General features: G+C 39.5%; 1 protein-coding gene and 1 long non-coding RNA gene across 7 annotated transcripts; one reads left to right on the top strand and one right to left on the bottom strand.

Annotated features, from left to right (window-relative positions):
• Positions 1-6669: 6669 nt before the first annotated feature.
• LOC129203735 (uncharacterized) lies at positions 6670-9154 on the bottom strand. The gene is made up of 3 exons (XR_008576130.1): positions 9036-9154; positions 8238-8300; positions 6670-7321 (listed from the first exon to the last, which is right to left on the bottom strand). It is a non-coding gene; the product is annotated as an uncharacterized LOC129203735 (long non-coding RNA).
• A 204-nt stretch (positions 9155-9358) lies between these two features.
• Positions 9359-55262, top strand: PCMTD1 (protein-L-isoaspartate (D-aspartate) O-methyltransferase domain containing 1). Of its 6 annotated transcripts, XM_054814205.1 has the most exons (7): positions 9481-9612; positions 28841-28873; positions 29814-30241; positions 34221-34323; positions 46231-46402; positions 47993-48116; positions 52585-55262. In XM_054814205.1, exons 3-7 carry the CDS (start codon positions 29935-29937, stop codon positions 52953-52955), a joined length of 1077 nt encoding a protein of 358 aa, XP_054670180.1. In that variant the 5' UTR covers positions 9481-9612; positions 28841-28873; positions 29814-29934; the 3' UTR covers positions 52956-55262. The 6 variants fall into 6 exon arrangements, with proteins under 6 accessions (XP_054670186.1, XP_054670185.1, XP_054670181.1 ...); XM_054814206.1 differs by lacking the exon at positions 28841-28873 and having other exon boundaries at positions 9477-9612; XM_054814207.1 differs by lacking the exons at positions 9481-9612; positions 28841-28873 and adding an exon at positions 24630-24656.
• The last annotated feature ends 16827 nt before the right edge of the window (positions 55263-72089 follow it).

Below are 72089 nucleotides of genomic sequence, written 5' to 3' on the forward strand. Positions count from 1 at the left end.
ACAGGCCACTGGAACCCTCCCATTGCTGCTATCTCAGGCTTGTTCTTAACAGAAGAAAAAAACATCAAGGCACAAGCAGTAAATTGGAAAAGTAATCTGAAGGTGGCCAGACAGCTGATACAAGAGACACATCCTTGAGACCAATGTCTATGGCCACAGATTCCATTTTATTTCATTTTTCATATCATTTCAGTCATGGTGGAATTCAGGATCCTCAGGGCAGCGAGGAGGGCATGCAGCAAGCTCACTACCCTGGACTTCAGGAGATCAGACTTTGGCTTCTTCAGGGATCTGCTTGGTAGAATACCATGGGACAAAGCCCTGGAAGGAAGAGGGGCCCAAGAGAGCTGGCTAATATTCAAGGGTTGCCTCCTCCAAGCTCAGGAGCAATGCATCCCAACAAAGAGGAAGTCAAGCAAAAACACCAAGAGGCCCCCCTGGATGAACAAGGAGCTCCTGGGCAAAGTCAAACAAAAAAAGGAAGCCTGCAGAGGGTGGAAGCAAGGGCAGGTAGCCTGGGAGGAATACAGAGAAACTGTCCGAGCAGCCAGGGAGCAGGTTAGGAAAGCCAAAGCCTTGACAGAAATGAGTCTGGCCAGGGATGTCAAGGACAAGCAAAGCTTCTATAGGTGTGTTAGTGATAAAATAATAATGTGGGGATAATGTGGGTCCCCTCCGGAATGCAACGGGTGACCTGGTTACCCAGGATATGGAGAAGGCTGAGGTACTCAACGACTTCTTTGCCTCAGTCTTCACTCGCAAGTGCTTGAGCCGCACTGCCCAGCTCACAGAAGGCAGGGACTGGGAGAATGCAGAACCGCCCACTGTAGGAGAAGATCAGGTTCGAGAATATCTAAGGAACCTGAAGGTGCACAAGTCCATGGGACCTGATGAGATGCATCCGCGGGTCTTGAGGGAACTGGTGGATGAAGTGGCCAGGCCACTCGCCATCATATTTGAGAAGTCCTGGCAGTCCGGCAAAGTTCCCGCCGACTGGAAGAGGGGGAACATAACCCCCATTTTTAAGAATGGAAAAAAGGAAGACCCAGGGAACGACAGGCCGGTCAGTCTCACCTCCGTGCCTGGCAAGATTATGGAGCAGACCCTCCTGGAGACTATGCTCAGGCGCATGGAAAATAAGGAGGTAACTGGTGACAGCCAACATGGCTTCACTAGGGGAAAATCGTGCCTGACAAATTTGGTGGCCTTCTATGATGGGGTTACAGTGTCCATGGATAAGGGAAGGGCAACTGACATCATCTACCTGGACTTGTGCAAGGCATTTGACACTGTCCCACACGACATCCTGGTCTCTAAATTGGAGAGACATGGATTCGATGGATGGACCACGTGGTGGATAAGGAATTGCCTGGATGGTCGCACTCAAAGAGTTGTGGTCAACGGCTCAATGTCCAAGTGGAGAACGGTGACGAGTGGCATTCCTCAGGGGTCGGTACTGGGACCAGCACTGTTCAACATCTTTGTCAGCCACATGGACAGTGGGATCGAGTGCACCCTCAGCAAGTTTGTCAATGACACCAAGCTGTGTGGTGTGGTCGACACACTGGAGGGAAGGGATGCCATCCAGAGGGACCTTGACAGGCTGGAGAAGTGAACCCGTGCGAACCGCATGAAGTCCAACAAGGCCAAGTGCAAGGTCCTGCATGTGGGTCAGTGTAATCCCAAGCACAGCTATAGGCTGGGCGAGGAATGGACTGAAAGCAGCCCCGAGGAGAAGGACTTGGGGGTACTGATTGATGAGAAGCTCAACATGAGCCGGCAATGTGCACTTGCAGCCCAGAAAGCCAACCGTGTCCTGAGCTGCATCAAAAGAAGTGTGACCAGCAGGTCGAGGGAGGTGATCCTGCCCCTCTACTCGGCTCTTGTGAGACCCCACCTGGAGTACTGCGTCCAGCTCTGGGGGCCCCAGTACAGGAGAGACATTGAGCTGTTGGAGCGAGTCCAGAGGAGGCCACGGAGATGATCAGAGGGCTGGAGCACCTCTCCTGTGAGGACAGGCTGAGAGAGTTGGGAATGTTCAGCCTGGAGAAAAGACAGCTCCGAGGAGATCTAATTGCAGCTTACCAGTACCTGAAGGGGCCTACAGGAAAGCTGGTGAGGGACTGTTTATCAGGGAGTGTAGTGACAGGACAAGGGGTAATGGGTTTAAGCTGAAGGAGGGTCGATTTAGATTAGATGTTAGAAAGAAATTCTTTACTGTGAGAGTGGTTAGGCACTGGAACAGGTTGCCCAGAGAAGTTGTGGAGGCCCCATCCCTGGAAGTGTTTAAGACCAGGTTGGATGAGGCTTTGGGCAACCTGTTCTAGTGGAGGGTGTCCCTGCCCGCAGCAGGGGGTTGGGAACTAGATGATCTTTAAGGTCCCTTCCAACCCAAACCATTCTATGATTCTATGATTTTCATCCTTAAGTTAATAAATATATATTTTTCTAGCATGTGCTTTCAATGCTTTAAAATATGAACTGAGCATAATTTATGTTCTGACAGCTAAAACAATACTTCTGGCTCTGGGCCACCCTTTGCCCACAGCCAGGAGTGTTCCCAACATGACTGCTCCAGGGGGCCTGAGAATGCTCACACTGCTCTAGCAGAGAATTTCATGACAAGGGAAAGAAAGCACCCTCCTAACAAGATGTAGGCAGGTATATCACTTTTGGTAATTATCACTGCTATTCCTGCTTACTCAGGGCAACAAAAGAAGACGTTTGTGATACTATTGCATCTCGTTTCCTCTGATTAAGCAGGGAAAGAGTTGTGATCACTTAAATGGCATATGAGAGCTGGGATGCACGGATAGATTACAGGAATCCCAAATAAATGTATGTGAGACAAAACCCAACACATTTGGAACTGATTCTGTGTGCTTCAGAGGAGCACGATTGTGATCCACAGCATGTGTAACACCATTCAATTGCTTAACGCAATTCGTCTCCAAGAAGAGTGTATTTCAAAATCTACAGCAATGAAAATCTCTATTCCTAAAAATTACAAAAGCCTTAGCAAGGTTACACTATCTGCTGCCTCTCTGAAGGGGGTGGGAGAGGGACTGAGTGTGCAGTTCTAAAAGAAAATTAAAGTGGCAAATCTGTCTTAAAGGCCAGTAGGAATACTGTATGAAGTAACCTGGCACATAGGCCTGGACTAAATGATAATTTAGTCCTTCTAAAGATGCCTTTTTCAATCAAGTAGTTCTGAAGCTTTTGAGAGAAGTTATTCTTATCTAAAGCTTGATCATCACACGACCACTTTTATTTAAGACAGTTACGCTGCATTTTTTTACCCAAATTGTAGATTAACAAGGCTAAAGATGCAAAGACACTAGAACTTGCATATGTAGATCTTACCAGCCTTACAGGTGAAGTCTTTCAAGTTTCACCTGTCAAAGCAACACCATACAAATGTGACTAAACTTCTTCCAGAGCCAGGCCACACCTGAAAGCAGCGTAGCTGCGTGCTGGTTTCAGAGGTCCACAGTAGCAGCCTACTGAGCCAGCTTGATGTTTCACTACTCATCAGAACTGAGGGTTACAATGTGATGTCTGACTGTGCAGTCAGACTTGTGCAGCACAGCTTAACTATGAGTGGGTCGGTGCTGTATGTGCAACTGAACGGACTCAGCTTGGGTTTGGCACTCCACGGGGGCTGATCCAGTTTCCTTCCTGGGAATTCAACACTACTTACTAGAAGTCTTTGGAAATGGCATGATGGCTGCTGGGGTACAGATGAGAGCCACAGAAGGCATGCTCCATATCTGGGAGCAAAGAATGCAGAAATAAAACATTTAAACACTATGATAAGTAGGCTAAACATTAAAGGTAAGAGAAACTGCTTTCCAGAAGTTCTATCATTACTTTTCCCTTTGGGTTACTTATAATTTTCTCAATAGTATTCTTTTTCTCTGAGACAAGATGTTAACGTGGGAAGACCAGACCTGCAAGAGAGGAGAAAGCCACTGCAGTACTTCAGAACCCACTTCCTGAAACAGGCTATGCCACTGACAACATATGATACAAAGTGAAGTATGTGCTCAATTGCCAGAAGTGTTATCTACTGTAGGGAGCAGAGGACAGTATCTTAAAAGTGTAACTGCTGCTTATGTAGCTTTTTGTGTTCTACACCTGTAAAACTAACCAGTCAAACCTTGTCAAGAAAGAAAATTCACCAAAAATAAAGGGAAAGAAAGAAGGCAATGAAAAGAAAAATTAAAAAGGCAAAAAGTGAGCTCAATGAATATACTGTATGAAGGCAAGAATATCATGAAGGTATCACTATGAGAAGGCATAAAAACAGACATAGTGAATCAACTATAATTTTAAAATGCTTCATAATTAAAGATGAAACAAAAGAGCAGACTAAGATTAGATTGGGGGAAGGAAGTCTAATAAGATTGTGGAAACTAGAGAAAAAATAGTTACGTGTAAAACGAGTGAGAAACAGGATGTAATACAAAGACTCAACGGAAGTTTTAAGTTTTAAACAAATTAAAAGTATATGAGTGTTCAGTGTAGTTTCAGTATGAAGACACTATTTTTTTTTAAACTCTGTGAAACGGAGGGAAAGCAGCAGCTTCTGATCTCCACATTAGTCTAAACATTGGACTAAGAATAAGTTTAGAAAACAATTGATTCTTCTCATCCTACTTATGGCTGCTCCTGGTGAAATTCTTTGTCTAGTTCTTCAGCTTAAGTTCTTCAGCTCCAAAATTTTTAGTTTCTAATGACTGTGCTTCATTGGCTATGTATTGTCCCTCTGATGAGAATAATAAAAGAAACAGAAACAGCAACTACCGTTAACTCTGAAAACTCTGGTTCTACCATCTTTTTGAGGACAACTTTTTGTTCCTGCTTCATTGTTGTAGTGGAAGGTGATGGATATTTTCAATAAAGAAAAATATGTGAGAAAAAAATCCATTAAATATGCAAGAATTGGCAATATTACAACTTTCACAATTATTTTATTCAGTTGAACCACTACCAGCTAGAATTATTTGCTGGATTAGGAATTTATCTCAGAGTTATTTTAAAAATTACTTTAAATTTTTGTCTTAGCTTTTCGTCTGCCTATGATGTACTATCAAGTACTACTTACCCAGATCTTTGTATCATCCTCATCTGAATTTATAAAGGGGGGGGGTCTGTGCTTTAAACAGAAATTTAATCTCAGCTTTATGCATCAGGTTATCTATTTACATTTCCATAGTATTTTGATTGTAATACTCTATATTGATTCATCTCTATTTTACTACTCTATTGGGGTATTTTTTTACATGGGTTTTCTGGATTACATGCAGACTCAACACTACATCCTGTTTTATTGTTTTATTTAATGCTATGGCCTTCAAAAAGCATCAGTTGAAAAACTCAGGCACAATTAACTTCCAATAAAAAGGAATTCTGATTGTTTAGATCTCAGGGTAACCATCAATTACTTCTTAATTATTTTTTCTCAAGCTGACTGAACGTCTATATAGCTAGATACTAGTTATAACAAATGTGGGTGAAGTAGTTAAGTGCTGAAATTCAGTACCCTTCTTCAGATGTTTGTCAGTAGGGAAAACAAATGGCAGGTAACCCACAGAACAGTAAATATCCATAATTAGAACAGTTACCTCAGGATTTGTTTCTATGTCTTTTTCATTCATCTAGTATGAAAGCCAAGTCAAAAAAGGAAAGATGGAATGAAAAATTACCAGAAAAATCTGGCTTCATTGAACTACAAAAAAGAGCAGAATCAGAAAATGTTCACTGTTTCAAAATGATAGTAAGTTATGAATATTTTCTAAAAAGTTGTGTCAAATTCATACAAATGAATGCACCACGATGTGAAATAACTAATTAGAAATAGAGCTAAGTTGTAGGTTTCTTATATCCTTCTCCTTGCATTAGCTTTCCATAGCTAAATACGCGAGGAAAGAAATTCTTACTTGGCATGGGTAATACTTAAGAAATCCAAACCTTAAGAAATGCAAAGAAACATTTTACTGTTATAATTTTATTAAAATTAGACTCTACTATAGTACATCAAAAACATTTTAAATACTGTCAGCTAAAGCTCTGTCAAAAATTTTACAAGTCTAAACTTTATTCAATTACCAAAATGGCATCCATCTCTAAAAATAAATTTTCAGTACTTGTTCTGTATATATTTCCTGTAACACGTGAAAAATATTTAAAAATGGTTATTCAATGACAAAGAATATAAAGTTGAAACTGATTCACATCAAGACAACTTAAATGCAATAATATGTGAATGGTTTTCATTAACTAAACTGAGATGTGCAAAAATATAAGCAGCGTAAATTATGTATTACTTGTTAGTTCTATGTTAACAGGATTACATTCAAGGAATGCGGTTTGCACCACTCCACTTTTAAGCTACTGCCATTTTTTGGAAGGTAAAAATGCTGTTTTAGTCTAAAAAGCAACTTTTTTCTACATAAATAAAAAAATAAATATAAGGGAAAAAATAATTAAATATACCTAACTACTCAATATATATGACATCATCTTTACTTGGAATAGTTTTCATTATAAATCGCTGTGCATATCTAATTTTCTTTTCAATATGGTAGCAGTTAAGTTTCAATACTTAACATTAATTATCCTTAGTAGCAAATTTCAAATTTAGCTAAGAAATGGCAGTCTTGAATATATATTTTCCTACGAGGCATGTGAATGTTATAGCCTTCACCAGCAGCACAGAATGAAGACAAACTGGAGTCTTCCAGCTACTTCAGACTTTCTTTATTTGTATGATCACAAAAAAGCAACAGAGTACCAGAACAAAGTACTGAAATAATAAATAATGCTTAAATCTGCAGAGACAGTAAAAAACCCCCAAACTTTTACAGAATAATGAACTTTTGAGGGCACACTAGCCTACACAACCCACTGTTTTATGAGGGTGAAAGGATGTTCACTGTGCTTCAGTTAGGTTCTCTACATGGGTTTTGAACTCAGCTAATTTATACAGATTTTTGATGGGTCTGTCATGTGATACATAAGCCGAGATATGTTTTTTGAGAATATTAACTTACACTCAAATGAAAAGACAGGTTGCCCAACATCTCAAATTTAAGATAATGTGACAATAAATATCTTTCACATTGAGAGGCAGAAGTTAGATACTGCAATAGAAAATATGTACCTTACTTCCATTTTGGCGATGGATGACAGGAGTTAAGAGTAGATTTGAAGAACTGTACATGCTTGAGCAGAATTTTCTGCTGGACTCGAATGCTGAAGCTTCTTTTCAGCTCTGAGAGAAGACGGCAGAATGACCTTCCTAACTGGATGTCCATCTCTGTAAATGGAAAACAGTGGTATCAGTTCAAGCATAACACAGTAATTTACAGGAAAAAAAGCTATCAGAAAATAAATTAAATGTGCAAAATATGGCCATGACTTCTGTCCTGAGTGAATACTGATTAAGTGCACTTTGTCTGACAGGTAATGTGTTTGTGTTGGTCATGCATGACAAGATCTAGGATGTGATGGAAAGAGAGGGAATGAAACCAGGAAACCCTCATACATACAATAAGTAGAGAATTATACACACTTATTCCATCTATCTGAAAATTCTTAATAGAAAAAAATATTCAACACTCAAAGCCAGCAAAAATTATTTAAGTTTACTATCTGAGAATAAGGCATATTTCAATGTAAAAATGGAATTTGTTTCTCCTCCCCTCCATTTCTCTCACGCAAGAGGGTATCAGTTACAGCAGTAACATTATGGCAATTTGCAACACTATTTGAATCCCTCAATCCAACTAACAAAGACAGAATTATTTCTCAGTCACAACCTAGCAGAAACTCCCCCTTATGTTTACAGTTTTCTTCACCTCAGTTGTTGCCATCTACAACCATTGTGTACTACAGGTATTAACTAATTCTGCCCCCCCCAAAGAGTAACACCCACTCCAAGCCTCTTACCAACATTTTTGTGTACTTCATTTGTCAAGGCCTTTACAGAGAAATCCTGTTCCACCAGTACTCAAACTTTGGCTAAAGCTCAAAACTTTATGCCTCTCAGCTGCATTTCACAAAACTCTCAATGCTTAAACCACTCCAGATTAAATTATCATTGCAATGTCAGCAAGTTACCTAAATTGCTGTTTTTATTGTAACATCCACTCTAGATCTTCAGGTTTTCATACCCAGTAGCCTGAAACCCATCAACACTACACCTTTTGCCTGATCATTTGGTGAACGTGAACTTACTGTTCCACAAGTGTATCATCCATTTTCTGATGCTGATCTCTGGTGTTTCTCATTCCTTTCTGCAATGGAAAACCGATTAGCCAAGCTGCTACAAGTCCTGACACCTGTATACTTCCAATTCTTCAAAACACCAGAAGCAGCCTAGTTTCCCCACTGACTCCCTAAACCTCACGTCATTCCTCTAGCCCTCTTTGAAACCAAACATGAGATGATGCGTTAGAGACGGCACTCGAGACTGGGTCCCACAACAATCCAATGCTTTTGATCACCTCGGGTTTCACCAGCCTGCACCTGGGCCCCATGCTGTCTCGATCTCCACTTACTCCCGTCTATTCCCTTCCGCAATACTTCCACCTTTCCTAATTTCCCCTGAGCCTTCCCTGGGATCTCTCTTCCTCCCTATACTTTTTCAACCTATCTCATCTTTCAGAGCACCGGCAACATCAAAGCCCGAAGCCTCTTCTCTCGGAAGGGGCCAGAGTCACTGAGTCCCCTTGTGAGAGGCCCTACAGAAGGGGGATCTGAGGAGACGCCGGCCTCCCTCTTGCCTCCGCTCGTCGGAGAAAGATGAAAACGTGATAAAATTAGGAGGCCAGGTGAAAGCAGAGCAATTTCGGATGGGCACCGGGCACCTTGCGCATTTTTAAAAACCGGGCCTGAGAAGCTGCGTGTCCTCCCTCGCCCTCCTGCGGTGCTGCTGCTGCTGCTGCTCCTCCCCCCACCGCCGGCCCCGGCCCCCCGCCTGGCCCTCCACTGCGAGAACCCGCGCCTGTTTTCCTTCCTCAGCGGCTCACGGGAGACAAGGGGGCCGCGGGCGGCGGGACAGGCGCGGCCCGGTCCCATGAAAGGGTTCCCAGCCCGGTGGGGGAGGGGAGAGCCTGTGGCCGGCCGCCACCGCGAGGACAAGGATGCCCCCCCCGTCCCCAGGCGACTGGTGACGAGAGTCGTGAACGCCGGCCTCCCATTGGCTCTCGGGTTGGCAGAGCGCGGCCAATCACGGCTCGAAGCGGAGCGGCTCGCCTTCCCCCCTCCCCTCTCAAGCCGGCCCCGCTGCGCGGAGGGGGTTCGGCCGCCTGCGGAGGGGGGGTCACGTGACCTTCTGTTTACATCCTCTCAGCTGTTGAGGCCCCTCCTCCCCTCGCCGTCTCTCACACCGACACAAGCGGCGGCGGCGACCCGCGGACCCCTCCGACGTGCGGGCCGGGGCGGGGGAACGTCGCCCTCCGCTTGCACCGGCTCCCGCTCCCTCGGTGATCGCCCCCGCTACGCTCCGCGCGGGCGTCCGGAGCGCTCTCCCGCCTGCCTTTTTTTTCTCCAGGTGGGTCTCCCCGCTGCCGCCCCGCGCAGAGTCTGGGGCCCGCTGTACAACGGGTGAGTGTCCCGCGGTGGGGGGTGGGAAGAGGGCGCGGGTGGGGAGGGGCGGGCGGGCAGGACTGCTCTCCTCGAGTGTGCTGTGGGGCGCGGAGGCCGCCGTCCGCCAGCCGGGACGGTGAGTTAGGGAGGAGGGGAGAGCGGGGCCCGCCGGCCCCCTGCCCTCGCTTCCCTTCCCTGGGGGCCCCGAGTCCCATTGTCCGTTGGCCCCGCACGCAGGCGCGCGCCCTTCTGAGGCGCGGGGGAGGGGGGGCTGGAGGGGGGAGCGGGAGGAGGGTTGTTTTCGCCGGGACAGGGCGAGGGCTCGCTGCCGCCCGCGTCTGCGGGGCAGAGAGGGACGGGACGGGGAGGGTGCGCGAACGTCTTCGGCAGCCCGTTCCTCCTCTCCACCCCCCGCGTCCTTTCGCAGCCTGCGTAATAAATAATCTCTGGCCCAACAAGGGGGGGGGGGCGGTTGGTGTAGCTGCTGCGGGCCCGGGGCAGGTGTGAGGGGACGGGGACTTAAGCGGGAACGGGAACAAGAGAGGAGGTTCCAGCCTTGAGATGTGTTGAGGGTGTTGGAGAAAGGTGAGGGCAGCGCTCGTCCCCCGCTGCGGCTCTGCGCCTTGCCTCCTCCCCCCCGTCACGGCTGTTTTTTGCCTTTGAGGAAATGCAGTGAGGACGGGAGCTTGTTTTGTTTTTTTTTACTTCTCCCGAGTCCTTATAACCTCAGACTCTTGTGGGGGCTGCGTCTTCCAGGCCGAGGCATTTTAGAGGAGGCAAAAGGGAGCGTGAGAAGACGTTTTGTTTCAAGAAAAAAAAAAACATAGGCTCAGGAAGGGTATTTCTTCTGTCGGCAGAGGACTTGGTGTGGCAGCAGCGAGGAGAAAATACTTTGTTTACATAAATAATGTGTGCAGGACGCACGATAACTTTGCTTTTCGCCCCGTAAGCCACGGTGGGTAGGCGGCGGTGGGAGTCGGTGAGCGTCGCTGGCGGCAGCCGCGGGGGAAGAAGGCTGCCTCTGCCCCCCGCTTTGCCATAAACGCACATCTTGTCTCTGTTTACATTGTGGTCTCTGTTTTGGCTGGGAGCAGCGTAAGGGGAGGAGCAGGAACTCGCTCCGGGGCAGCCACCTCCTCCCCTCTCTGTTTCCTTTGTTGTTATCTGTTCGGGGGAGGCGTCTTGGGGTCACGTCTGCCTGTAGCTGAGCTGCGGTCAGCGGTTAACGTGATTCTTCTTCGGCCCGAAACCTCGGGCCGCCGCCTTCTGTGCATGTGCAGGCCTTCTCTTTCGTCCGTCGTCGCCCTCCTCCCCCCTGCCTCGGCAGTTGTCAGCGGCTCGCAGTGAAGTTGGAGGAAGGGGAAGGGAGGGCGGAGGAGGAAGGAATTTTGGCATTTATTTGATACGCAGTCAGCAGCCAGGGCCTGCTTTGTGCAGCTCTATCGTCTTTGACAGAGAAAGGGAAAAAAGAAAAAACACGTATGGTAGAAGGTATGTGTGTGTGCTCATTTTTCGTGGTGGAAAACGAAAGAAAACATCTTTAGGGTCTGCATGAGAGAAGAGATGGAAGTACTGAACTGCTGCAATGTGTGGAGAATGCTTGTGTCCTTGCAGTACTTAACCAGTGCCCGCATAGCTACTGTTCTCCTACTGGGTATTTTTTACTCCTGTCAAGTAAAAGTCTGGCACAATTGAACCGCAGACTTTAGCAAGGAAGTAAAGTTTCTTCTGATAATGAGCACTAAACTTTGAGACACGCACAAATAAGAGACACCGGTAAGGACAGGCAGCTCTTCAATCAATTAATGAAGATCCCCAGTCCCTCTTGACCACATGCTCTCTTTATTACAGAGAATGCTTTTAAGATGCAAGATGCAAAAAATCTCATGCTTAAAGTTAGTAAATTATGAGAGTGTATCATGAGAATGCTTTTGTAACCATAATTCATCGTTCCTGCAAATGAATCATAATATGTGTGATATGTGTTTGGTTCCCCCCCCACACACACAGAGGACCCATACCTTACTCTGGGCACTGGGCATACCATTTCTGGAAGGAATCAGGCTTGGATAAATGGAGCTGTCTTCTGCAGAACTCCTGCCTGATTTGTTGGGAAAGTTTGAAAAATATTTTGGATGTGTAGGTAGACAAATGTGTGAAATATCTATTCTATTTTAACTGACTGTGGGTGAATAAATATACTGATAGGAAGGTAAGAAGTACGTGAGTGAGGTCAGAGAGCTCAATGAGGGCTTTGGAGAGGGACACTTAGGCAGTTTTCCTTTACAGCAGTCAGTGCCCCTCAGAAATGCAAGGAAAAACAATTAGATGTTGTTGGGAGGTCTGCAGTGAGGAGAATGTCATGAAATCACAGAAACAGAAAAAAGTATGTAATACTGGACAGCCCTGGATGGCCAAATGTTATCTCTGGGTCTGTGCAGGATTAGATTCCTTCCCTACCTAATTTCTGATCTTCACTCCAGAATTCTTGTAAAAATCTTTCTGCCTTTTGTAATTGGGTCTCTGGGTTTTCTTCATCCATTCTCAGACTTCATGTTGTGACTTGCTTTAGATATTTTGTTACCGAAATTGGGAATAAAACTCCTTAACACCAATGTAGTATTAAAGAGCAGGCATTCTTTATTACGGTGCTGGATGCACGGGGGATAGCTCCGCCTATCATGCATGCCGCCAACGACAACCAGTGAGGGTTGTATTGCCCCAAATCATACATATTCATTATGTTTCCCCGAGCTCATTATAATATTTGCATCTTAATTACGCCTGTGCTCTAAGTCTCTGGTGGTCCCTAGTGATTTGTTGAAGAGGTGCTTTTGGTGTCCTTTTTCATGAACTTCCGAGTCTTTCTTCCACATATGGTCATGAGTTGACTCATCGAGCAATCTTGTCACAGTGTGTTGCAGGAGGTGTTTCCTGACTCTTATCTGGTGGTCTTATCTGGCATCTTTTGTTGGGTCGTCTGTAAGTAATCCTCCAGGATGGACGTTCTTGCAACAATTTGACCAGCCAGTTTCAATTTTGCAGTACTCTTACTTACAAATTTATAAAGTCTTGCCATTGTTAAGTCCTAATCTTGGCAGATTGCCGATTTTTATTGCTCAGCCTTACTTCTTCCTGTCAGTGATTGCCCCAAGCTGCAGCAGCTCCTTTTGAAGAACCTTCTGCCTAATAGGAGACTAAGAATAGAACCAGACTGCCAGACATGTATTATAGTTTTCAGTGCCTGTGCTGGACCATACCAGAGCAGTCACTTGGCTGTGTTTCTGTAAACTTGAAGTGTGGTTGCTTTGAGATGGTTAAGTGTGTATTCTGAAGCTAAAGATAGGCTTAGGCATGATATCAGTGCAGGTGGAAGTCCCTAAGGACCATATTGCCTGTGACTTTAGGCAGACTTAAACAGTAACACAAAGGCCGAATTTCAAGTTCTTGCTGCAAGACGTGGTTAGTAATGCAGGTTTATTTTCCTAAAGATGCTCCCAAAACTCAGTATAGGCAAGATGACTTTTACATGCAGTGTTCCAGGAAGGTTTATGTCAGGAGTTTCAAGAGTTCCCTCAGCCAAATATATGGTAAGCAATTCTGAAATAGTTAGGCAGCATGGGAATGTTCATCACAGTCTTCAGTGCATGGTGACAAACACCTGAGTATAGTCATTGTTGTCTGGATGAGAAGTGTCTTTACCTGTATCTGTTTTTTTCCACGTCCTGCTTTATTCCAGTTTTCAGCAGGAATGTCTCAAAGATCTGCTGTTGTACCCTGCTGAACTGAAAGTGATGTTCTGTAGCTGATTGTTAATTAGCTCTCTGTAAGAAAAGGGCCTTGAAGTCTACAGCACTTGGCACTCTTGAATGCGAAGTTCATTGAATATTATCTCATTTATTTTACCTACTTAGAATGTAAATTTCTCAAAGCAAAGGTGGAAAGAATATATGTGCCATCTTGTTTTGCAGATGAATAATCAGGAATGTGACTGGCCTAAGGCACTATAGGAATCTTCCAATAGGGTCAGGAGTTGATCTGTATGCTGATTCTTCCCCAACCAACGAGTGTGGATTGTTCTGATGCAGAATTCTTTTAGTGTATCTACTTTGCAGAAATGTGATCACACTTCTCCACTTCTTTCTTCTATGGAGTTCTAGGGAGTAGAGTGAAGTAGTTTATATGAAATATTATGGGTATAATTACATTAAAACATCAGGAAATAACTACTGTGCTCCAATTCCTTTGGGACTTATTTGTGTGCACTGTATGTTAATGAGAGCCTTCAGGCCTGCTTAACACAAGGTCTTAAAGCAGTTGCTGCTGCTGTGTTAAGACAATTGGGTTGGACTGCTGGGCCTTGAAGAAAGGATAGAATTTGTAGGAGCTTAGGATGCTGAATATAATTTTTTGCAGCACTGAAATATTAGCTGGCTGCCATTCAGAACAGTAGTGTCAGTTCTCTGTCCTTTTTCTCCTGGTACATCATGCCAACTTCATGTTTCAGAGGTAGCGTTGGTACTGCAAAGTTGGCAGTGATGTTAACTAATCACAAGGAGCTTGCAACTCTGCTGAATGTATGTGTGGATTCTTGTTAAATATACTTGTCATCAGTAGCTTATTGGAAACCTTGAAAGAAGTAAAGTTAAATGAAAGTAAAGATGTCTTTGGAAATGGCAGTTAGTCCTGAGAAACTTATTTCTGAAAGCAAGAAGTATTGAAGTTGTATCTAGAGAGCTAATGTGATGTCTGTCACTTGTACCTTGTGACTGCAATTGGTATGCGACTTGTCAACAAATTTTATCAGTCCTTTATATTGAAGCACAAAAATATATTGTCCTTTGTTGTGAGGAGAAAATGCTGATTTAGAAGTCGTCATAGAGCAGTTAAAAAAACCCACAAAACAAACACAACAGCCCCCCCCAACCCCGAAACTCTAAACCCCCAAATTCCATAGCCTTAAAATAGTTTAGAGGTGACATCAGGAGTCACCATGGTAACTCTCAGGCTACAGATTCTGGTGTGTTTTCAGTGGGGGAGTTCTAGAGTGAGGAGGTGACCAGGGAGCAGATGTAAATTGCTCCTCTGGTTAGAGGGCTGGCTTGTGGCAGAAAGAGTTGCAGCCCACTGCTTAGAAGATGCATTTAATGAAGGGTAATCTTGGAGTTCTGTCTTTGTTTTGTATAGTGTTTAGTGAAGAAGGAATGTAAAGATCTAGTTTGTTACAAGTGCAGACCATTGAGTTTTATGAGTTGCACAGAGTTGGAGATTGAAGATCTTGTGAGTAGTGTTAAGGTGATGTGAGGCTTAGAATTTCTCTCAAGTATTACATTCCACTCCAAATTTTCTCAAAGTAGTATTTGCTTAGTGTACAGTTGCAAAACAATTGCTGAATTTGGATGTGCAGTATTTCTAGGATGTAAAAGACAAATGGAATTGATGTTTTAAAAAATGTTTGAGGAAACAATCCAGAACTTGCCAACAAAACCTTAAAATCAGACTTAAAAACTAATTAAAAGACGTAGTACGCTTAGAGCAAGTTGTTTGATAGCAATGTGGGATGTTTGGAGTCCTGCGTGAAGGACAGTTGTATGAAGTTGCTATAGGGTGTCTGAGTTGTCAGCATGGAGCTGTTAAGATATGAGGTAGGGTTTACTGAAGGTCTACCTTCTTCTGAAGTTAAAAAAAGAAAAAGCTGCCAGGTAAAATAAATCGTAAGTAGAGGTAGCTGCACGGTTGGAGAATGGCTGGCCTTTGTCTTGGTTGCTAACATGCATGCTTTACTGGAGAGTGTGTTTATATATGCATATGCACAAAGAATTATGTGCATAACCAGCCAGCTGTGGGGCAGCATAGTGACTGTGAACAGGATCTCTGTCCTGAGAGTTTTAGAACCTGGTGATGGCAGACTGCACATTCAGTTCTGTTTACAAGTCAGAGTGTCTCCAGGTTCATTCTTTTGGTCTCGTCTCTTAGGAGTCTTTTGGCCGATGATGCCTTAACTTTTCTCTGGTTGCTTTTCCAATCCCGGCTGTAGCGTTCCTTTCAGAGGACACATCCTTCAGCTTTGAGGTTTGCGTTGTATCTAGGAGTCTTAAACCACACAGCAGCAGTAGCTCTTTTTGCTTTTTTGTGGGGAAGCAAGGACAGGATATGAGCAGAAGTATTTTCTGTTGTGTTACTTAGCACTAATTGTTGCCGTATCATAGGCCAAGTAGCCTGTAATTAGCATGAGCACTGAAAATAGCACTAGAGGTCTGTGTTTAAGCACCTGAATCACATAGCAAGTACCAAAGGCTTGTTGTTACTAAAAAACCCCTTTCGTTTGTATGATTCCTAAATAGAGAATGCTTATTAAAGCTGTCAGTAATCATGTTTATGTCTTCCTTTTTTTTAACAATTGGTTTGTTAAAGTCCTGAATTACAGGTGCATATTTCTAATGGCAAATTAAGCAATTTTAAAAACTATTTTCAGGATGAATAGCAACAGCTTTGTGATACTCAGTAATGTTCCACCAGGAGGCATATGACTGTCATTGGGAAGATTATTTTTTTTCCCCCCAACTGATGTCTATGAATGTTTTTTAATATATTTAGTGGTAGGAGTTAGTGTCGAATCAGAGTTCTTATTGTATAAGAATCTTTAAGATGTAGTGAAAGGCAATATACAGTAATATAATAGACATAAAATACATGTGCTCCTGAATGTAACTATTCAAAATATTGATAATATCCTTCAAGCAAAACAAATAGCATTTGCTGTCTGTTCCTGTGAAAACGAACTAAAGTTCAAAGAGAACTTGTCAGAGGTGACATGTCTTATTTAATTCTTTGTTCATATGACAAAAAAAGCTGCTGCTCAGAAAAAAAAATCACCTGCATCAATGTATGGCTTCTATAAGTGAAGTGATAAAGTAATTGGAATTGTGCATGGTAATAGTCAGCTAGTGAATCACATCCAGCAGTTGGTATGCCTGTGGTGTCCTTGTCCCAAATGAAAGGCTTGATTCCTATAAATGGTTGTTTAACATTGAAAGAGGAATTAGGACCATGTGGTAGGGAGAAAATGAGAAGTGGATACTATTCTGAGAATTTATTTGTGTTATTTATGTAGCAAATGTTTTCAGTGGATATTCAGGAATTACCATGTGGTTTTCTTGACAAATACTTGAAAGAAAAAGCCAAGTAATACTCCTCAACCTAGTCAGGACCACTGTGCTATAAAATGGTCTGTATATTGAAGTTCAAAAAAAAGTTGGAGCCACTATCCTGGTAATCATATTTTCAATACAATTGGTTTTGCTTGATAGGCATGGCTAAAATGTATGCAAGTTAGCATTGCTGAAACAGTGAACTCTGAAGTTTACTAAAGGAGATGCTTAGTTTCAGCAAACAAAGCAAAAGATTAAAATTCCTGCAGTACTAATAATTTTGAGTAATCAGGAATGCTGTGAGTATTTCTACTAGAACATAAATTTGCCATTAAAGGATTTGATTTCCATCTGAAGGTCTTTGCTTGAGACCCATAAAGTTCTTGTTTACTCTTGTTATTCGTGTTGGATTCTGGCAGGTGGGGTTTACTGGCTCTTATTCTGCTGGGGCATGTGATTCTGCTGTTTATTTGCAAAACTCTCCCCTTTACCCTTTTGAAGGATGATCTCTGGTTTTGTTTCTATTCAGTGTAGTCACCTGCTGTCCAGTTTCTTAAGCTTTGCTGTCTTCTTCCTTCAACAAACTCTAAATTTGGCATTATTGCAGTCAGGAGGTCAGTGAAACTGGAAGGACACAGAAAAGTTGAGTTGTTGAGTTTCTTTATAACTTCTGCTGAGCTGACAGTTGCAACATTATGAATCCCATAGGCCTTAGTCTCTGCTTATTTACTTCAGTTAATTATTCATTCATTATGACTAAGACTCATTACTGCTGAGTTTCCTGAGATTGTGTGATGTTTTCTGCAGTAACTCAGTTGTCAGAAAAAGTCAGTGTAGGATTTGGCTTCTCCATTCTGGGATGCTCTGGATGAACTGGAGTTGCTAATGATAGAACTAAGGCAGGTTATGTGACTGTAGCAGCCTCTTGTGTCATATCTGTAAACTACACTTCTCTCAGGTGAAAACCACATGCTTTGTATGACTGACAAAAAACCTGACTGGCTACGATTATGGAGATGAAGGTACACTTAGGCTGTGCAAGTGCACAGGTTCTCACCTTCTGTTTCTTGGTGAAATACTTGCATGAATATCTTGAAATGGTCACTGAAGGTTTCCCAAATGCTCCAAATCACCTCCAGACCACATCTGCTGTTTGTACTGTAAGTAAATCATAACTATGGAGTCATGTTTGCAATAGTACTTGATTCATATCTAGACACAAAGAAAAACAATAGCGCAGAAACATTTTGAGGTTTAAAAATGTGCTTATGTATTTTGGTTTTAGCTTTTAAAGAAGGCCTATAGGGGTTTTGTTCAATTATTTCTAGTTCTTAGTTGAGGCATGCATGTCCCAAGGTCCAGCCAGTGGCGAGGCTAAGCACATATTCTCAGTACAACACACACACACATATTCAGCATGTACATGTATAAATACATAGCTGGCCACCACATCAACACAGAAAACACAGCGCTAATGCAAGCACAAACAGCACCAATGGCCTTATCCTGTTGCCCTTTCTGGATGGTCAAGCTGAATGTCTGCTAGTGGCAAACACATGCATATAGCATGGATCCTCCCAGTTACTGGGTTTAGACACCTGTTCTACCCTGAAACTGGCCCTTAGGTCCATTTACCCCCGTTGCCTCTTGCACAAACACACTCATGCTCAGCCAACACCACACCCCCACCCCCCAAACGTTACAGGTTCTCCAGCAGCTCACTCGGATCCTCCAGCAGCCAACTCCAGTTGCCTCACTCACAGTCTGCTTTGTCCCTGGTTCTCAGGCCACGCTGCCAGTTTACTGGCTAGTGCAGCTTGGTACTCCCTGTGATCACATCCTGACCTGCAAAAGCTCGCCCCCTCCTTTGCTGGCACAGCTAGACATGCATACTGACCTGCAACGTATTCACAGGTGACCTATCCCTCTTGTCACCATAGCCCTGGTCTTCCCATGCTTGTTGCTCCCCAAGCCACTTTGTTCCCTCCTTTTCTCTGCCTTTGGTTCCTACCCTAAACATCCCATAAGAGGGCTTGTGTAATCCCCAAGCGCTTTTCCCCTGCATTCCATGGTATATCTGGTAGCCCTGTAAGCAGTCACACCTCTCAACCTGAAAAGTGCCCTGGAGAGGCAATGCTTTGAAATGTTACATCAAAATAGGGTATTCTAATAGCAACAGGAACAGGGAGAATGCTAGAAAGATTGCATGAAACTGTAGAAGAGGCTTTGATAACAGGCTTTGTTAATAGTACTAATGCTGTAACCTTTTAAATTGTAAAATAAGGAGTTGGGTTTTTTTTTTTGGGATGACTTGCATTTGTGTAGGGACTTCTTTGGTAGATTTTTGAAATAGATTTAGTTCATACTTGATTTGTAAGTTTTGAAAGTTCTGATTAATCATCACTTTCCTTTGGTCAGAACCATGAAGGGATAGAAAATCTCTTTATATAAAGTAAGCATTGGACATCTTAAGAAATAGGGATTTATGGACAAGGTCATGTCACTTTAGGGTATACTGTTTATGGATTTATGGTATGTGTGGAGAACGAGACAGATTATGATATGGGCCTCAAAGTGTCAGGCACTTGGAGATAGGCAGGATTTGAGGTTTAAAAAGAAAAAGAAGTTAGGTGGAAGTAGATATCCATCACTTTCTTTGACAAGATAAAAGTAACTCTTAGTGTGCATGTGATTTAGTAAACAAGTTACATTTGAAAAAAATTGATGAATCTGGTGTGATGCTTCTGGAAGATTACATCAATGAAATAATTTTGTGTCATGGTTCTGAGGAAGGGAAGCAGGAGTAGGCCTTACTCATTCTTACCTCTTGAGGATTACAGGTAAAGTAATAATAAAGTAACGTATCAAAACATACTGTTGTATTACACTGGAGTATTTTAAGAATGTAGCAAACCAGATCAATACTTGATTTTTTTATTTTATTAGTGTCTTATAAGAAGAGGACACATAACAAATGAAAGTTGAGATTCTCAGGCTGTGAAAGTAAACATTTTGATAATACAGTATTAAAAGTTGTTTATGCCGTGATTATTGCATGCTATTTTGATCCTTTTAGATGCATTTCTAAAGATCAGAAAACCCAAAGGTTTTAGTGTGCTTGGAACTTGATAAAGTTGATTTTTTTTTTTTTTTAATTTGGGCCTGGGTGTTTTTGTGGAGACTGCAGTAAATGCATAGCTGTAAGATGAGGTTTCAAGTGTCAGGAATGTAACCATCTTCTATTTTTACACTTGACCTCATTTCTATTTTCTTTTGCTGAAGGCAACAGGCATATGTTGTTCTGTTGCTGCTGGAAGAGAGTTATTGAAATAACTTTAAATGTTTATGTGCAATAAGCTTTTGAACTTTAGCACTGGCTGAAGTAGTGAATATTTTGTCATGGACCACATTTCGCCTACTCAGAATTATGTGAACTGTGACTTAATCTGCTTAAAAACTATAGCTGTAGAAACTACTTTTGTACTAAAAGGTTAGGAAAGCATATTTATATTTCTGTTCTTGTACTAAACCTGCTTTGTATTTCATTAGAAAAGAGGATTCTCCCCCCCCCCCCCCATTGGTTGTTCTGAAGGTGATACTTACTGAAAGTAAAGGAGCATCATATTTTACTGATATGTAAAAGTTTGTTACTGATACTAAAGTTTGTTACTTTCTAGTCACCATAAACTAAAATATTAAGCATTTCCTTTCACAAAGAGAAACAGGTTTTGTTTTGAAAATATTGAGTATTTTGCTTGTCTTCTATGTCAAGGTGTCTTACCTGACTTACGATCAGGGTCATAGTGTTAAAATTTGCAGAAATGTTTGTGTCACTTGTATGCCTTTCACCTGTTCAGACTAAATAGGATTAGATTTTCCAAAAGTGGGTTGTTTTACAAATCTCTCTACAGCTCTTCTAATTCTTAACATTTGACTGTTATGGCTTATATAAACCTGCTTGAAATGAGTATTCTCTGTTAAATACCCTTGTACAAAGCTGTGTGTTGCGCAATGATTTTTGCAGCCTGGTCACTCTGTAGCTCGCTATTTCCTGTGACATATGTGCAGAGATAGCAGTTTCTGTTCTGAAAAACAGGTGCATGGTACAGACTCAGTGAATATGACATCTGCATGTATTAAGCATCACTGATTCATATCTGTCTTGCAAAGTCCTGAAATTTTAGTCTTGCCAGTGAACAAGCTGCTATTACCTGGTACTTCCTGTTTCTGTGAGTCTGTTGGGCCCTCTAGAGAAACTTGTCATCTTTCTCCTTTCTCCCAGACAGTCTGTGATAAAGCAGTACTCTTTAACTAGTTTATACTGGACAGACTTAAAATAGTTGTAGCCCAGGAATAGTCAGAGCTGTAGGCACACCTGTCTGAAGCTGAGACCTTTAAAAAGTGTGCTGTAAGAGAACTGCCAGGTTCTTTCATGGACACTGCCTTCAGAGGAAGGTTAGGGGATCTTCTATATGTCGGACATTGTGTTAAGCTGACATCCTTTGCTTATGAGATCTTTTAGATCTTTGACAGGTCACTAAGCCATGTTGGGCTCCCCAGAGATTAGACCATTTTATGCAATGTCTTAGAAGCACCATCAAGTGTTTTGGACTGGTGTGGGTAGAGAAGCAGTATGAATTGTTTTGAAATCTACAGTTGATGGGATACTATAGGGTACACAGAATTGGGGCAGAGCTAGTGTTCATTCATTCATAAAGGTATACATACAACTTTTTGAGATGTGGTCACCAGTTTGCAGCTGACCTCTAATGGTAAGCAACAGACTGGCAGCTATTGTTTTGTTGACATCTTATCACTGTGTACTGTGAAAAAGGCATGCCATGCTGCTCTAATCAAGTACTATTACCAGGAACTGTCTAGTTCCACCACTCAAGCTGTGTCATATGCTGCCATAGACATCAGGTCTTGTCATTGTCAATCAGGTATTCAGACTTTAGTTAGCAGTTAATGCTGCTCTCTGAAATTATCGAAATAATTTAGAAATTTATTTTAGATCTTGTAGATAGTATCACTGGCCTGACACATAACAAATTTTAGTTGGGGGTTTTTTTTGGATACTAACAGCATCTTCCTGCTTTGGAAAATGATTTCCAAAGCACTTGGGAGGCTATTTTCTTATCAGCACTTCTGTTCATCTGCTTCAGAATATGAGGAAGAGCTGGTTCTGGGAACTGAGCAGCAACTGATTATTAATACTGTCCATCAGTAATGGACAAACTCTTTATGCCTGACAGACTAATGTGTTCTGCACAGGTAATAATGTCAGGTGTGTAAAATCTGGTCAAGTGCTTAAGATCTGCACAGGTAATAATGTCAAAGTGCAAAGATGGGCTAATTGGAGTATTCCAGAGCTGTTTACCATCTCATCAGCCTCTCATCCATGGAGGCTTTTTCGTTTTACAAATAAGAGCATTTCTTGACAGAAGTTTTATGGCAGATATTGACTAAAATAAAACTTGCTGTGAAATTAGATACCAGCAAATCTTTTTAAGAGAAGGGAGTGTTTTTGTGCTTGTTCCCTATATAAAGCTTTTTGTAACATGACTAGATTCAAAATGGTAGTAGGTACACAAATCCCAAATATCTCATATATCTGAGGTGTGGGGGGTGGGGTGGATAATTTTGTGCAGATGACCAACAGGTACTCTTCGCTAGTGATTAATGAGTCAGTAAACTAGGGCAGTGAGACAGCTTTCCTGTCTCTCAGCAGGGAATTTTTGCAGGATATCATTAAGAAAGTTCAGTTAGTGGCCCAGAGGGCATTCTAGGATGTGAACACTGAAACTGGGTCTGTGGTGACCATAGTGATAAGATGACTACTGGAGAATCATAAGCACAGCCCTAAAGAGACAGACTTCACAGCGGAGAACTTGCTCTCTGAGGGTAAAGGGCTGCTTTACTTACTAGGTATAGATCTACACCTTTAAATTTCAGGAACTGTTCTGTATTCTGTGTTTGACCCCCAATATGGCAAACTACATTGCTAGCTATCTCTGGTGGAAATGGCAAACTCTTCTTTCTTTGTTTCGAAGTAGTCATTCAGAGCATGTTTGTGGTGTAACAGGTGGGAGACTTTGAAGAAGAAACTGCTTCTGAAGCCTGGGAGGCTCAGCTTTGCAGACATTTTTTGGTTGCCCAGATTTTAAGCAGTAAGATGAACTGACTCAGGATGTGGTGTTAAGCTATGTATTAGAAGTTTCATCCAGGAAATAAGTAGGATTCTTTGCTTCGCTTGGTAACAAAAGGTGATGAATTTTAAAGTATTTATCAGCATACTTGAAAACAGGTCTGGCATATAGAACTGTTATATAGAAAATGTCTTTCAGTGTTCAATCCTTGTCATCGTGTGAACAGGGAAGATAGAATGTCAGATCAAAAACTCAAATCCAGTACAAAAGAAAACATAGACTGAGAAAAGGAATTGCATCCTAGTCCAAAGAAGGGAAAAAAAATATGGTATGTGGGTTTTTTTGTTGTGCTTTGTTGTTGTGGGTTGTTTGTTTTTCTTTTTTCCCCCTGGGTGGACAACCAACAAAATTCTGTGCTTTATCATTTTTTACTTTAAGTTCCTGTGGATTGTCTCTGTTTAAAAAAAAAAAAAATCAAACACCAAAACAAAACAGACCCCAAAACAAACACACTGAAGACCACTAAAAAGGTAAGGAAAAAGGTCAGAAGGTTCAGTAGACATTCAGCAAGGTTGGCCCAAAAATTATGGCCTTGTGTAACTACCAAGGTTAAGGTCGTTTGATCATGAAATCTACACTGGTGTGTTTGTCACTGCTCATACATTTGTGGCATGCCATAAGCTTCAGTGCGTCTTCTGAGAGAAATGCAGTACCATGTGTGCTGTTTGGTATGTCCAGGTGACTGCAGGTGGAGGAAGAGATAGAGCAAGCACACACCTGGAATCTTGTATAAACAGCTGTCGAAGGCCTAAACAGGAGGATCAGGGCTTAAGCTTACATCAGACTTGACAAACACTTTCTGCCCAAGTAGGTCAATGCAATTCAGGTTAAGTCAGTAGTTGTGGCTGTTTACATTCATTTGGCTTAACATTAATCCTGTGGTCTGTTCCTTGTTCCATTGCTATATTACAAAGAACCTTAAAGTATGCTTTGTGGAGTGCATTATATTGGAGAGCTGACTGTGCTTGGTTTTTGTACTTGTTTCTGTTTAACTTGAAAAGCTTCTTGAAATGATCCACTGAATAGTAGGTTAGGAGCAAATATTTTTGAGTGAGACAAGTCTAGAGTAGACTTCAAAAACATGCAGTGTTTCCAACAGTTTTCCTTAATGCACTGAGTAGTATGTTACTATGTCCTGAAACCCCAGTTTTTCTTCTTTCTAACCTATTTGGAGTTGCAAAACAAATAGCTGTGGAAGAGAAGGCAGTTCGAGTAACAGCTAATTTTCCAAAGCACTTAGACTTTTTATTGCCTTTTGTAGCGGTTTACCAGTAAGGCATATGTAGCAAAAGTTTTAAAAAAATCTTTGTAAAGGCTTCATTCTGAAATTCTCTGTGTCCCACAGTTTATTCTGAGTTTTATAGTCACCTACTACAATTACTTCCAGCACACAGTTCATATTTTGGTTTTCTCCAGCCTTTGCCTGATGGAGCTAATGTTACAATTTCTCTTTTCCTTTCAGATAGTAATCAATCATTCTGTTTATTCAAAAAGTCCTGCTGAAATTTTACGCTCAGCTCTGCAGTTTGGAGTTGAATTTCCTCTTGTGTGTCACCGTTACAATACTTGGAAGGAAAGGCGAAGCTAAACTAAAAATTGAGTCCTTTTATTGTAGGAGTTGCTGGACAGGATGAGGACACGCAAAACATGATCTTGAGTTCCTCACGGCTGCAGGAGTGGCACGAATTGAGTCTGAACAGAAGTAGGTCTAACACTTGGTTGGTGACCTGGGAAACTTTAAACCTCTGATCAGAGTGGTGTCGCTGACTTCTGCCATGAGTAAACTGAAACTGTTAAATGGACTGAAGTATGTCAGGCCGTTGTGTGCATTCGTGGTTAACTCTCTCCTGTTGCCAGTGACAGTTCCTTTTTGGGGAACTTAACAGCTGACTCCTATGTCTACATTAATGAGTAGCTCAGTGGTTTATTGTTGTCTCTTCCCCCTCCTGCCCTCCTGGGTAAGGGTGCAGGTTCACCAAGCAATTTTGTATGCCATCTTTGAGGTTTAAAGTAATGTATCACAGTCTTCATTCAGTCCAGTGTGGTGTGCTCCAAGCTGAAATCTTACTGAAAATAGTTCTGAGGAGACTTGCATTATTTCTGAGGAACAGATGTGAAACTTTGCTGATCCCATTTATCATATTTTTCTTTACTATTTTTCATCCTTTGAAACAAAATAAGAGCCAAGTTAGTAGGCTCAAATAACTTGTGTTTTTAAGGAGGCATCTGTGTAGTCAGGATGTGTCAATATTACAAGACACTAAATTTGCAAGAAACTGGACACTGTAGATTTAGCAAAGGCAAGGTTTTGTCTGTCAAATTAACTGGATACTTCACTAGCATGGTATTTGATCTGTATTTAAGAGAGTATGCGAGTCCTTAGTGAGCTAAAGAATTAACTTGAAGTGCAAATGTATTTGTAAAAATTCTGAAATGTGCAAAACTTATGTCCCTATGAGACCTGACAAACTTGGCAAGCTTTACATCTGGTTACTGACTCCTCGGATAAGAGTTTTACGTAGCTAATAAAATGGTGAAGAATTAAAATGCACTCAAATTGTCAGCACTCTTAGATTCACATAGCCAAAGAACCTGTTCAATTAATGTGATATTAAAAAAAATAAAATCAGAAATTATTTACGGTAACCAATTTTACTGGAATTCCTTACAAGTTAGGTCATAGGTATATACAAGTATATGGATACTGTAGATAGTTGTGTGGCTTTTTACAGAAATTGGAAAGTGTGTTGTCTCATTTTTATTTTGAATATAAGAAACTTCAAGTGTTACAACTTATAAAAAAGAAATTCATGGATAGTGTGGAATGAGAAACAGCAGGGTTTTTAAATTGTAGTTGGTTTTAATCAGTGAATGAACTTTTTTATTCAAGACTGTATTGAAATTTTAACTCCTAAACTGCAATTTCTGTTGGCTTTTGTATTCCAAAGATTCCCAAGGCTAAATGCAATTGCTGCATTTTGTTAACTTTATGCACCCTTCCCCTTTGTTCTGATATTTCTATACCTCCTGGTGCAACAGGCATCAGAATGCTGCTCCTGCTCTTTGTGAACTGGATGCATTTCAATTTAGGTACCAGTGAGCTTCACAGGATGCTTTCTGTGAGCTTTGCAGCTATGTAGAAGGTTTTATCAGAGTATGCTCTGCTGTCTTTATGGTGGTCCTGGGTCAACTGTCACAAGGAAGCTTTGACTAACTTGCCCTCTTTCTCCAGCTGTGCTAAAATAACTTGAGAGGTGTTTTCTCTTGTGTGTTTACAATACTAGAAAATGTATTTGACTTCACATATCTGTTGCTTCTGTTAGAAGCGAGTAATTTTACTTTCATAAGGTAAAAGCTTACACACATAAAAGCATTGGAGGGAAGTAAAATACCACAAAATGTTTCTCTGCAACACAAGAGGTCACTTTTCATGAAAATATCTATTTCTTTAACTTCCTAGGGTATTTTTGGTTTTTAAGAAAAATACTTTGCACCTGAGTAACATTTTTACTTACCTATAGCTGTAGAGGCCAGAGTAGAACACCATAGTTGATTAAGGAAAGCAAACAAAAAGCAAAGTATCTATAAAGCAAACAATATCACTGTCTCCACCTAATGTCACCTTTTTCAGCCTGGGCAGGGTATTTAGAATAAGACACAACCTTCAACCACACTTTCAACTAGCCACTCTGTTCTGCTGCATAAGTGTCCCTTTCTTGAGGGCAGGCTCTCTGTTTTTGTTTTCTTCCCTACTTCCCACAATGTCATGCTGCATACCAGACCTTTTCTGTTCCTGGCTTTGAGATTGTGTGTGATAACCATTAATGAAAGTGAAATATTTGGTGAGTGTCATCAGTAGAAAATCTTGTGATACTACAGTAACTTTAGCTGTCAGATAATACCAAGAATATAAAATTACAAAGTACCTGAAGAAATTCTGGTTTAGTGTAGTGATTGTATTGAAATTAGCAAATGCTATTTATGGGAAATAAAATTTATGTGAAGCTTATTAAGACACTTTTTGATAGCAACGATAAACCTTTAGGTTGGAAGAATAGTCTTTTTCCGAGCTGTTTGTGTATTTGCTTGCTTACCAGTTGATTGTAGATAATTGGTGAAGTTCTCCATCTGCTGGTGCGAGGTGGTGAATGCACTCTGCAGGCAGGGCTGGAAGTGGTATTTCTGTTTCTTAAATGTAACATGCATGTCTTCAAGAAACTCAGTTCTTATATTTACTTGTTAGTTAAAATTATTTCCAAACATATCTCAACACAGTCATGAACTTCTTAGGATGAAGGGATAGCAAAAACTGTTTTAGTCACTGTAGATTATTTAACTTGTTAACTATCATTTGGTTTGGCAGCTCATTGAACTTCGAGGTTTGATATAAGTGCAGACAAGTGAGCAGGGCTGGAATATTTTTACAAATTATTTTTAACTTAAAAAAAAAATCCTCACTCAAGTTCGACATTTCCTGTCTAAATTGTGCCTTAGTTTTTTCAGAAATGGAAAGGGATGTTCGTGTGTGAACACAGAGGCCTACTTACTCTGCTGTGAAACACTAGGATGTTGAGAAGTACATTTTTTTCTATTTTCACTAAAGGTTTTCTTGCTGATTGATGTTTGTGTCTGGTGACTTTTTGCCTCTTTCTACTCCAGGATACTGGTTTTGCTTCAGACAGAAGAACACAGCTGAGTGAACAGCCATCGTTTCACCCATGATTGTACCAGGGTTCTAGCAGCCCTGAGCATTCTGCCTCCCCCCACCCTTTCTGTTTTTTAAAGTATGTTTGTAGTTAAGGAGAAGCATTGTGACTGTATGAGCTGGTAGTTTGAGCTTGTGTGTTTGAAATTTTAAACCGAGCTGTATATCGTAGCACTGATGCTATACAGTTATTCATTGTTATTAGTGACTTGGTGTTTTACATAAATCAAAGCAAGGATAAGGAAACACTTCTGTCAGTCAGAATTGCAAATAGGAATGAGGTTTCCATTGTTGGAAGACTGTTTTGTGATGACCATCTAGATGGGGAGGAATAAGAATTGTACAACTTTGGTGTTGGATACTGTAGAAACTTTTTTAAAGCAAGAAGAAAATAGCAGGCCAAAATTTCAGTTTAATCGTAGTTTTCCCTTATTTAGGATTATGTGTATCTTCATGCATGCCCTTTCTGCTAAGAACTGATCTTTAATAGTTTTAGTGCTCTTTTGATTCTGAGCTTTATGTTCAGAAAAGTGAATTTACCCATTAGACTACAGTCTAGCACATGAGCACACTTTTTTATTTGCAAGGATGTTTCAGTGCTCTACTTCAGAATCATTACTGTTTGCAGCTTAATCCTTCAGAAAAATGATTCAGACTGAAAGTCTTTGTTTTATGTTGGCAATGGAGAGAGAAAAAAAAAACCTACCAAATTTGAAGTTGCTTGTAGTTTCGGGAAGCTTCCATTTAGTTTTATGGAAAGGTTTTTTAGTACTGTTTTGATAGAGACCTGTTAAACATGTGAAAAAGGATTCATTAATGTTCTAAGAATGTTCTTCACTTAAAGTTTTTAACCATGAAAATTGCGTTGCGGTGGTCCCCACAATGTAGGTTTAGGAACCAGTTTCATTCTGATAACTTAAATGGCCTTGGGCATCTGGACTCTTTGTGTGAATTCCTGGCTTGCAAATTTACACAAATAGGCATGTACAAAACAGGAATTTGCTGAGTTGTGTTGGAGTAATCTCAGATAAAAGGTTACATTCATATTTTAAAAAAGAATGCTTGGTGAAATATGCCCGATTGAAGAGACAGGTAGAATTTTTTCAAAAGGTGATAGCAACGCAGTCAGGGGTGAGTGTGTCTTTGTTGTAATCCTTTTTTTTTTTTTTTTTGTTAACTAGATTACCTAGAACATGCACCAAGATTCATGACAGGTTGGTTTTTTTCTTCTTTCGGCTGTGTAAGCTGACTAATGTTAACAACTAGCTCGCTGTGGATACTCTATTTATCTAGAAGTGGTGGATTAAACTTTTTTATTGGCCTTTCTTCCAGTCTTCTGTTGCTATTTTACTGATAATTCATGCAACATTGAAAACATTAATGTCTGGATTTTGAGTTTGTTTTATCTGCAGTTATTATGTTATTAATCACTATAGAGTTGAAGGAATTATCTTGAAGTGAGTATGCTGTGTGGAATTCATGAAACTTGCTAGTCACTTAAGAGCCAGAAAGCCTTTGAAAACTTCTAGGTACTTAAGGAATTCATTCTCCTCTAGTGAATATGGCAGGCATTAGGAGGAGCTCAGATACTCAGAGGGGTTTCCTGTGCTGAATCCAGAACAGAGCAATGTGTGGTTGTGTCTGCACTAGTATTCTGGTTCAGCTCAAAAGTGAACATTTGAGAAGCATCTCCTGGACATCACCACTCACCTGGCTTTCCCTCCCGCTGTGGGGTGATTTCAGAGCATGTAAACCCAGTTGCTTTCAAATGTAACTAAGTTGGTACATGCTCCAACTGCTGTTGGACATTTAGTTCTCAGGGTGGGACTAGAGCTGTCCTTCCCCAAATATATCTATCTATCTATCTGAAGGGTGATAGGTTCTTAGCACTGTAGTGTTTTCAGTGCGTAAACTCTCAGGCTGCATTGCTTGCTAATGTTGACAGCCCATACTGACATATTAAAGCTAAGATGAAAAACATTGGATTGAGTTAAAATCTGAAGGGCGAATTTTGATTAAATACTAGCTGTCCCGATTTTTAGTAGTTCTGCTTCATGAAGTGATCCAATGCTAACAGTATTTCATCACCCTCTAATAGTTGTTGATTTGTTTCTCTTTTGAAACTCAAGTTATGCAAACATACCTATTTTCCAGGATTTCTTTGTGACGTGCTTCTGAAAGAAGAACTGAGAATCCATTACATACTTACACTTTTGGGAAAACTCTTCCTCCTAATGTATTTTGCAAGCTAATTGAATTATCATAGAAATTCAGCATGGGAGGAGCTGTGAGTGCTGGAGAAGACAACGATGACTTAATTGATAATTTGAAAGAAGCTCAGTACATTCGCACTGAGAGCGTGGAGCAAGCCTTCAGAGCAATTGATCGTGGTGATTATTATCTGGAAGGATACAGGGACAATGCTTATAAAGACTTGGCCTGGAAGCATGGAAATATACATTTGTCAGCACCTTGCATTTATTCTGAAGTCATGGAAGCACTGAAGCTTCAGCCTGGATTATCTTTTCTAAATCTGGGTAGTGGAACCGGATACTTGAGTACAATGGTGGGATTAATATTAGGTAACTTGAATGTTTTTATTTTAATATAGTGTTTCTGCTTATTTTTAGAAGATTATACAAGCCCTGTAAAACTTTACTACTTTAAAAATGACAGTGCTATGCTTAAGACTGTGTGTTTGAGATGTGTTGTTAAAATTTTGTGTTATTTACAAGGTGTTCACTGACAGTGCTGTTCAGTGACATTTTACGGAGTGTTTTGGAAGAGAGGCAATTGTTCCTGTCTGCCTTTCTGTAGTCTAAAATTCTCATTTGAAAAGAAACAGTCCTTTTATTGCTTAAAAGGAAAAGGCAAAGAGGCACAACTTTTGAGGACTGAAATTTTAGTCTGCATTTGCACCATGTTTATGCCCTTACTCTAGGTTGCTGGTTTGATATTTTTTATGGGAAAAAAGTTTATGAAAACAAAAATCTAAATTGTAAAGGTTAATGATTCTTGAAGAAGCTTAATTGAAAATAAATCTCTATCAGTGTTCAAACAATTCTTTTAAAATACATGTATTTAATTGCTTTATTAGTGAGAAAGTTTGGGAATATAGACTGATAAGACGGTTTAAGCACTGCAGGTCTATAGGTTTTAAAAACTATTTTAACAGATGAGCACTGTAGGTTTTTTCTATTTTCAAATACATTTTCTATATGGGAAAAAAAGATGGAATGAAATATTACTGTCTAAACTTAAAAACATGCCTTAGAGAGAAAACTGCTTTAATTTTTCCCACCTCCCCAATATTTAGAATACAGAGCATGTGTACCAACAAAAAATTTTTAAAATTAATTTTATTACATGAAATAATTTATTTTAGTATGTAGTTTTCATAGATGTAATTTTATTGACTGCATTACATGGAGTTTTCGTATTTCCTTGGTTGCAGAAAACTTACTGACAGGTAAATCATAAATTTTTACATATATTTATGTACATAACTGAAGTGTGAAGAGTTGGTTTGTTAATTTTCAACTAGTTTAGTTACTTTCTGTCATCTGTTCTTACTCATTTAAGAGTAGAAATTATTCCTAATAGTACATAACAAACATCATTTGTTGGCATCTCCAGCAGTGTCTTTTGTTCCATTTAATACAAATAATTTCAGTAGACAGTATACTGTTCTATTGTGGAAACAGGAATTATGTCCATTCACAGGTTAAAAAAAAAATCTACTCTGTTTGCCCTTTTCAAGAGTGTTTCTGTTCGAGAGTAGATATTTTTAATTGGATTGTAATATTTTATGTTCAGAGTTCTATTTCAGTATTAAAACAATTAGTAAATATTGCTGCAATTTTTCCCTAAAATGTGTGCTCAGGTTAGTGAGTAATGGTATTCATTTATTTCTCTGCCTTGTGGAAAGCTTTATTTCATTATTCTTTCTTAATTGTGATGTTTAAAAAAGAAATTGTAGCTTATGTATATTGCACTTATATCTATGTATTTATCTAACCTATTCTGAGTGGCTGTTGGTTGGGTGTTGAATGCTCCTAGGTTTGACCTCTCCTATCCTATCCAGAATTCCTATCCTTCAGAATATTGTGTGTGGAGCTGAAGAAATTAAACAGGAAAAGACTTGTCTTCTACAGAGGGTGAGGTTGGCTGACAGCCCCTGAGGAGCAGAGTTACACTGGAGATGTTCCTACAGAGCCAGCTCAGGTGCTGATACTTCTCTAGCAGTGCTGAGGAGCCTGGAGCAGTCACTGCTCAGCTGCTTACAGAAGTAGACCTTACATGTTTTTGTAGTGCTGTACTCAGCCTTCAAAGCCTGCTTAGTGTTGTAATGTGGTTTGAGTGCTAGGCTGAGGCATGGAAGGTATAAATATAATTTGTGTGCCTTTATTTTCTTACTCTGCTCCTTTTGATAAAATTTCTAGTTAGATATAATCATTCTTCTTTAGTGTTTGTTTTAAACCAAGGAGCAGCTGCTTTAACTAAGAAAAATAAATAATTTTCTGACAAATCATATTTTTTAAAAAAGCCTATATGCTTTTTTAAAACTGATTTTAGTGTGCACTGTAATTAGTAACAGAACCATGTGTTTCTTGACAGTATTTGTGTAGCTTTCAATTTGACAATGTAGTGAGTAGTATTTCTGCCACATTCACAGTGTCAAAATGACTAGATTAAATTAGCAGATAATTTGAAACTGGTAAACACTTGTAGGTATAGCAACATACAAAGAACCAACCAAACTACAACCAACCACCACTCTGTTGAGATTAAATTAACTGTTGTTGATACTGTTAAAATGTAGACTAGATGGTGGAATTGCTAGCTCATTATGCTGAAAGAGGCCAGTTGACTTTGAAGAGTAACAGAGAAGTTATTTTCATATTTTTAGAATGGCTGACTCTTTGCTTAAATGTACAGCTGTGACTTTCCTCATGAAAGAGAACATGTTTCTTGTATTTCTGTTCAAATGATAAATACTATGGTGTATTAAGATGTGGTGGTGTCTTGCATTCATAGATTTAATTTCAAGCTGTTGGAGCAACTGACACAGATTTTTTTAGTTCTTTGTTTTTCAAAATCAAGTATTGAAAGGAATGTATATGTGAATTTGGGGACAGATGTTGTTGATGCATTTTTAGTTTACTTTAAATTTTGAGGTTAAAGGAATGACAATTTTTTTTAATTAAAGAAAACATACCTTGGATGCAGTTGCATGCTGTAGAACTCTAACTACACTGGTTAGAAACATGATAGGCTAGTACTCTGCAAGGGAACATTAGATAATTAAACAGTTAGGAAGGGTTTGCCTATGCTAATGCTTTTTTTAATGTGATAGACAATAAACTAAATTTACAGTAGATATAAGTGTCAACAGGAGGTACATCTTGTCTCAAGTTCTAAGAACATTTCTTGGATAATCTACCTACCTCTTGCCTACCATCAGAGAGGTCTTGCAAGCACTGCATATGGTAACCTATTGGATCAGTTTTATTTCAGCTGGTAGAAAATGTTCCGAACTATGTTAAGAATTGCAATTATTAATCAGCTTAGTGGCATGTACTGTCTTTTTTCTTGCAGTAAAATGAAACCTTTCTCAGTATAACCCTAGGTCTGTTTTGTTAATCAGTGTCCTAGAAAAGACAAATTGAATTCTGTTTCATTGGAGTAACATCTTTGAGCTAAATATTTAGGAAAGATTTAGAATGCAGTAGAGAACATGAATGTAAGTTTTGTCTAATCTTATTGATGTTTACTTTTCTTCCCCTTCCCTCTCCCTTTCCAATTCTATGCTCCAGTGACTAAAGTCCCTGGGCTATGAGTGCATGTTAAATATAGAATCCCCACAGCAAATGTGACTGTCTGATTAAGATTCCTTCCTGATGTGGATAATCCTCATAATACTGTCTTATGATTTCTTCTTGTGTCTGAAAAATAGCATTTACTTTCGGCACACAACTTGACTTGGAAATATACTTGGACAGCAAAGCAGTGTTGCGATTGTGATGGGATTGTGAAGAGTGAACACAATGTAATCAATTTCAATGTTCTAGATTTAAATTAATTATTACAAAAGTAAATCAGGAGCAGACTTCTGATTTTGGAACCTGCAAAATAGAAGAGCAGATGTGGCTAGGGGATATAATACCTGATCTCTCAATTGTCAAAAGCTGAAAATTTTGCCATAATAAAACTTTTCAAAATGTAAATATCAAGATAGAGACTAAATTATAATTTGAATTTGTTGTATTCCAACTAAATACTGTGTTGAAAAAGAAGTTGCTCAGACTGACTTAAGTGTAGTCAGATTAATTTTTTCTGCATGCTTAAGAAAATTCATTCTATCAAATTGTTTTGCCACAGTTCTGTCCCTCTTCTTTCACTGATCCTTTGGCCTTTTACCTTCCTCTTAAGCACTGGTAATGCAGATGCAAAAAATAACTTTGTCTAGTGGTACTGGGAGAATTCTGTGTTTTATGTGGTGTTGGTGCTTTCATAGATGAAGGATATAATGCTATTCTACCCTGATGTTTTTGTTTACAGGACCTTTTGGGATAAATCACGGCATAGAGCTTCATTCAGATGTGGTAGAATATGCCAAGGAAAAATTGGAGAGCTTCATAAAATATAGTGATAGCTTTGATAAGTAAGTATCTAATTTGCCGAGTTCACTTTGCAGCAACATTTTTGTGTTTAAACTGAGTGCGTCATTGATTATGAGTTTAGGGAGGGGAGAAGAATGGCAAACTACCAGTTTGTGACACTAGTTCATGAGGTAAGTTAAGCCTTAGGAAAGCATGCTTTAGAAGTGCGCAAGTATTCTGCTGTGTAATACTTAAATTACGTCCCTGTATTTTGGCAGTGTGTATGCATACATATGCACATGTATGTATGTGTACATACGTGCATATATACATACATACTGAAGAGAAGGATACACAGATGTCTTTGCATGTATAGAGTAATTCGTATCCATTGTCAGTTTTTACTATATAATTGGACATCATTTTTCTGTACAGCATTAACTTTTTTCTAATCTGCCACTGTTGATCTAGACATGAGTAAATTTATCTGATTGTCTTCATGTTTATTACTTGAAGAGATAGACTTAGGAGTATTTATCTATGCTTGTACACCACTCATTTTTACTGTTACGCTTCTGGGTTACAGGGCTTTGAACAATACTGGTTCTACCTACTCAGCAATTTTTTTTACTAGTTTTAGGCTGGCCCATAAGGATTTATCTTTGGCCTCTCTGCCTCTGAAAGGGAAAACAAGGTTCTAGCTTGGGCTGTATTCTGTAAAGACTTTTTTTCCTTACAGGCAATAAGTTCTTCAACAGTGATTGTAAGGTAGCTCCTGGAAATGCAGGAAAGGTTTTGAATTGTAGGAGTAGCCTAAGAATTGCACAACCTACGCCTCTTCCCCAGTGAGCAGCAGAGAACATTTTTCTCTCCCTTTACCTTTGTTGTAACATGCTTTAAGAACTGCCACGCTCTTGGTTATGTTGGCTGGAGCTCAATCCACTTTTTTCCATACCCCAAACTTGGGGAGCTCTCTGACCACAGGCCTTCCTCCTTACGCTCCTAAATAATGGAAGACTCTTAATTAGAGTATAAAATTAAGTTTAAAGTATCATCCTAGTGTTACATGTATCTGAATTGAATTCTGTATTTCTGATATTTGCTAGATGATTTTTGTACTATGTTCCGTCGTTAGAATAAATTATGTAAGAGAAAATACATATGTTTCATTACTACTGTCTTAATTCAAGGACTTATGTTAGCTGAGGTTAATACATACAGAGGCCAGAAGAAATAAAAATTGATTCAGTCCGGAACTTTATGATGCACCTTATATAATCCATCTTTAAAGAAGTGTGTGAAACTTGGTCACTCATGATCATTACTAATATTGCATTACTGGCCTTATTAAGTTACATGTACCTGTCAGCTAATCAATTCCAGTGCATTCCATCCTGCATTCCTGTAGGTATGTGTACTCAGACATACAAAAAGCTGGTTTTGATTGAAATGTCTTTCCAATCTGGTGATAAGTTTATGTACAGAAATTAGTGTGAAGGAGTAAGCAAGGAAATTGTCATTATTGTTTAAACAAAATCTGATTAGGATATTTATGTGAACGAATATCAGAACGCTGGGATTTATACTTTAAAACAGGTGAGAACTGGGAAAAAAAACCCCAAAGTTGCTAAACTTGGCATAAATGAATGTCAGCATTAAATGTATATTGTGTTTGAAGGAAATAAGTGATCATGTATAGTAAATGATCTAAATATCCTTAAAGGAGAAGAGATGTCTTTTTTTCCCCGCTAATTCAGTGAAGATCAACTCTGGGGACAGTGTTACAAATGTTGTATGCTGTTTACAATGATAATTAAATTAATCTTTAGTTATACAGTGTTACTCCAATGAGGAGAAAAAGTCAGCAGGTTGGTGAAGATGATCTAAAGTGTATCACTAATCTGTGTATTGTTATCTTGTCATATGTTGTTTAATAATCTGCCTTTTCTCACAACAGTAAAATACTAAGCAATGGCTACAGAAACACCCTCCTCACCAACCTAACAAAAATTATAGTTCTATGAAAGTGCTTTTTGATACAAATCTACGTAGTAATAGCTGCACAGCAGCTGACATGATACTGATAGGCTATTTGGACTTTGTGTTTTATGGGGAGATTTGTAACTCTTCTGCATAGCTGATTCTGGCTAACTGCTTTGTTTGTAAATACTCTGTGTTTTTATGTAGTTAATGAAGATGGTGTGTGGATTTTTCTGTGATGGGGCTCTTCTGTATTTTTTTCAATACAAGTGAATTTATACAGCATGTCTTGAATTTTAATCTGCCTGTCAAAGTAATGTGCTCTGGGTCAGTATGTCTGGTTTTAATTCTTGTTTCAGTAACTACTTCCTGCATCTTCATTTATAAGTGAAAGATATTTATCCAAAATTGTGTGGACTGTGGCATCTGAACTTAACTGCTGATTTGGTCAGCTTAGTATTTGGATGAAAGACCACCCAAGAAAACAGTGTGTGGTGTCTGTCTACTGTTGGACACTGGTGTAAACCTAGCAGATGCCCTTACTGTTTGAAAATAGATTTTATGTGGCAGGCTGGTATGAATGAAGTTAATTGTCTGAGTGGATGTGTGTGTGTGATGGGGAAAAACACCTTACAGTTGCCAGCAGCCTCTAACAAGGCATGTGGGGGACAGAATGAGCAGAGAGACCATGATCTGTTTTCCTGGCGGTAACGGAGTTATGCTTATGTTAAACTTTGCATTGCCACTTCCCTGCATTGGTTCTTTAGTACATAATGTTCTTTGGTCTGGTCTGAATATTTTAAGCAATCTTTTGAAACAAAAAATAGGAGTTTAACCTTATGGGTATGTACTTGGAGAGCTTCAAACTAGATCCTAAATAAACACTTCATAACTTTGTGGTGTACCTTGGCAATGGCCTATTGCTGCAAGCAACCTTATCTGACTTTTGCGTGGAGCTGGGTCATGCTGATTTAGGTGGGTTTTGATCTGATAAAGCAAGATGGAGTATATTGCTATTTTTGTGGGGGATGATCCAGTGTTGTGTGATGTAATACAGGGTTTTTTCTTGATTCCTGATGAAAATGTTCTTGAAATGCAATTAAAAACTTACTTTTCTATGAGTGGGGTAGGTGCTTGACCAAAGACTGGAAGCAATGTAAAAATAGCATGTCCAGGATTTGAGACACGCTCTGCCTAAAAGGAGGGTTGTCTACCTCTGATAGCTGGGCTTCTCTTGGTTTTGGCCTCTTGAACTGTTCATCAGAGGTAAAGCTTTTCAGATACTTGTTTCAGAAAGACAAATAATTCCAGTAATCACTTGAATCTGTATCCATATCCCACCAATCTATAAAAATAGTTTTCCTCTAAATGGAGGTGGAGTTGTTCATTCTGAGAGGTAAAATCCTGTCTTCGTTTTACTTGACAAACTAGGTTTACCAGTAGAAGCAACGAAGTGCCACCTGAAAGCATTTGAAAGTGTCGTCGTGGTTGAGGTGCAAAGATTGTAGGTATAGACTGAAGAAAGTTCTCTGTCTGAGTCTGAAACATGCATAAGGCTCTCTTTCATTTGTAAAACCTTCAGGGAATGCATGCCAATTAAGGGGAAAAAAATCATTCCATAAGAAGGCTCTATCTGAAACACGTATGTGCAAGTACCAGGCCCCGCTTCACCTGTTTATTGAAGGGGAATGTGTTGTCTTTTCTGCTCCCAGTCAACTTCTAGACCTAGAATATCCAGCTCGGAGAGAGAGTCACAGGGCAAGGCTAGGTTGCCCATCTTCTAGCACCCTATCAAAAACCAAACCTGGGTAAGCTGGTGAAGTCCCTGCTGTGAAAGAAAATCACCAACCCTTCTCAGGATCAAAAGAAACCACTTCAATGGTAAGTGACAAGAACCCTAGTACTACTTCTGGGGTAACTGTTATGGGTGAAACGTCTTCCTGAAGTCCTGTAATAGGTTGTGTTGGCATTGAAAAATACTAGGCTTAATCTTCCAACAGCATTATTTATTTGTCTTCATCGAAATTCAGGGCTCCTGCTAGGACTCTGAAGGCTCACTTTCTTTTCATTCAAGCAGATTTAAAACAGAAAGTTCCTTGTATACACACAAAGAAAACTCCTTCTTGCCCCATACCGCTGGTTAATGATTGCAGAAAAAAACTAAGCAGGAAAAGCAAACTGTCTCTGAAACTCACTGGTGGCTTTCTCAGTTTAAATCTTACTGATAACTTAGTCTTAGTTTCAAGGAGTGTAAATGCTGGGGTTTTTAGTGGTGAATGATTTCTTGTTGAGGTTTAGTCTAACCGGAGCAACATAGGGAGTGCAGGAATTCCAGTGGGATTCTTTGATGTCGGAGGTTATGTTAACCAAAAAGGAAAGGAAAACAGGCTTTTGGAATATCCATTTTTCATTTAGAGATATTAAGGAGAAGTACTATTTCTCATCCTACACCTCATAAACCAGAAGGCTCCAAAAATAACAATTGACTCTACTCTTGTCTAGAAAGGAACTAAACCTGCGTTTTTAAAGTATTTGATAGTTGCAGAAACACACATTCTTGCTGTCTCAGAACCACACATAAAATAGCTTTTAGAAATAAATTAAATCCCGTGGTGGACACTGCCTTTCTTTGAATATCTCTCATTGCTACAAGTTTTGATGGTATTTAGAACTTTTTTTACATTAAAACAAGGGATGACAATGCTCAGTGCATGGTTCCTATAAAATCTGTTGCTTCACAAAAACCCGCAGTATAAAATATGACCATTTGAACCTATAAAACCATTTTTCTGCTTCAGTTAAAAAAAAAAAAAACAACTCTTCTGTGCCTGTGAACAGATAAATTTTTTTCCAGACTTCCATGCATGGATGTGTCAGGGCCTTGACAAACTGAAGTGACAGAAATTTTTCTCACCTCCCTATTTCTGTCCACCTTTCTTAAAATTCACTGTGAAATTGATAAAAAGTATTCCTTCAATGTATTTCTTCATTTTGCCACCAAAGTTTAGATAAAATACATAATGAAGTTTAAATTTTGTAAACCACTGTTGAAGGGAGAGTGAAATTACTCATACGTATTTTTAAGAACTAGAAAGTGTTTTCAGAAATAATTGAGTAATGTGTGTTGGTCCACTTCAGTGAAACTGATGAGAATATCAGAAATTATAAACAAGATAGAGGTTATATAATAAAAGAACCAAGATTGTTTGTATTTGTCATCTCTATTTTTGAATAAAATTAAGTAGAGATACAGATTTCTCACTTAATGTCCCTACAGCATTGCCTGTAAGCTGGAAAATTTTCAAGACAAAAATACTGAATAGAAATTTTACTAGCATCACTTTTGGCTATTACTCTAATCCTGATTAAAATTGCTATTATTGGTTTTGGATGCAAGGGACTTAAAAGTTGTTATTGTAGATTTTGTTTCAAACATTTAATATTTTTATTTGTTTCTGTTTGTTCTAATGTTTGTAGTGTACATGCAGAAGGTCTCACAGATAACAGTAATACTAATAGGTAAAATATGTATAACTTTTCAACAAAACATGCTAGCTATCCATGAATATGCATTTACACATGAACCAAGGACTAGGTCAAAGAGCATGAAAAATTGTTTGAGATGGAATGAACAATGGAGAAAAATACAAAAAAGGTGGAAAGAGCTTGCCATCTTGCCCTGCTATTGTCCCACTTAATAGAAAAAGAATTAACGCTCTTCAAAAATTGTTTTCCCATATTAACTGATGCAAGCTTTAAGTTTCTTAGCTAGTGATTTAATCTTAAATAGGCGTCACTGACAAGATATAACGTGGAAAGTATTGAGAAACAAATGGGAAAACCTTTTCCTGTAATATATAAGTACCACCTCTAAATCTGATAGTAGTTCTAAAGCACTTTTGCAGTCAAGTAAAATGAGAAAGGCTAATGAGGCAGAGAAATCCAAAAGTAGTTCATTATTCTGTTGCATGTTCTTATGGTATGTCACACAAAGCCATGTGAGTATTGACCTTCACTTGTGGTTTTCAAAGATAAGTTTTATGTCAGTCTAAAACATGAAAAATTGACTAAATGATCTGAAAGCTTCTTCAAGGTTTCTTTCAGTGAATGCATTAGTGTTTTAAACAGGTTCTAGGAGTACTTGGATTAAGATTACTGATTTATGAAATTCTTATGTTTGCACAGCAGAAGCTCAGAGAGTATTGTCTTTTTAATGCAAATGGACAAAGGAGCCAGAACTTCCAAGGTTAAATTCTGTGTAGCTTTCAGTCTGTGTCTTAAAATAACCACAGGAAACCCTTATTTTTCAGCTTCTGTAGCTGTGTTTTACAAAGATGGGCCAGATTTTTTTTGTTGGTGAAAGAGTAAGAAACTTCTAAACCAATCGACTAGAACTGATTTTTTTTTTTCTCCCTTCTTCCCCCATACTGAGCAGTTCTTTTGCAGAAAATATAGTCAGCAGTATATTGGTATAAGACAAAGATAAGTGTTATTTCATTGTCATAGTAGCAAAAATAGTTTAGTGTTTTATCATACGTTTTCAGAGTCTACATACTTAACAGATTCATTTCAATGTCTGGTTAATAATGTATGTGGTTTAAGGGAAGTTTGATACAAAACTAATTTCATGAGTTCTGGATTTACTCTTCTGTTTTGGACTGTGTATTAAAACCCGAGGTTTTTTTCCATTGAGTTATGCGTGAAAGTCACTGTAGTTCAAATGGCAAGTGTTGTCAACCTTTTCTTATACATCCTTAAAGTTGAAGAGTAGTCCTTTGTGCCCTAAATTTAAATAAATTTCCTATTAGAGTGGAGTTACTTGGAGCAGCTTGATGGTACTGAATGAGATTTCAGAGTTTTTGGAGGGTTTGAGTTGACTCACTAAAAGAAACGTGTGTATGGGAAAATGGTATACTAAATTCATACTGAAATAGGTTTCCTATCTGTGAGCAGCAAACTGAGATATGGGTGTGGTTAGTAAATACAGGAATAGGCAGAAGTATACTGTTAGATGATAGCCTGATGTGAACCTAGTAGTTGAGAGGTATAAAATGTAGCTGGAGTGATGCTGGTTTGAAGAACTGATTAATTTTTCTCTTAGCAAAAGACAGATGTAAGTAGTTTAAGTGGGTCTTCAGTATTACTTTTTATAATTGTAACATGTTTTACCACTTCCTTCAAACACAAGCCTGTGGATGTTGAAAGTTTTTTTTGTCTTCAAATTACTTTTTTCCTCTCCAGTTTTATTGAAATTGTTCCTTTCAAAAAAATCAAGTATGTATACCACTTAAAAAAAAATTATGCCTACTTGCACCTTTCCATCTTCAAGAGACATCAGGATAACTTCCTGCATTCATGAAGGTTGTGTAGATAGAGCTTAGACTGAGAATCATCCTGCACATCTTCAGAGTTGGAAGTAATTAAAGGGTGGATTCTGTGGGTGTTAGAGTAGGATCAACCAGTGAAAACCCGTGTTAAAAAAACCCACAAATCTGCTTAGGTTATTGTACTATGCTTTCTTTTTTTATTAATATCTTGCTATCACACAAATACTAGATTGGTGGATATGGATACAAGAGCAACAAACTTGAATCTCAGTTCTTTGCTATAAATGTGTTGTTTTTTTTTTAAATGGATGTTCATTTTATTATGACAGGAATACTTCATTGTGTTGATATCTGTGGGGAATCTTACTGAAAAGATCATGGGCGGTAACAGTCTACTGATAATTTTCTTAAGTTGCTGCAGCAAAGCCAGAAACGCACTTTAAATTCTACAGAAATTTTTTTTAATGTTTAGCTGGATGAAAAGTACTGTGGCTATGTTGAGAACGAACTTGAAACGCCCATCCTTGAGGGACTGATAACAAAAATGCAAAAGATGGAAGGGCAGAATCAGGTGAACAGATGTCTTATGTGCTTGAAACCGCTTGATTATCTTGGACCATTGCTAAACATGATCTGTGCGTGCTTAAATTTATCCTATGGCAAGTGCTTGTTTAAACAGAAATCTTCTGTTGCTGTGTTACCTATAGTGGGAACTCTTAATTTTTTTCTGTTGGCTGTTGGTTCTCTTGTAATCAAGATACCAGATTCCACTGAAGAACTGAATGTGATTAAAACTTCTCCAGATTGCTCCAGCACTTCATTTCTACCCTTTTTTGGTACCTGATGTGTGAAATAACATAAGAGGTTTTTTTGTGTTACCTACATAATTCTCTGTAAGGCTACCCTTGCCATTTGGTAGAGGTAAATAAATGGTGAATAGCACTTGGCATTTCTTAGTTCCATTTCAACTCAGTAACTAAAAAAACCAAAAAAAGATTTAGGTGAAATATTGCCTCATCTTAATAGGTAGTTTATGTGATTGTCAATACTGCATGTTAAAGCAATAAACCATTTATTTTCAGCAATGTTATTAATAAAAGCTCAGTGTAACACAGAAGGAAACATCTGATCAATCTTGATATCTCAAAGGTAATAGGAATAAAATCAACTTGTTGGATATAGCGACAATTAGGAGTAAAAGAATTTGGGTTTGATTAGATCAGTGCTATTGTAAAACAATGTGGTTGATGGTACTTTCACACTGTAAGACTAATAAGCTTGTGATGCTGTTAGCAGGTACTCTTAAAATCACTTACTCTGGTGTTTACAGAACCTTTGTACTTCAGTTACAGGTCATTTCCTGGTCAAATGATGGAGTCTTTTATACTTCAGTAAAACTGAACTGAGTTTTGCTTATTTTGAAAGGTTTTGGGGCAAGTTAGTAACACAAATTCTCTAAATTACACATTAGTCTCTGTTGGAAGGTCATCACAAATTACTGTACTACATAAATAGAAGGAAATGGTACATGCATTTATCAGTTCTTCCTGATTCAGAGGTGCATGTATCTTTTTGTGAAAATAGAATCAGGGGAATATATAGGGAGCAGGGAAAGAGTCTTGTTGCATCACTGGTGAGGTGCACCACACTCATGGGAGTATGGAGGAGTAAGTTTGACTGTTGTACAGCTTAACTAGGTTTGAAAAGTCCTTAATTCTCTACTGAATATGAACTGTGCATGCCTTTATTTCTGGTATTTTGTCACAGTTCATACCCTAACACATGAAGCAGTTGGTTCTGTGGGCAGCACAAATGAAGAAGGTTGGCTTTTGAACTCGCACCTTGCAATGACTGGACACAGTTTATCATCTTTTCCTCCCCTTTCTTCTATCTACTTTTATTTAGCTTTCTGGATAACAGGCAGCTACATATGGCAATTCTTGAACTGCCTATTGTTCAAGCTGGCAGCCAGCATACCAGTGCAGGCCAGCTGGGTGTTACCGTGAGCTGATAAGACCCCCTTGTTTTTCATTTTATAGTGTCTAAAGAGATGTTTTCAGGAATTACATGTACCCTAGTCCATACAGTGTGTAGGTTTGCTGTGGAAAATTAGTCTTTCAGGAAACTTAGGCTGTTGAAAAAATGGGTTGAAGCTAGCTTGAAGCTATGTGGGGAAAGAAGGGGTTTTTTTTAAGTAAATGAATAACAAATAACTGGCTCTTTAGGTCATAAGCCTCGTTCGTGTCTCCACAAAACTCCACCAACAACATGGAGCGTGGTCTAGCCAATTTAAAGTACCTAGAGACAGAGTTGGTATCTAGTGCTTAGCTGATCTCATCCTTACAGACGTAATAGGAAGTTGCTTCTGTGTCTTTGTTAGCGCTTTGTGCCCTTCTGGTTTCAAGCTGTGGAGCTGAATGAGAAATTCTATTCAGCTTTTACTGTGTTTGTAATAACCACGGTGGATTTTCATCCACAGCTCATGTAGAGTGTATTTTGTGTCTGGGGAATGTTTTGTGGGTTACTGTTTTGTCTTGTATTTTTTCTTACTTCGAGAGTTTGGTGTTCTTGCTTGTTTTAAGAGGGTGTGCCCAGTGGCTTGACAAGCTTTAGGGTAGTTTCTAGTAGAGGAGGAGTTTAGGAGTATCTGGTAATAACTGTGCCAGCTTTTAGACGAGCAGTCTGAGAAGATCAGAAGTTGGCAAAGTTGCCAGGTTAGGCAGGCAGGCTGTATTCATTTTGCTAAAACTAACCAGAGACTTTCTCAAGATGTAGAACTTCACTTCAGACAAGTACTATATTCTCTCTATCCCTGCTCCCACCCCCCACCCCCACCTTGTACTTTTGAAGCCCACAAAGGTACTTTGCTCAAACTTTCAAATTAAGTTGATGTGGTGATGCTTGATTTAAACTGTAGGCAACATGAGATTAAAACTGTAGCATGACCTTCAGCGAATGTAGAAAAATAAATGGTAGTCCAAGTGCTTATGAAATGAAACTACTAATAGCTTTGCTGAAGAAGCACCTTGGGTTTCATTTTCTTCCTGGCATTTAACCTTGCCTAATTTCTGGATTTTTCTGTGTTAATCTGAAATTATATCAACCACAGTTCAGGCTGGGCTAGCTGCCCAATTGGGTGCAATAAGGTAGTCATTCCCCAGTCCCCCTCCCTTTCCCTTTATTGTTTTTAATCTACTAGTGGTTTTTGTAGCTTTTAGTTTTTTCCTCTGGATTTGGATGAGGAAACAACATTATGGACTATTGGCCACATATAGCACAAGATAGCTATGCAGTAGTTGGTAAAGGATTCTGGGGTCTGTCTGTGACTAGCTGAAGGAAGCATTGCATTGTTTTTAAGATCAAATGTCCCATCTTGAGGAAAAAATATACTTCAAGCAAAAAATTCAGTTTAATAGAATTCTGCTTTAGATCAGAAAGTCAGCCAAGCCTTATAGGCAGCATCCCTAAGCAGTGAAAGCTGCTAGACTTCACTGTAACTGAAGAAATACTGATTTGAATCTTGTCAGGTGTTGTACTGGGATTTGCTACTGCTAGCCAAGTAAAAAAACTAAAATTCTTTTCCAACAGCTGTAAAGTTCATGAAATGGCTGCATGTATATGAAGTTTGAGATACATTGGATTTTAATGCTGTCAGATGAAGTTTAAGAACTATTTCATGCAACAAGGTGCTAGGTTTTACTTAATATTTTTTCCAAAGAAAACCATAAGTCCTTTCTATGAGCAACTGTGTTAACCTCTCTTTTTAATTTTAAAGTGCTTGGGGAAAGGGTAGAATTATTTGGTGAAGGAATTCTTTTTTTTTTTTTTTTTTTTTTTTTACAAAAAGGTAAATTGCATTTATTATGGTGTTAACAGCTGAAGCAGTAAGGTGCTGCAGAGATTTGAAAAATGTCAGCAATAAAGTTCTATCCTGTACATCTTTCTTTCAATATTTTATGCAGTGATGAGTACTTAACAGTCCTTGCAACTTCTGCTATAAACTTATGTCTACTTAAAAGCAGTTATATACCTTCCATTTGCTGATGAAAATTAGAACAGATGCTTCTGTGGTAATTTTTTTTTCTTTCTTGTTTTGTGTGTGGTCAAAAAATGATAGACTTTTCCATTAAATTCCTTTTTTTTGGCGGGGGGGGGAAGTGGATTGGGCTCAACGTGGAAAATTGGGAGATAGAGAAAAAACAAGTCTTCTGAAAGTCCAATTTAAAAAAAAAATATGGAGGGGGGCTATTAGGAAATGAACTGTTTCAATATTTATTCAACAGCCTGGATATTGCACATTGTTGATAAATATACTATTTTAAAGGCACTTTTACTGTATGGCTTGTAAGGTTTCTTTAAACAAATCTATTTGCTTGCAGTTAGGAAGTCTGGTGATGTTTTGAGGCCTTTTCTGTTTTGCATAATACATAACTGCTTAAGAATTTTTCTTTGGTAGTCCCTGATGTGGCAGAAAAAAACCCAACAGATCATTTTTAAGGTAGTGTTGCCACAATACAGGCTTTTGAAGTATGTATGTTCATCTTTTTTCATTACGTAAGGGAAGTTGTGGAAAGTATTTTTCTGTCTTTATCTGGATTGGCTTTTCTTAAAAATTCTAATTTGAAATGTGTCCCCTCTTTGTTTTTTTTTTCTTCCCCTTAGATTTGAGTTCTGTGAACCTGCCTTTGTGGTTGGTAATTGTTTGGAAATAGCCTCAGACAGTCATCAATATGACCGGATTTACTGTGGAGCTGGAGTCCAGAAAGACCATGAAAACTACATGAAAATTTTATTGAAAGTTGGAGGCATTTTAGTAATGCCAATAGAAGATCAGGTGACTTAGTGACAATTTCCCCTCTTTATCTTTTAGTATGAGAAATATATCATTTAAGGAATGCTTTTAAATATATATTTCAGTAAGTTAATGTTCAACTAATGATGCCTTGATTCAGTGTATTGCTGCAGCTAAGCAGTTATTAGTCTTTTTAATGAAGTCTTGAACTCTTTTTCCCTTGAACTTGTAGGAAAACACCAATATCCTGTTCCCACAAAGTCTGTGGCAAAACTGTGTTCAGTGAAACTAGAATGCCATTCATAGTATTTTCAGTGTATTACGCAAGTCCTAGAACTGCTTTGAACTCTCCCTGCCATGTAGACATTTTCAGTCAGTACTTAAAAACAAAGAAACCACCCTCTAAACCAAGCAAATTTATTTCAGAGAAATATGAAATAGCTGTGGGACATTGTAGGAGGAGGAAAAAACCGAAGGAAAAAATATGACTTATTTCCAGCAGTTTTCAATGTTGCTTCTCCATGTTAATTAAACATTTTTCAGATAGGTGTATTATTTTAATAATACTTCACACTTGTATCACTTTTCATCCTTATCTCTGAAAAGCCTTTACAAAGGTAAGTAGTATTCTCCCTGTTTTACTAATAGGGAAATTGAGAAGGATTATGTGCTTTAAATTGGTGTCCCTCTAAACACAGATAATTATTAAAATGTTTGTTGATAAACATGCTAGTTACTTTATCTTCCAAAAAGAATTGTATATCTGCTTTTGCTGAATACCAAAGTGATTTAAACATAGCCTGCATGATTCAGTTCCATAAATATTTTTTTCAGTATTTATTGGACTAAGACACTATCAGTTGAAATTGATGGAATCCAACTTAAAAGTAGTCACAATTTGAAAGCAAAATTAAAATTGTGACTATTTCTAACTTCTATACAAATGGTTAGGGGGCTGGAGCATGTATAGTATAAGGAGCAGCTGAAAGGTCCAGGTTCATCTAGCCTGCCGAGAAACAGCTAAGGGTACGTTTAATTCCTGACTTGGCTTCCTAAAGGGTTGGAGAATTTACCTACTAGTGTAGTGGAGTGGAATTCACCTCACAAGCACACAGCAAACAGAAAGAAGAATGTTACAAATGGCAGCAAGGGGGCATTCTGCCTGCATATAGGGAAAACAGTTTTTCATGAGTGGTTGAACACTACAGCAGGTTGCCTAGACAGGTTGGGGAATCTCAGGCCTCAGAGATCTTTTTAACTTCATCGGAAAAGCTTCTGAGTTGCCGGATTTAACTTTGAAGTTGGCCTTGTTCAAGCAAGGAAGTAGGACTCCAGAGATTGCTTCCAATCTGAAGTATTCTGATCTTTGGGAAAAATCAGAAAAAAGAAAACTTACCTTCAGCCTTAGTTTTCCAGCTGCATCTCTTCCTATTGCCATAGAGCCTTATTCAGTACTCTAGTGACCAAGTAGTATTTCAAGGAATATGAAAGTCCTTTCTGTTCATAAAACAGCCTTTATAAATTAATTTTGAAGCACATGAAAATAGCAGTGTATTTGAACACCAATCTGAATAGTTTTGAGTATGACAGAACTGTAACCACTGATTTATTTTGTTTTTTGTTCTTATGCAGCTAACACAAATCTTGAGAACAGGACAGAACACGTGGGAAAGTAAAAATATCCTTGCTGTTTCATTTGCTCCACTAGTACAACCAAACAGAAATGACAACGGCAAACATGACACTGTGGGACTGCGTAAGTGTCATTTGTGCTTGCTCCCTTTGGCTTGATGAGTTTTTATAGTGCCTGCTAGTGGTAGTCTAGAAGTAGGGAGACTATGCTGTACAGACATAATATGATAGAACAGGAACATACAGTTAGTAAAGCGGTACTCACTGATACATTTTTGTGTTCCTGGCACATGTTCTGGTTTGCTAAACAATAATCCTAAATTAAAATTATACAGTGTTTCCAACTTTTCTAGGCTTCTTTTCCTTTTAAGTTAAGCTTCTCTCTCTCTAGTATACATAAAATAGCAGGCTAATATTAGGTCTGTCAGGAGTGCTACTTTTCTGATGGTCTCCCAAAGAAAAATACTTCTTCTCTTCCACCTGAAACGAAAGGAAGAGGTCTAAACTGCAGATGTGGTACTGTAGGATATCAATAGCTGAGTGAGTTTGTGTCTGTCTGCAACTGATACAGTCATGCCTACCTGTTTTTAGTAGTCATTGGGGTTGGCTTTCTAGCTACAAAGCTTTGATCTAAGTTTGTAAACGTTTTTAGAAAGTCTCTGAAAGTACATTGGTTGCCAAGATGATAAGCTAATATAGTAAGGGGAAGGAAAAGTGGCAGAGAAGGGTGTAGAGCTGAAAATTTCTGTCAGGATAGTCAGGGCTAGGAGTAGAATAGCACACAGAGCTTCAGTGGGTACTTAAATTAACCCAGCAAAGAGCCTAGAAGGTAACAGCTTTTCTGTTCTGTTAACATATAACTGAAGAGAACCAGTCCTCCTGTCTTCTTCACGTGGTTCTTGCCGCCATGCACATTTTTTTAACTGTGAAACAGGTATAAACCCTTCAGGAGTCCAGGATGTCCTATCAGGTTGCATTGTCTGTAACTACTGATCTGGCTTTTAATTTTGAGAGTGGGCGTGAGCTTGCCACACATACTTGTTCCTTATTATAGTTACCTTTTGCTTTTTTTTGTTTAAAGTATAGATGATCCTTTTATGTAATCAGTTCTTTTGTAGAAATAATTCATTTTGATTGTTTTAATGCTTGCTTTTTGAGACCTCAGAAGTTATTTCCTGAAATTAACTTGTTAATACAAGATTATTTTTTCCCATCTATTCTTTACTTTAGATGTAGTCTATAATAGATATTATGTATCATGACCAGCAGTGAAATACAGAGGTGGCTTGTCAAACTTTCTGGTCTTACTATGATTTTGTACAGTCTAATTACATAAATGATAGAGGAGGATTGTCAAGTATTCTCTGTCACTATTCCTGAATTTTCAGAATAAAAATAGTGCAGACCAGTAGTGTTCAGAACTGCCTTGTAGTACAGTAAAGGTGTTTTCTGTAAGTAGCTTAATATTAATTTAAAAATCACTCTTTAGTGAGAAGAGGAAAATAACATGCAAATATACTGCTAAGTTGGCATTAGTTAAAAAACTCATTAGGGGCTTGAAGTTGTGCTGTAAAATGAAATTGGTAAGATATGTTTATTTCCACTGCTCAGGCTGATCTAGTTTTATTATGAAGCTTTAAAAAAAAAGTGTATGTGTAAAAAGTAGTGATCTGAAACTCAAGAAATAAAAATTCTAGCTAATTCCTTTTTTACAGTAACATTTGTCTATTTGTTTTAAGTCCACACACTTGTAAATTATCTTGAAAGTTCAGAGTAGTCTTGTAAACATTATCCTTCTGTAAGCTTTAGCCAGAAATTGCAGATGTCACTACTAAGTAAACATGGAGTCTATGCTATACTTTGGACAAGGCTTGAATGCCTACTGAAATATATGTAATTCTATATATATACAAACTACAGTTGTAACTCTCATGTACATAGGGCTTAGTAAAATATCTGTCAGATGGTCATTGTCGAAGTAAAATCTTACGGAAAACTACAGAGGTGTTGCTAAAAGGATCAGTTTACCAACTTAGTTATTGGTTAGGACACGGTTCACTACTGTTAGACAATTGGAAAGAAGTGGACATTAAACATCCAATAATTGCATCCTGTTCCTCTCTTTTCACATTACTGATTCTTTTTTCTTAATAGTTTGATTAATGCTTTTAGGAGAGAAACTAAGACAGGTTGGCAGTAAACCACAGCCAGATCCTCATGTTACGTGTAAATAATTTAAGATAGCTTATTCAACACCACAGTGGTTACATCTGTGGGGTGTATTGCAAGCAAGGACGAACTCTGTCTTTGGGTAGACTGTAGGCTATGTGATAAAGGTCCAGCATCACGAGCATTGGTGAAATAAATATTCTGCATCTCAACAAAATTTCACATTTGAGCAGGATATAAACATGGTTGCATTGCTTCATGCTTAACTTAGTATGGGAAGTAAACTTGTGCTGACCCACAGTATACTGTATATATTAAAAATGCTGAGCCCAGTACATCACTGCTAAGTCACAATAATAGATTTTATTGAAGTCTAATTTTCATTTAATCATAATGGAGGAGAAAATATGAAACTTCTTAGATGCAGTTAAATTTTACTCTAGGTTTGGTTAGCCTCAAATGTAATTTTTAAACATGAAGCAAGTTTGAGAAGATCACTAGTCAAAACAAAAGTGAGTCATAACTTTTGCTCAGTTTGGCTTAATTCCATGAATAACAGTGGAACTTAAGGCTACTTCTGTTATTTGAAGTCTTCCCTAGGTATCCTCCTGAGTAGTTCTGTATCCAAACAGATTACCTGCGTAGAAAATCTTTCTGGCTGTCTTGCTGTAGGACTTCCTAACTATCCTTCCTACCTATTAAGCATTTCTTAAAAAATAAATAAATAAAAATAGAGTAGGTTTGAAGCTTTTTAGAAACTCATTTTCTTTATGCTATCTCTGTGCGTGTCTGGGATTCCTGAATAGAGGTACAGGAGCTTTAGATCTTGTCTTCCTATAGGTAGTACGAATGGTTAGCAGTTACCAATTATAGCTTATGATCTGGGATGTGACTGTGAGGAGCTTCCTTTGTCTTTAAAGCTTTTAGATGCTGTTGTCTTCAAAATCAAGTAGGATACAATTAATCATAACTAAGACTAAAAATGTTTGTTTTAAATTATTTTACAGGATAAGAAAGGTGAGACTTTACTGCTTTTACACCTTTTTCAGGATGCAGTGTTTCAAAGTTCTTTGTTCCATCCTCTTTTGAAGGAATTTTTTTTGTCTGATTCTTACAAAGTGTCTCTTAACATAGTTCTGTATATGGGATGAATGTTTGCCATGTGTTACTTCAACATCTCATAGCTTGTGCTGGCATTTACTATGATTGGCATACGATTTGCAATCATGGCTTGTTTAGCCTGATCTTAGAAATGTGTTTTGAATGATTAGGTAGGGTTTTGTTCTTGGATTTTGAGTTCTGTATTAAACAAGTGGGGCTTGGTTTTGTTTTTGTTTGGTAGTTTGTTTTTTTTCTTTTGACATTACCTGAAAATGGTATTGCCAGTCATAAACATCCTTTCTGTCTCAAATACAAGTAACTGGCATGTCACTGAAGTCAGTGTAGGAAACAAAAGATTTTGTTTTAAGTGCATAGTGTTTTTTAATCTGAATGCAATATGCAGTATGTATTTATCAAAATTATTTCTGTACTAACTTTTCCCTTGCTGCAGTCTCCATTAATTTTATGCTACTTTGTGTAGGAACAAAAATGACAAGCAGGTCAAACACAGGCTGAAGAGTTTTGATTGGTGTACTTGTTTGTTTTTGTTTTCCTTGGAATTAGCCAGCCGTAGCTCATGTAGGGCAGGCATCCACCAAGTCAGCAACACGTAGTCATCACCTGTCTGTCATTGGAAAATACATGGCTTTTGGCTTTTTGTTACTTGGTTTTTTTCTTCAGGATCTCAGTAATTTTGATTCCTTTCTGCTGCAAAGATACGGGTGACTTACCTCGTTGGTCAGCTGTGAAGTTGATATGGCCCTCCCTCATCAGTTGGGTTCAGTAGGAAATAGGTAAAAGCATAGTGAGTAGAAGAGGGAGGCAGAAGGAAGAAAGAAACTTGCCTAAACAAATGTGACTTAAGGGTAGACATTCTTTCCCAGCAGCAGGATCTCAAAACAGTGTCAGCAGTAGATCCCAAGACTTGCCAGGTGCTAAAAGGTGACAGTATTTGTCGTATGCTTTCTTCAATTTATTTTAATAACCTGTTCATGTTTTCTACTTCTCTCGCACATCCATCAAGATACCTCTTAATTTCTTGGACTGTGTATTTTCTCTAAAAGATTAATCATATTCCAGAAGCTATTTTCAATTCAAATATGAGTCCTTTACGTAGCCTGTGGAATAGGAGAAGTCTTTCAGTAGTGAATATGCTACAGGGTTTGTCGAGGTGGCTCTGTTGACCCCTGTTTCATTTGTGTATTGTATCATGTACTAAAACTTCAGTTGCTCTTGAACATTAGTCTTACTGCTTTGCAGCTAATGCTTTTGCTAGAGTGAAATTTCATTTAGTGAGTATAACTTACTCTCTTTCATTGTAGCTCCATGTGCTGTTAGGAATCTCCAGGACCTTGCTCGAATATATATCAGACGCACCCTTAGAAACTTCATAAATGAGGAGATGAAAGCCAAGGGTATTGCTCAGAAGGCTCCTCCAAAACGAAAACGGAGGAGATGTCGTAGACGCAGGATTAACACCTATGTGTTTGTTGGTAATCAGCTCATTCCTCAGCCTCTAGATAGTGAAGAAGATGAAAGAATGGAAGATGATAACAAAGAGGAGGAGGATAAAGATCACAGTGAGGCCTTGAAGCCAGAAGAGCCTCCTCGAAATCTGTTGAGAGAGAAAATTATGAGTCTACCATTACCTGAATCTTTAAAAGCATACTTGACCTATTACAGAGAAAAATAACTTGGTTTAAGTAGAAATAATGCCTACTGATAGTTCCTTTATTCTTGAAAATGTAGCATTTATTAAGAAGTAGGTGGACAAATTATTATTAGTCTTTCATCAAGACTGAAATACAGCGATAAATTGTAACTTGTCTCTATCTTGTCTTTGCTACAAGGAAGACTTGCATTCAACAGTAGAATCCCTTTTTAAAAATTTATTTTTCTTTAAATTTTGAAAATGCTGTTTTAACTCTGATAGAAATATATATATGCCATTATGCAGCACTAATCAATATTTTGCATGGTAAGTCTTTTTTGATCCCTAACAGATTTGTATTGATAAAAGGATGAGTGAAATTTTATATATGCTAAATAATTGTTAAACATGTGCATCTGACTTGATGAGCAATTTGTCTGTATTTATTATTATTAGGGGAACATTTTAAACATGCAGACATTTATCCTCTAATGTCAGAATCAGACCCTTTTAAAGTTTATTTTACTATGGCTTTGTTGCAATCATTATTACTATGTTGGTATAGATGTATTCCAGCAACACAAGTGCAATAAATGTATACAGACACTGAATGACCTGGCTTTAACGAAATATGAAAATACAAGTTCTGAAATGTCAGATGACCCTGCTTCTTCTGCATTTATATCTTTTGCCAAAAGATCTTGAGAAAAGTTAACAGCTTCTCTCGGAGCCTTAATGAAACATCATACTGAATAAGAAGCAAAGCAATGCTTAACTTCAGCTCTGCTTACGTTTAACTCCATTCTACACTTCCACTATTTCTAATGAGAGGCACTTCCTCATTTGTGGGAAGTTTAGGACAGTACATTTTGTTTATTTCTACAGCTCACTGCATTGAGTCAAAATGTTTGGTAATACAAGATTGTAATTTAGGTATCAGTCATTTATATTTACTGCTTTTAAGTAGAGGTAGAATTTCAACAAAGTTTAGTTTGTATTGCTTATCGGGATAGCTATAATAGTAGAAATTTAGAATTTGTTCAGCAAATGCACTTTAGTAAGTGAATTTTATACTTAACATGCATCTCCAAGAAGGTAGACTTGTGCTAGCCTATATTTTGTTTCTGAGCATGGCTCTTAGCACAAAAATATTTATAAAATCATATGCATCTTTTGGAAACCTAAGAGTAGCAGTGCAACTGTGGGGACCCACAGTAGTGCTGATTTAAATCCTTCTATGATTTTTTCCTCTTCTCGTTGTGAAGTTACTTGCAGTTCTCATTTTTAACTTTGTTTGCTTTACCATCTTAATTTCTTCGTTCTCTCTTGTAATGTAACCATGAGGAAAAACACTCTTTATTAAAAACTTGGCATGATATGCATTAAAAGCCACAGTCATTGGAAACATCTGCCTGTTGGACCCAGTGAAAAACATTCCTCTTGAAATATCCTGCATGATACACTTTATAATATTGGTTAACATTTTTGTTGGTGTAATAATAAAATAATCACCTCTTTCTAAAACAGTAAATGTTCCTAATCCAAGTATTTATAACCAGCCAATGTTCATGTGGTCTAACAGTCCAATACTGACTTCAACATCCTAGCATTTTGTTGCATCTGAGAAGGAAGAAAATGCATAATCCCATGATACTGACTCTTTATGGTGCATTTCATGCTGTAGTCCCTGTTTTTTTTAAGGTACATCATAGTAATGTTTAAGTGGAACTTCATGAAGGCCTGTTGTACCAGCATGTGGAGTTACTTTCCGCAATATATTTACAGTGTAAGTAAACAAAACTATTTGAAATAAGTATTCTGACTTTATTTTAAAAGCAGGAAAAATAATAAATAGTTTTCCAAAATAATGATACTAATGAAGTAATTGTGACACTTCAGCTATAAGAATTGAACATAATTTTGTTTTCAATGGATTATTTTAGATGGAGTTTAATAATCTGAAGTTTGATATGTTTTTGTCTCTCCTTTTCTTGAAATCTACATCCATAAGCTCAAGAGTATGAGATTACTAAATATTACTTAAATACTTTAAGGACTTTATACAGGATGCTTTTGGAGAATAAATTTCTGCTTTCTTTCATGCCTGTATACTTGGAAAAATGGACAGCGGATGACTTGTCATGATTCTTCAGTATGTAAGTTTTGGGGTTTTTTGGAGTCACTGAAAGAGAATGTTTCTTCTGTGTTTTATATGTGGATTTATTTTACACTCTTGACTTTATATTTACATAAATAAAAAGTAGAAATGCAAAATGAATTAAAACTTAATTTCTGCCATCTCAGTTGATGATGGGGACATTGTTGCAATAAAATGGTTTTTTGGTGGTCTCTGCTTGCTTGAATTTCTGTGTTCCTGTGCAAGTATTTTCAGTTACTTGGAAATTCACATAACCACTTTGTTCATAGTTAGGTCAGTAACTTTTTAATAAAGGCTATTCTTGAATTTCAGAAATAGACTAATACACCTTGCAAAATTTTGAATTTTTTGCAAACTTTGGAAGATGAGATGCTGTTCATCACACAGGAAAGCTGTTCTGGGCCCAGCACTACTTTTGAAGTACACATGGAGAGGTGGCTTCTTCTGGAGAGCCCAGAAGCCATACTTCAGCTATATACTCAAGAACAGTTTCATGTGTTTCTTTTTTTGGTTTTGGTTTTTTTTTTCTTTTTTGTTCTAAATACTGAGATTGTTTTCACCCTTAACAGAGCAACTGTCTAGGTCAAAATAAGGAAAACTTGGAGGTAAGAATAGCAAGGGTGGTGAGTGACTAGTGAGTTGTGCTTCGTATTGAAACTCCCTCTTGATGCAGCCTTGTTCTGTTAGCAGTTAGAGGAACAGTACAAGGTGGGTAGGCTAAGCTGACTAGCAATACTGTAATTGCAGTCACTGTAAGGAAGGATGTGATGCATTGAAACTTCCAGGTGGTTTTATCTTCCTTGGTCTGGAGGAGGACTCAAGACCAGTGCAGTCTTTTCAGAAGACCTGGAGTGTCTAATCCCATGTTTTTCAGGAAAAACTGAACAGCTGCCTCCCCAAAAACCTGGAAATAGTTTTTATAAAAATGAACCTAAACAGCTCTGTTCAGTTGAGTCTCTTGCTTCTTTAAGTGCTGGCAACTTAGTCTGTTTTCTTTTTTAAATATTTTTTTTCTCTAAGCTACTTTAAATGCATCTTTACTTGTCTGTTTGAAAGCAAATAGGGAGTGTAAGCAAATGTGCTATGTTCTGAGTAAAGCTGTTTTAAGTCATTAAATATTAATCCATATCTCCTTAAGAGTGTCTCCTTCTGTCATTCATGTAATAGAAGCCTTCGGTTTTACTCAACCTTTGTGTGATTTAATAATCAATTACAAATGAGTTGTGTGCCATGCTCATCTTAGAGGTAATACAGAACTCCACCTTAATGAGCTGCTAATTACTTTGCAACACTTGAATCATGTATGAGGTCTTTTCCATAAACTTGTTTTGACAAGGTCATTGGAGTGTCACTGGAACAGTAAGGCTTTAAAGTTCTGTGTTTCTTGATATCCTTTAGTAAAATTAACATCAGTAAAATCTAGATGGCTGGCTCGATAAAGGTCTGTCTCTTTGGCTTCTGTATCTTCACAGTGTACCTCTCTACTGTTGAATTCCTTTGTTCAAGTAAAGCTGGCTTGTTTAGCCACGGGCTTGCACCATGTTTGTGGTCAGTATGGAACAAAGAATCTAATGCTGACTTACCAGTGCTTTTTAACATGATGGTCTGTCTTTCTAGAGTCTTCTGATTGTCATCCTTTTTATTCTGTGATGCTTTAAAGAGATTTGTCAGGGAGCTAAGGGAACTTAAGCTTCCCTTTTAAAGCATTATCCTCTGCTGCTGTGAACTAGGAATCTATGTAATACTTTGGCAGGATATTTTGCAAAATACTTCAGTACTGGTGAGAAGAGAAAACACTGAATTGTTTTTCTCTCTCTTCATGCGTTCACAAGCAGCCCTGGTGATCATAGGTTGGAAGAAGAGGGAACAGAAGGCAAAAGTGTATCAGTACATGCTAAATGATGTTTTTTTCTCTTTCTGAGCATTTCCTTGCCATTTTTCTATCCTCTTCCTCCTGACTGAAACATAATTCATTAGGGTTTCCTACTGCTCTACTGCTGACTTGACTACCCTACTTTAAACATCTTCAGTACATGTAGATAACCTCCACAAACAGAAATGTTCCTTGCAGGCATATAGACCTACAGGGTTTTTTGTTGATACACACTTCGGGAGTCTTTTCTCTGAGACATCCTTTTGAGTTCTTGCAGCAGTATATTCAGTTTGATCCAGTTTCTGTATATTTTGATTTTGAAGTCTAGTGGCTTCTATTCATGTTGCTTTTCTGAAAATCAGGCTATTTAAGGATAATAAGTAGTTCAGGAGCCTTACTTCTGAAATTGTGTTGGTAAATTGCAGATCTTTATTACAAATCTATATGATAACTTGTATGTCCAAGATAGAGATTATTCCCATATTCTGATACAAACCATCATGACTGAAGTGGTCATTTTCACTGAAGCTTTTGCTAGATTCCTGGTCAAGCTCTGGAGGCTACCTAATCTCTACTTCCTAGAAAAGGGTAGGTAGTTTTTTTCCTCGGAAGGTGTTACTCATTATTGTATTAAACATAGGGAGGTTTTATATACATACTATATATACACATATACACACACACCCTTACAGAGATCTTAGTCTGATTTAAGAATCATGGTTAGTCTAGAGTAAGTATTTTAGAATAGTGCAGTTAGAGTACTTTATATAAAGAAAATCAGTAATAAAATTGTAGCACATGCACTCCCTTGTTCCTTCTTTTGGATGAGGCTTTGGGTGTCCCTGCCTGTGGCAGGGGAGTTGGAACTAGGTGATCTTTGAGGTCCCTTCCAACCCAAACCATTCTATAGTTCTGAGTTGTGCTTGACCTCCCTTTGTTTCCCTTTAGTGTTAAATCCACAGCTTGCAACTGCTGGAGAGGGTAACAGAGTTCTGTGCCTCTGCAGTCCTTCGTGGGAGGAATATTTTGTTGATGTTGCTGGTTCCTTACTCTTCTGGGATCTGCTTGGGAGTCATTTGTGTCTTGGATAATGAGCTTTTGCATCTTCTTTCTTCATTGTTCTGTAGCTCCAGCTTGTATCCAACTCTTCTGTATGATAATCTGCATAGGTTAGATACATGTTTTGTTACCCCTAAGACCAGTTTTGTCAAACTTCAGATCGGCTTTTTTTTAAACTGACTGTTACAGAGCTGTGCACAGCTGTAGGGTCTCCAGTACCAAGCGTGGGCCCCATCCCTTGCCACCCCATGCCAGTATCCCCCTATGCTGCCTCCTGTGTCCCCACTTCCCAGACCTCTGCTCTTGTGCTAGGGCTGCCTTTCTCTGCGCTATGGCATTGTGTGAGAATCATAAATACCTCATTCTGCCAACAATAACTGCTTGTTACTGTTCTCCCTATAAAAATAAGCTTGTACCACACCAAGATGAACATGAGTGAAAGAGGTTACCTGTAGATGCCAGGTCAGGTGGAGAGATTGGTGTCACAGCTGAACTGAGTAGAAGCTACAGGCGGGTGAAGGAAAGCTCAGGTGAAGCTGGTCCGGAGGCCTTGCAAACTCAGTACAAAGTGGATGGCTGCTGTTGGCAATGTCAGTGCTGTATTACAGGGTTACATGGGTGAAAACAACCTTTCATACCTCCACTTGACTGATTGAAAAGTTTTTTGTTTTTTTTTTTTTTAGGGTTGGATCAGGAGCAGGGATAAAGTAGGAGTGAGAGGTGGGAAATCTGTGTAGGGGGAAGTGATGGGTAGATAAACCGTAGCAACAGATCAGTTTATACCACAAAAAACTTAGCAAGCAGTTTTTATTCCTGTTTCAAAACCTTTAATTTCTGCCAGTTCCCAGGTCTATGCAGTCAGTAGTCTTTGTATATGCTAGCTTGAAAGGAGATTTTCCTCAGTGTTACAACCACTTTAAATACCTGTTTTTAATCTTTCTAACTTTAGTTTTTGTCCTGGCCTTTAGTTTGTTGCTCTGCTAAAGGATACAGTGTGTATTGTGCTGTAATCAGTAAGAGCAAACATATAATTCACTGTTTTTGTACTGTTCGTTCTACATCCAACAAATTCTGTAACATTGGCTTTCAGTAATCTGTTAACAGTAGTGACCTTTTTGGATCAACGTCCAAAACGAAGTCAGTTATCTGTAGTACTTTGTTTTAGCTCCCCCCTCCTCCCCCAACTCAACAGGATAGTTTCTTTACAAAATAAAGTAGTACATCCCTAAAAAAAAAAGCTTTCTAACCTTGTTGAGGAATTGTATCAAAAACATTGTGCATAATAAATTACACCAAAAGAGGGCAGTATTGCCTTACAGGAAACTACTTAAAGGTGGTGTGCTGGCAACTGGCAGAAAAGACACAAAATTATATCTACCCTGATGTTTTTATAATGAAATATTTCTTTAAGTAACTTACTTTGATTCTACATCTTTCACGTATGCATCTTTGAGTCTTTTTATCATTTTTCCAAATAATTTTCTGAAATTCCTGATGTAGGGGTATAGTATAATTTTTTTTTTTTGTGGGGCATGCTTTAATGTGATCTGAGACCTTTCCAGAGTTGCTGATGTGGATAAAGCCTTCCATTCATAGAAATTTAAGGTATCACACTGTAAAAAGAGTCTGTATGGGCTTGACTAGCTGTGTAATTGGGCATTAGATGTCTTCAGCTGCCAGACCTTTTGGATTTCGAACTAATGCCTACTTGAGACATGAGGACTGGGCATTTGGGTACGTGAGGAAAGCATGGCTGTGCAGAAAACTGCCATGCATGATGTCATCCATACCTGTGCATGACTTAGACCTATATATTGCAGTAGTCAGCTGCTGCTCATCTCCCAAATTGGAGAGCAGTGTTCATTGCAGAGGCATTGGTCGGAAGGGAAGCCGTAGTTGTGAAGGAAATACACATTGTGTTACGCAGCATGTGGGGTTGAAGTCTGGCCCCAGAGGGACAACGCTTCTCAGAGAAAGAGGCGTAACCTGAGGGCAGCACTTTGGAGCACTGCTTGCTGCTCTGCTGCTGGGGCCCCAACAGGAGTTTTGTCCATTCCAGATCTCTAGCTATGCCACAAACAGATCCCCCTCCTACCTTCAGTGTTTGTGGTGACGACCAAGCTAGCTGTCCAAACTTCTGGATTATGGTAACTGGCAGTTTTGCAGTCCTGAGAGTTTATAGTCTCTGGCAGTTGCTGATTTACTTCTGAAAATTAGGAAAAATGTGAAATGGTGGCCAAAAAAGCAAGTGTCGTATTTAAAGCATGAGACAAACAGATTTGTCATACTGTTTCCACAGTATGGTCTCTGCTTTGTGAATGATGCCAGTGCTGAGATGAGCATTGGCAACAATCTTACTCTCATGCAATTTCAACTTCTCTTGCAAAACAAAACACATTTCTAAACTATTATGATAGCAGGGGGAGGACACAAATGCTGAATGTCCAAAGTGCAGAGTGAGGCTTTGCATGCATGCAAAGGTTGGTGGGCTTGTTAGCTCAAGTAGCACAAGGTATGCAAAGTGTTGCTAAGCAGCTTTCAGACCAGAGTGTGTACATGCCGAGATGTAGGAAAGGGGTAGCAAGAGCCATCTCCTTATGAAAGCCTCTCGTGCTTCATTCCACAGCTTCTCTTTTCTGCTCTCAGACACTCCCTGAAATAGAAATTGTGTGAATATGTTGTAGAAAGCTGTTACAGGTTCATCGTCTGAGGTACCTGCAGTTGGTGACTTCTGTATCTGGAAACTGGGATTTTAGGTTTTAACCCTTACTAAATCTTTTTAATAATGACATGCATCTCCATGAACTTTGTCTCACTTCAAGAAATTTGATTTAAAAAATTATCAGACTTTTTCCCCCCCCTTTGAGCACAAAAATACATTTTTTTTTTTTTTTGGTGGAGAAGGGGAGGTAGCTGACATCTTGGGAGTGGTAATGATGTCATCCTAGCATGAGATTAATAAATTCTGATGTAACTATTTTCCTATAAACATATTGCCTTTTACTGCGATGAAAATCATTACACTAATGTCCTTCTCTCTGCAGTCATGGTAGGAATTATGGTGAGACAGATCTAGTTCTGTCACAGTGACCTTGCTTTTTTTATCCACTACTGATCTTTCATCTTGTATCTAGTCTGTGGACTCCAGTGGTCACTAATTGCAAGCCACTGCCTGTGTAAGATGCTGGGAGGAGAAGGTCATTTCTACGAAATGATCATAGATGAAATGTTGAATGCCAGTGGATAACAAAGTTATGAGATCCTTTGGGGTGGAGAGGAACCAAATGAAATTCAACAAGGGCAAGTGTAGGATCTTCCACCTAAGGAAGAACAACCCCATGCACCAGTACAGGTTAGGAGTTGACCTGCTGGGAAGCAGCTCTGCAGAGAAGGACCTGGGAGTCCTGGTGGACAACAAGTTATCCATGAGCCAGCAATGTGCCCTCATGGCCAAGAAGGCCAATGGTATCCTGGGGTACATTCAGAAGAGCATGGCCAGCAGGTCGAGGGAGGTTATCCTCCCCTTCTACTCTGCCCTGGTGAGGCCACATCTGGAGTTGTGTGTCCAGTTCTGGGCTCCTGAGTTCAAGAAAGACAGGGAACTACTGGAGAGAGTCCAGCAGAGGGCTATGATGGTGATGAGGGGACTGGAGCATCTCGTGTATGAGGAAAGGCTGAGAGAGCTGGGTCTGTTTAGCCTGGAGAAGACTGAGAGGGGATCCATCAATGCTTATAAATATCTAAGGGGTGGATGTCTAGAGGAAGGGGCCAGACTCTTGTCAGTGGTGCCCAGTGACAGGACAAGGGACAATGGACACAAACTGCGAAACAGGAAGTTCCATCTGAACATGAGGAAAAACTTTTTCACTGTGAGAGTGACTGAGCACTGGCACAGGCTGCCCAGAGAGGTTGTGGAGTCTCCTGCTCTGGAGATATTCACAACCCGCCTGGATGGGATCCTGTGCAACCTGCTCTAGGTCATCCTGCCTGCTTGAGCAGGGGGGTTGGACTAGATCTCCAGAGATCCCTTCCAACTCCTATCATTCTGTGATTCTGTGACTGCAGAGCAGGTATTCCCCACTTCGTTTTGTCCTGAAAGCTCAGAATACTACTACTGAATTAGGCCTCAGACCTCAGAGAAGGTGAATGACGCTATAGCAGACGGCAAGAGTACTGATGCAAATGCTTTCTCAAAACCAGGAAGACAAAGGTTTTCAGTGAAAGTTCCCCTGTGACAGGTAAGAGATCTAATTTCCATGGAAGTAATAAGCAGCCATCTTTTTCCTCTCTTAGGCTTCAATATTTGTGGCTGGTGGAATTAGTTCCCATGTCATCATGCTGATGGCTGTGAATCCCATGCTGTTCCCCACAATTTATCTCAGATGTGTGGCTTCTGCAAAATAGTGGGATACTAGGTCTTGCTTATCTATTTAGCCCTTTTGGGGGGGAAAAAAGCCCCACTATGGTCTTAGCCCCATAGAGCAAAATGTGTATCTGCTTGCATGTGCCTTATGTTCATTTCAAATATTTTTTTACTTGATTTTTTTCCAGGTATGATAACCTTTATAAGTCAATTGCCTTTAATGATGCAGTCTTGCTTTGCTGATAAGTTGCTTGGAGATTTCAGAATCAATATTAAAAAAACAAAGTGGGGGGAGGGGGAGGTTGAAAAGGCTATTGAAAGTGTTTGGTCGCAAACAAGAATGGCAAAACCACCAGCTATGCTTCTTTGACAATTTTTAAAGCTCTGTGTCAAAGCAATTTCCTAATTAGTGCTTGGGGATATGGCTAAGAACAGACAATAAAACCATTAACAAAAATAGCTGAACAAGAAGCTTCTCACTGCATTGTTCTGACATACTAGAAATAAATATTCCAGAAACTTTACCTCTTTAAACAGAGTATAAATTTCTGACTTGGATTGTACCTATAACATCAATGTACAAATATATATTAGCAGTTGCAAATATAACTATCAAAATACATTAGAAAGAACAGCAGTCTGTTTGGAAGTAACTGTAAAAAAAGATGAAATCCTGATTCTATTCAAGGCACTAGTTCTGGTGTTGCCTCCAATAAATACTGGATTTCACTATTCAAAAAATTCTCTAGTCTCTGAAGAGTTTATACTATAAGGTGAAGAGATGAAGTGTGTAGGAAAGGAATACGGTATGGAAGTAGTAGTGTGTAGCCAGTTTTATGTCACATTAGTTTTTGCATTTTATTTTTTCTTAAAAGAATTTGTTCAAATTTAAAGCAAGTCCTTTTCTGGGCTGAAGTACGTGAAACAAAGCTTTTATAGGAGCACGGAGGTTTCATGAAGATATGAGCTGAGCAGATGAAGCAGAAAGTGAGGAGGAAAGCTGGAAGGTGAGAGGGAACTGTAACGGGCACAAAGGATGGTCCTTATGGGGGACTTCAACTTGCCAGACATCAACTGGGAACACCACACAGATGGTACCAGCAGGTCCAGAGTTCCTGAAACACCTCGACGACAAATTCCTGGTACAGGTATTAAAGGAGCTGATGAGGAAAGGTGCTCTCCTAGATCTGTTACTCGTGAACAGAGAGGGTCTCGTGGGGGAAGTGGTGATTGGTGGCCGTCTTGGCCATAGTGACCATGAAGTGGTAGAATTTAAAATCTTTGGCGATAGGAGGAAAACTGCCACCAGAACTTCAACCCTGGATATGGGGAGAGCAGACTTCACGCTGCTCAGGGAACTAGTCAGTCAGGTCCCCTTGGAAACTGCTCTTGAAGGCATTGGGGTCCATCAGTGCTGGTCACTTTTTAAGGGCCACCTCCAACAAACTCAGGAACAGGTGATTCCAAAATGCCGCAAGTCAAGCAGGCGGGGCAGAAGGCCGGCTTGGCTGAACAGGGATCTTCTTCTAGAGCTTAGGCGGAAAAAGAAAGTATATGGCTGCTGGAAGCAGGGTCAGGCAACGTGGGAGGACTATAGGGATGCTGCTTGCCTTTGTAGGGAGAAAATTCATGCGGCCAAAGCTCAGTTAGAGTTGAAGCTGGCCAGTACTGTGGGGGACAATAAAAAGGGCTTTTTAAAATACGTTAATAACAAAAGGTGGACCAGAGAGAATATTGGCTCGTTACTCAACAAGAATGGTCACCTTACAAACAGGGACATAGACAAAGCAGAGATGTTTAATGCCTTCTTCGCCTCTGCCTTCAACACTGATGATGGACTCTGGGACCTCAGTTGCCCCAAGCTGGAGGACCATGACTGCGGTAACAATAAACTCCCAGCTGACCCCGAACTTGTGCAGGACTTGCTGCTCCACCTGGATGCATACAAGTCCATGGGTCCCAATGGGATTCATCCCAGGGTGCTCAGAGAGCTGGCTGATGTCATTGTGAGACCTCTCTCAATTATTTTTCAACGGTCTTGGGAATCTGGAGAGGTCCCAGTTGACTGGAATCTGGCAAACGTTGTTCCAATCTTCAAGAAGGGCAAGAAAGACGACCCTGGTAATTACAGGCATGTCAGTCTCACTTCAGTGCCTGGTAAAATTATGGAGAAAATTATGCTGGGAGTTATTGAAAAACACCTGAAGGACAACACAGTTGTTGGTCACAACCAACACGGATTCGTGAGAGGAAGGGCTTGTTTAACAGACTTACTTTCCATCTACTTGACCAAGGGAAGCCAGTTGATGTCATTTTTTTAGATTTCAGGAAAGCTTTCGATACTGTCTCTCACAGTATCCTTCTGGACAAAATGTCCAGCATACAGTTTGACAAAAACATAGTGTGATGGGTGAGCAACTGGCTGACAGGTCAGGCCCAAAGAGTTATGGTAAACGGGGTTACATCAGGCTGGCGGCCAGTCACTAGTGGGGTTCCCCAGGGTTCCGTTTTAGGACCAGTTCTTTTTAATGTTTTCATAAACGCCTTGGATGTAGGACTAGAAGGTGTTGTGAGCAAGTTTGCAGATGACACCAAACTAGGAGGAGCTGTTGATTCCGTCGAGGGCGGAGAGGCCTTGCAGAGAGATCTGGACAGATTGGAGAACTGGGCAATCACCAACTGCATGAGGTTTAACAAGGGCAAGTGCTGGACTCTGCACCTGGGAAGGGGCAACCCTGGCTATACACACAGACTGGATGATGAGACGCTGGAGACCAGCTGTGCTGAAAGGGACTTGGGGGTCTTGGTCGACAGCAAGTTGAACATGAGTCAACAGTGTGCCCAGGCTGCCAGGAAGGCCAACCGTATCCTGGAGTGCATCAAGCACGGCATTGCTAGCCCGTCTAGAGAAGTGATTGTCCCACTCTACACTGTGCTGGTGCGGCCTCACCTTGAGTACTGCGTGCAGTTTTGGGTGCCACAGTACAAAAAGGACATAAAACTATTGCAGAGTGTCCAAAGGAGGGCTACAAAGATGGTGAAGGGTCTAGAGGGGGAAGATGTATGAGGAGAGGCTGAAATCTCTTGGTTTGTTCAGGCTAGAGAAGAGGAGAGTGAGGGGAGACCTCATCACGGCCTACAACTTCCTCACGAGGGGGAACGAAGGGGCAGGTGCTGATCTCCTCCCTCTGGTGACCAGTGATAGAACCCAAGGGAACGGCATGAAGCTCCAACAGGGGAGGTATAGGTTGGATATCAGGAAAAGGTTCTTCACCAAGAGGGTGGTCGGGCACTGGAACAGGATCCCCAGGGAAGTGGTCACAGCACCGAGCTTGACTGACTTCAAGAAGCGTCTGGACAACGCTCTCAGTCCTATGCTGGAGCCAGGAGTTGCACTCAATGATCCTTACGGGTCCCTTCCAACTCAGCATATTCTATGATTTTATGATTCTATCATTTGCTCTGGGATTCTACGAGTGGGAGAGGGAGTGGGACCAATGAACAGCTATAAAAAAGATGATGTGAAATGACATTGATAGTGTGTAGCTTGGAAGAACAAGCTGCTGATTTTTGTACCCCTCATGGGAAGCTCCCGAGGCTTTGTAAGCTTCCAAAGCCCCACTAGGAACCGTTGGCTCTGGTAGGTGGTGGTTGGGCTGCTATGGCACAGCCTTGCTTGACTTCTGACCTAGTCTGACTAAAACAGACACCAATTCATTCTCCCAGATCTGCCCAAATAACTCAAGGGATGGTGAGAAAACTTACTCGGATGCTTATAACGTTTCACTGACACAAGTCCTTACATCTAGAGTGGATTGGTCTCGTTCACATTGAAACCCCTTGGTTCTCCAAATTTCTCCAGCTCTCTTGCTTTCAGGGTCCAATCTAATATGTATGTAAGCCCTCAAAGAAAAAAGCACTAAACAATAGCCCACTGAATGTATGTGATATGCCCTTGCACTTCTGTGCTAGATCAAAGTATTTGAAAATCCTCTTTGTCTTTTGAATGTGCTAACTTTTGAACTGTGGACTTTTCTGTGTAGAAGATGAAAGAAAATGTGATTTTTTTTTTTCTGAGTCTCTTCACCTGAAATTTATTTTCATTTTAATGGAATAATTCAGTAAGCATGAGGTCAGAGACAACTAAAAAAAATGGTTTTGATTGATAGGGTCCTCAATGGAGAGAGAGGGGACTTGAATTTTGACCTGCAATCCAATATGTGTTTAAATATCTTATTTTAAGCACCCTCATAAGGAACAAACTAAATCCAGAAAAGACCAGGTAGGTTTTCTATTCAAAAAGGGGAGAACGAGTGATGGAGAGACAAGAGTTTGGCTGAGCCATCTCTCAATGCAGTTCCCAGGGAAGAAGGGACATGGAGATTGAAGGGAGAGGAGGGGAAAGTGGTGGGAACTGAGCAGGGCAGCAGGAGGGCTGTGAAAATTGAGACGCTTCTCACTGGGAACAGATAGAAATTAGCAGATAGGCAGAGATCAGGAGCAAAAAAACATGGGCTGAGAGGGAGTTGGATGAACTCGCTGGTGGCCACAAAGTGCCAATTCAGGCACCAGCTCCTGCTCCCTGCGGGGTCTGGCCAGTCCTTTCCCGGCCAGGGCTTGCCACGACCACCCCGTCTCCAGCACAGCATGTTTCCTTCAAGGGAGCAGAGAAAATATTAGAAAACTGCTCCTGTAGTAATTCAACTACTGAGGAAAGTAAGAGCTGACGACAGCACTTTTTTTCATGAGAAAGGAGCAGCACAGGCATCTGTCAGGTGAATGCTCAGCCCTTTCAGTCTCAATGAAGATAAATGGTAGGACCTAATGAAATACCCTGTTCGTAAAACTAAAATTTCAGACTTACCTTCCAGTCCCAGCTTTTCTTCAGCATTTCCTTTGAGCTGAATACTCTGCCTGGCCTTTGCGGTTTCCCTGTCGCCTGGCTCCAGCCTTGGTTTTGGGGCCTCGCAGGCACGGAGGGAGGGAGAGCGAGCACTTGATGTAGGGTACCACACATGCCTTTAAACCTGCAGTTAAACAAGGGGCAGGCTGGAGGTGGGGAGAGGGCTGCTGTGGAATATCTCTTGGGTATGGGGCCCAACAGGAGACTGTGAATAAATATAGATGCTCTACACTGTGGTCCAAGGGAACGATATTAATTTATTCTGAAGATGCCAATCTATTTCTGTCAAAATGTAGAGCTGAAAACAAAGAGCTTAAAATTTAAAGTGTGTCCTGGCAATAGGAGCATTTATAATCTTTAGGCAACATGCCCAAAAGTTAGGGAATAATACACAAGGCTAGTGCTAATACTCTGAGGTCTAAGCTGTTTAGTGGATCTAGCCATAAATTTCAAATTCTGCCAGCGGATTCGAAGAAACAGCCTTTCTTAGTAATAGGGGTGTGAGAAATCTGGGGAGAATTGGAGGCTTGTTCATTCATCTGTTGGCGACTGTAGATGTCAGTAGCCTGTGCCTCAGTTTACCCATCGGGAAAACTCTTTGTGTCACTGAACCCCTTTGGCAAATACTTTTACAGGAAGGACTACTTCACTACACGAAGCACTTCATTATTTAAATGAGACCTTATGCTGCTGGGCCTAGATCCTGGTGCAGGGCAAACCAAGTCAGCGAGCTACTTTCCTCATAGTTTCTTTTTATTGGGAAGGAATGGAGAAAGATGTCAAGGAAAGGCAGAAGGAGGAAGAGCAAAAGAGAGTGAGTTTGCCTGCCCAGGCTGCAGTGGATGTGATGTAGCTTTTGACGCTCTGCATCTGAATAGCTTCTTGCTGGTCCCATCCTGAGATTGATGTTATCCCTGAGGAACTTTGGAAGTGGACTGTGTTTGGCAGCTCTCCTCTTGCAAGACAGTTTGGCATCAGCAACATTTGCGCCGTTTCCCTGTAGCACATGTGTGGCTGAGTTGTCCAGCCTGGTTTTTGTTACTTTTCAGGTGAGGAGAAACTCTTCCTCTGTCTCCCCAGAGAGAGCCCCCACAGGCGCGCAGACACATTCCTCAGACGTTACCCTAGGCCACAGGGTAATGGCCTTGCTCTGCCGGGTTTCGGGAGAGCTCCAGGGAAGGGTCGGAGCACAGGTGATTGCCTGGGTTGGAAGAGTTTGAGCGGCAAGGAGAGATGGGGTTGGGGGCAGTGGGAAGGGCGAAACTGTCCCAGTGCAGAACCTCATGATATTTGGATTTCTGGAAATATCAGAGGTGAAAGTGCAGCAGCTCCAAAGAGCCTAGTGCTGGCAGGACCTCTGAGCAGGAGAAAAGGCAGCAGCAGCAGGACAGAAAATTGTCTGCTTAAATGAGAATTGCTCATTTCCTGCACTGTGTGGCTACATCACATGATGCTCAGGTGTCCTGCCTGAATAAAAAAAGCTGCTGGATACTGTGGTATTATAAATAGTGGGAAACTTCTTCATACACATGGAAGCTGAAGCATATTGGATGGCAGGTCCATCCACTGGGGCTACACCGTGTGGTTGCTGGTGGAGGAGGCTGACGTGCATCTGAAGGTTTGGGCTTGGCTGGCTCTCCTTGCTGCTAAGCTTTTTCTGTGCTTGTGAGATAAGCCTCCCATGCTGTAGATTTTAAAGCAAACTTTGCTGCATAGCCAGTAATGGCAGATGTTTTTCAGCTTGATTACTTCTACTGTCATTTAGTTGAGGTTCCCACATGTAAGTTTTGCTCCCCTTATGTTTGTACATAAGGAAATGCTTGTTTTGTGGGAGTGTAATGTGAACAAGGAACGCTGGCTAATGATTACAGCAGCATGGGATTGTCAAATGACTATTATTTCAGAGTATGTGCTTGTAAATGATTAAGTTTTTGAGCTTGCTACCTCTTTGTCAACTGTTGAAAATCAAAATTAGTTTGATTGTAACTGATTAAAACTGCTGTGGACAAACATGGTCTGTTCGCCTGTTCAATTCTGGGTACATGAATGGGAGGTTTTGAGTCAGAAGTTGTGCTCATTTACCTTCAGGAAAGAGTTACAACAAAGTTGAGAACTTCATAATCATTGGTTTTGCCTTTATAGCCTCAATAGTGATTTGCCTGATGCTTTTTTGGAGCCTGGGAAGCAAGCGGCAGTTTATTAAATGGGTGAACAATGGATGGCTGGAAATTACAGGGGAATGAAATAACTTCGGGTTGGATTTGATCACAATTGTATTAATCTTCTCAAATACAGTGTTTTACCTGAAGTTGCTAAGCATTAGGTTTTATAGCCTGAACACTGTGCGTTGTTCCTTCAAATTTTCTTTCCTGAAGCTCAGATCAATGAAAATTTCACCCTAGCTCACCCACTTATTTCTCCTACAGAAAAAAGAGCAATTTCCAGTCACAGCACCTACCTACAGCTGAATGCTTGGAGACCATAGTTAAGAAGTTAAGCCATCTATAGTTTATATTGGAATTAATTGATGAATTACAACAAGATTATCAAAGACGTTGTTGTTTGTACTACTCAAGTCACTAAGCATTCACGAAGGGCCCACATGTCAAGCTTGTTGCATAGTCCACGCACCAGTTTAGACTCTAAGGTTGGATTCTGCCTATCACTCCTCCACGTGGGAGCCTCTTCTGTGGATGGCAGTGAGGTCCTACGTAAACCTTATCAGATTCCTGAGCAGCGTGGCTTGCCCGGTCAGAGCCAGGCACCTGGCGAGATGCTGCCCACAGCTGAAAGAAATGTGGAAACATGTAGTAGAAGGGGTGGAATAGCACCGGGAATAGCATGAGGTGTTTTTGTCAAAAGTTGTGTCATTTAGGAGGGCACCGGTCCCCTCCAGGCTGCTGCACGTGAGGAATCTACCATAATAATCAGCACTGTTGTGTACCTTCCACGAGGAGGAGTGTGGTTTTATCTCAGTAGTTTTCTTTATCATTGGTGTTTTATAATTAATCAGTGTTTTGCACAGCATTAATGTGGGATCTTGAAAGAGAATTAAGACTGCGTGCTCCACAGAAGGTGGAATATATGTAGAAAATTAACACCTCTGGGAGCAGAGAGATTTATTTTAAAGTATTTAAATTAACAGTAACAAAGTTTTGCAATGTATTATAAGAATGCCTTGAACTCCCACAGCGTACCATTTTTCAGGCATGTGACCTGAAAAAAGATACAAGTGATAAAAGCTCTGCTGTGGAACAGATCTGCTTGCTTACCGTAAGAAAAAAAATTACCCAGCACTGCAAACGTACCCACAAGCATGCTAGGGAAAGGTTTGTATGCATTTAATTGGCCCTGTTTAGTTTATTTATTAATTTAAGCTATAACCTTATTCTGTCAAAGTGTGCAAAACTAGGGCTGTTGTAAGTATAAGCCAAATAAGCTAAATACAGAACTACATCTGCTTGAAATTTTATTCTCTATCTGCAATATTATCCTGGTTACACATGCACGTGACATACCATCCCTCAAAAAGCGTGAATTCCCGTATCAGCCTAAAAGATGCCTCAATCTTCTGCTTTTTGAAATGGATCAGAACACTGTGATATTTTAAAAATCCCGGTAATAAATATAGGGTTATTAGATGCAAACTAACTGCTTTCTAACAAAGAGTCTTAACATTGAGTCAACAGGTTCAGCTGAGTGCTCTGCATCATTGCAATATATTATGCAATTCTCTGGTGAGTTGTATGGGTATGTATATAAAAAATAAACAACTAAAGAAAAAGTTGAATAAGTAAGTGCAATACTTGGTTATCATTTGAATATAGACAGTGCTTTCTCAGCCATAAATTTTAAATACCTGTTTAAAAGTTGGTTGTTTTTTTGTTTGGTTGTTGGGTTGTTTTTTTTTTTCTATTTTAGGATTCCTTTCTCATATTGTAGTATGCATTTCTCTCACTTGGATTTTGTCAAATCGATATTTGATCTGTTTATGGCATTTTTTGCTTGGTGTAGTAATGAAGAGTTTACCTATTCCTGTGAAGAAATGAAACAAACTGTAAAAAGAATAAGGTTGGTCAAAAAGATATTTTTCCATCTTGAAGAAATCATTTCTGTTTTGTCAAGGACAAAATAGGATTTTGCTTGAGATTTGACAGTTCTCATTCCAGCTGTTAACCTATGTGTTTTATTGGATCAAAAGAAATTCATTTTTCCTTAGCGGGAACGGTGATCAAATACAGCTTTGCTTTTCACGTCTTGGATGATACGCCTAAAGCTGTAATCAAGTGTGAGGGGGAGCTCTTTATTTATATCTTTTCTTTTATTGCGTGTTGTTACTCTTTGAGCTGGAAACCCATTCAGTATGGACAAAAATAATTTTTTTGCAACATGCTTATGAAAGCCACTCAGTTGTAGAAATGTTGTGAGCTTGGACCCAATTTGATACCTGGTTTCCTGAATAGTCTCCATTCTTCATCTACCCCTCTCCACCTGATGTCTTGTCAAACCTGCCACTGACAGATAGCTATTCAAGAATGATTGGTTGGGGATTTTTTTTAGTGTATTAATTATGTCTAATTATGAATCACCCAGTAACTGAGCTTATCTGAACTGACTTTAGAAACAAAGAAAGCATGGACAGTGTCTATCCAGCCTGAAGTCTTTTACTTTCTAGGTTGTAGTTCCTTATGAACATTCCTGGTGTCTTATCTCTCCAAAATGGAATGGAAGCAAAGAAGACATGAGAATTTTATAGTAGGAGTGTCTAGTGTTCAGGTTTGAGGTCCTTCAGAAAGATCAAGTGATACTTGGATGCCAAT

The sequence above is a fragment of the Grus americana genome, chromosome 2 (genome assembly GCF_028858705.1).
Source record: "Grus americana isolate bGruAme1 chromosome 2, bGruAme1.mat, whole genome shotgun sequence".
Lineage (NCBI taxonomy): Eukaryota > Metazoa > Chordata > Aves > Gruiformes > Gruidae > Grus > Grus americana.

Bases quoted from the DNA above. Each gene is read 5' to 3' on its own strand.
- PCMTD1 (XM_054814206.1), top strand. From the start codon at position 29,935: ATGGGAGGAGCTGTGAGTGCTGGAGAAGACAACGATGACTTAATTGAT. The intron at 46,403-47,992 runs GTGACTTAGTGA...GTTCTTATGCAG, and splicing joins TAATGCCAATAGAAGATCAG to CTAACACAAATCTTGAGAAC. The intron at 48,117-52,584 runs GTAAGTGTCATT...CTTTCATTGTAG, and splicing joins ACATGACACTGTGGGACTGC to CTCCATGTGCTGTTAGGAAT.